This window comes from Ursus maritimus, unplaced genomic scaffold, assembly GCF_017311325.1.
Source record: "Ursus maritimus isolate PB19 unplaced genomic scaffold, ASM1731132v1 scaffold_20, whole genome shotgun sequence".
In the NCBI taxonomy this organism is placed as follows: domain Eukaryota; kingdom Metazoa; phylum Chordata; class Mammalia; order Carnivora; family Ursidae; genus Ursus; species Ursus maritimus.
The window spans coordinates 4546358-4618446 of NW_024424453.1; the positions used below are offsets into that span (position 1 = coordinate 4546358).

General features: G+C 40.3%; 1 protein-coding gene and 1 long non-coding RNA gene across 2 annotated transcripts; both read right to left on the bottom strand.

Moving 5' to 3' along the window:
• Nucleotides 1-27922: 27922 nt before the first annotated feature.
• OTOL1 (otolin 1) lies at nucleotides 27923-37256 on the bottom strand. The gene is made up of 4 exons (XM_008706430.2): nucleotides 36893-37256; nucleotides 32976-33065; nucleotides 29703-29774; nucleotides 27923-29117 (listed from the first exon to the last, which is right to left on the bottom strand). The coding sequence occupies exons 1-4, from the start codon at nucleotides 37254-37256 to the stop codon at nucleotides 28219-28221; spliced, it is 1425 nt and encodes a 474-aa protein (XP_008704652.2). The 3' UTR covers nucleotides 27923-28218.
• A 22417-nt stretch (nucleotides 37257-59673) lies between these two features.
• Nucleotides 59674-71748, bottom strand: LOC103677178. Its single transcript, XR_572333.2, has 3 exons — nucleotides 71303-71748; nucleotides 70548-70598; nucleotides 59674-60937 (listed from the first exon to the last, which is right to left on the bottom strand). It is a non-coding gene; the product is annotated as an uncharacterized LOC103677178 (long non-coding RNA).
• Between the last annotated feature and the right edge of the window lie 341 nt (nucleotides 71749-72089).

Genomic DNA, 72089 nt, shown 5'->3' on the forward strand with positions numbered 1-72089 from the left:
GCAGGTTATTGAATACTGGGTGAGAAAATGAAATAAAGGAGCAAGGACTGTTATTAGAGGCTATGTTTTTATCATATTACCACCTGTAAAAAAACTAAGACAAAGCACTCTGGTAAACTAGAGTGTTTCAGGAAATACAGTAATAACAACAACGACAAGCTTGGCACCTGTCTGTATGCTAACTTACAACTTAAAAACTCACTGAAACTTCCCAATGTGGATATTACTATTCCTGCTTTATAATTAAGAAAAAACATTAAGTGACCTGCCCAAAGTAACCGAGCTCTAAACCACAGAGCCAAGACTGAAACCCACCGCCCTGTCTTCTCCTTGCATGCTTTCACAAAGTGCTGCTTAGCTACCAGATCTGCTAATGAAAACAGATGCTGGTGTTCGATGACTGAATTCAAGTAAAAAGTTCTTGAGAAAGAATAACAGAAGGGGCGCCTGGGTGGCTCAGATGGTTAAGCGTCTGCCTTTGGCTCAGGTCGTCATCCCAGAGTCCTGGGATCAAGTCCCACCTCAGGCTCCCTGCTCAGTAGGGAGTCTGTCTGCCTCTCCCTCTACTGCTCTCTCCCGCTCTTGCTCTTTCTCTCTCTCAAATAAATAAATAAAATCTTAAAAAAAAAAAAAGAAAAGAAAAAGAACAGAAAATAGCACATGTTGGCAAGAATGTGGAGAAATTGAAACCCTTGTGCACTGCTGGTGGGAATACAAATTGGTACAGCTGCTATGGAAAACACTATGGAGGCTCCTCAAAAAATTAAACAGAGAATTACAGGTTCTGGGTAGTTTTGCCATAAACATCTTTGCCTCAAGCATTTTTGCTACAAGTACTTTCACCACAAATATTTTCAACAGAAATATTTTCACCACCTAACGAATTGGACATAAGGTGATTTTGCCATAAAAGATAAAATCATGAAAAATAAAGAGATAATGAAATATGAAAATGAATTTAAAAATTAAAAAGACGATTACAAAATAAAAAATATTTGCATACATTCAAAACATAGCGTAGATTCATGGCAATACTGGAAATAATAACGGGTTTGTTTTGTGCGTTGTACCTAAGCACCTATCTTCAAAATCTTGTTTGTATTGCACATTTTTGTTTGTTAGGTGGTTCATTCATCTCATTTGACATTACACTTTTTCTTTTTTCACTAAAATTTTTTCTTTCATTAAGAGAGGTATCAGTTTCCATATAACAGGGTGCATATTTGTAACTTTGTATTGCACCGTAAGAGTCTTCTACGTTGTTCTCTGTTCTTGGCATATTGTCACGTTTGTTGATACATGTTCCCAAATTCTACAGGAAATGTGGGCTCAAAACTCTGTCACTGTACAGACCATTATGAGGCTAAGATACATACAGGATACAAATGGGAGTACTTCATCAACGGAGAAATGAAACCAAACTGTTAATAAGTTATATTTTTATCTTTTATGGCAAAATTGCCTTACAGCCAATTAGCTATGTGGCAAAAATGTTTGCAGCAAAAATGCTTGCAGCAAAGATCTGTACCAAAGGTGCTTATGGTGAAAATACCAGACATGAGAATTACCATGTGATCCAAAAATTTCACCTCTGAATTGAAAGCAGAGATGTGAATAGATATTTGCACACCCATTTTCATAGGAGTGTTATTCACAATAGCCAAAGGTGAAAGCAACCTAAATATCCATCCACAGATGACTGGATAAACCAAATGTGGTCTACACATACAATAGAATATTATTCAGCCCTAAAAAAGAAGGAAATTCTGACACATTCTACAACAAGGGTAAACCTTGAAGACATTACATTGAGTGAAATGAGCCAGTCACGAAAGGCCAAATGCAGTGTGATTCCACTTCCATGAGCTGCCTACGGTAGTCAAATTCATAGAGACAGAAAGTAGAATAGTGGTTGCTAGAGACAAAGGAGAAGAGAAATAGGCAGTTAATGTTTAACAGAACAGAGTTTCAGTCTTGGAAGATGAAAACAGTTCTGGAGATAGATTATGGTGACAGTGGTACAACAATGTGAATGTATTTACTGTCACTGTACACTTAATGGTTAAAATGGTAAATTTTATGTTACATATTTCTTAATTTTTAAAAAACAATCTTTTGTGTAACATATTCTTTCATTGAAAAGTATCTGTGATAGTTAATTTATCCACCAACTTGGCTAGACTATGGTGACCAGTTGTTTGGTCAAATACTAGCCTAGGAATTACTGTAAAGATATTTTTTAAGATGTGGTTAATATCTGCAATCACTTAACTTTCAGTAAGACAGATTACCCTCCATAATGGGGGGAATGGGGAGGGATCATCCAATCAGTTAAAGACCTTAAGAGCAAAGACTGAAGTTTCTCAAAGGAGGACATCTGTCTCCATACAGCACCATAGAAATTCTGCCTGAATTTCCAGCCTTCAGACTCAAGGCTTTGGCTTACCCTATGGATTTCACACTAACCAGCCCCCACCTTTGCATAGTCAATTCCTTAAAATAAATTAAAATACCTCTCTTCCTCCCCCATTCTCTCTCTCTCTCTCTCTTCCCTTGTGTGTGTGTGTGTGTGTGTGTGTGTGTGTGTGTGTGTCTGTTAGAGAGAGAGAGAGAGAGATCCTGGGGCACCTGAGTGAGTGGCTCAGTCGGTTAAGAGTCCAACTCTTGATTTCTGCTCAGGTCGTGATCTCAGGGTCATGAGATTGAGGCCAGATCCAGCTCCACACTTAGTAGGGTCGGCTAGAGATGGTCTCTCTCCCTCTCCCTGTGCCCCTCCCCCTCACTCACACTCTCAATCTCTCTCTCAAATAAATAAGTAAATCTTTAAAAAAAAAGAGAGAGAGATCCTATTCATTCTCTTTCTCTGGAAATCCTTAATATAGTACCTAAAAATCTTAAAGAAAAGTGGAGTCTTTAAAAAATAGCTAATGTGCTCAACATTATTAGCCAGCTGGAAAATTCAAGGTAAAACCACAATGAGATACCATTACAGACGTATCAGAATAACTAAAGTGAAAAATAGTAACACCAAATGCTGGCAAAGATGCAGAAAAACTGGATCACTCATACATTGCTGGTGAGAATGTAAAATGGTACAACCACTCTGAAAAATTGTTTGGCAGTTTCTTTCAAAACTAAAAATGGACTTATACGTGATCTAGCAATGTGTATGCTTCATTATTTATCCCAGAGAAACATTTTCACAGAAGAACTTATATACAAACATTCATAGCAGATTCATTCATATTAGTCAAAAACTGGAAACTTCCCAGATGTTCTTCAAAGGATGAATGGTTCAACAAACTGTGGTACAGCCATACCATGGAATACTATTCAGCAATAAAAAGCAATAAACTATTGCAACAATTTGAATGAACCTCAAAAAAATTATGCTCAGGGAACAAAGTAAATCTCAAATCTTGAAATATCTCTGTAATAATCTTGAAATGACATGATAATAGAAATAGAGAATGGATTAGTGGTTGCCAGAGAGTAGAAATAGGAGAGGGGAGTGGGTATGCTGTAAAGAGAGAACACAAAGGAGTCTTGTGATGGTACAGTTCAGTATGGATTGTGACGGTGGTTACACAGTTTACACAAGTGACAAATATGCATAGAGCTACACATATATGAGCAATGCATGTATAACAGGTGAAACCTGAAGCATCTTTACGGATTGTGCCAATGTCATATTCTTGGTTATAATACTGTCCCATGGTTGCATGGGCTATTGGCATTGAAAATTTAGAAAGGAATCCATGGGACTTCTCTGGACGTTTCTTTGTAATCTCTTATGAATCTATAATTATTTCAAAATAAAAATTGAACTAAACTTTTTTTAAAAATATTAATATAAACTTTCTCTCTGTAGGAAATTAGACCCTATTCTAAATAAATTCTTTTATTCTAGAATGTCTTTTTTTTTTAAGATTTTATTTATTTGAGAGACAGAGAGAGCACAAGCAGGGGAGAGGGGCAGAAGGAGAGTGAGAAGCAGACTCCCTGCTGAGCAGGGAGCCAGACTCAGGATTCTATCTCAGAACCCTGAGATCATGACCTGAGCTGAAGGCAGATGCTTAACCAACTGAGCCACCCAAACACCCCTAGAATTTCTTTAATAAATATGCATTTTTCCTGATCTACTCTAAAACCAATTTTTTACCCATTTCATTTGCTGATTTATTTCCCAAACAGTAAATGCCTGTGTAATGAAAATTATTAAGAGGCAAACTTTCATCTATTAAGACTGTTTACAGATTTGTGAAATGTAGCTACACAAAAGACATCAAGCCTAATGAACAAAATAGCCATTTCCACTCATATAAATAATGTTATTCCATTATTTTAGCAGTTTATGGCCCCCTTTAAGACAAATAAGCTTTGAGATTAGGAATGCCAAAGACTATTCCACCACCAGATATTTTTATCAACTGGGTTGGTGCCCTTTCAATACCAAATTGATGAGCAATCATGGAAGACAATCTTATTAAGGTAGTTTGCATATTTATGAAGACCCCGTAGCTTAATAAACTGTTATAGAGCAATGAAAGTTTATGGAGATCACTAGAAATGTCAGAATAGTACTCCAAAGACACAATAAAATTTAGTAATTCACATTTAAATCCCAACCCATCTAAAATAGAAACCAGTAGCTTTTTTTATTAGCCCTGTCTCACTCATAACCAAACCCAATTTTCCTATGTAGTATCCTGTTTACCAAATATTTAGTTGACCATATTGAAGTCCTGCCATGGTCTAGAGTGTATGCAATAAATTTAAGCCATTTGGGTTTAATTTCACGAAAGCTGACTCTGTATTCTTTAGCTATACATGTAAAGGGGGGGGGATAGTTAGAGAAAAGGAGCTAAGATTATAATAATAAACCGTACCCATAAAATGCAACAGCACTACCCCTAAAGCTAAAATATCGTATTAGCACACTGTGGTCTGGAACTAGAGGATGAATCACGTGCTCTTGTTTTAAACAGAGCATTTATCAGTTTAGAGTTTATCTCTACAGTGGTGATAATTACTGTTCAAACTGGAATTATAGTTAAGCGTTTATGTATTATATAACTAAAAGCAACTGATAATTTTATAATGACTATAGCCTTTAAAAGCAGGATTGGGTAAGTTACTTGTCCAAATCCAATTCTAGCCCAGGGCCTTTTTCTCCCAGCCACAGCATCCACCAACCTGCCCCCATTCCTGAGTCTGGACCATTTTCATGGCCGGCTGAGAAAGGATGGAATGGTACCCAAAGCTACACTGTATATCCAAGCCCAGCACAGCACGTAGGATTGTTAAAATGATTACTGCAAAAATCAAAGAAGAAATGTTTCTAAAAATGCATTTAATTTTAAGTAACTCACAGATTATTCCTGTGAGATACTTTTTTTAACTAAGCTACTGAGTATTTTTTCAAAAGGATTCTCTATATAGATCCAGCCAAAACTATCTATACTTACAAGCCAAACTCCTTCAACTAGTATCTTTTCTACATATCTGCCAGTAAATGTATGTTTGAGATAGCTAAGAGTAGAGAGAAAAAAATCGATCTACACCAGACCAAAGGTAAAACAGGCACTAGATTTTGTGTCCTTTAATTTACAGCCAAATTAAATAACCTTTGAGAAGACTCAGTTTGCAGTTAATATTAGAGCAGGAGCTTTTCTTCTCCATATCAGTGTTTCGTCACCAAACTATGAAATCACACCAAAGTGGCTTTAAAAAAGACTGGCCACAAAACGACCTTAACTTTACTTTACTTTCTTGCTGATATAGTTGTATGCGGTTGTTTTCGTTTTGTTGTTTTGGTTTTTGGTTTTTTTTACTTAACATTCAGTCATTTCAAATCAAGTAAGCAAATTCAACACCTTATAAAGTTGAGTGCATTGTTAAGAATAGTAGTTCCCATTTACATTCTACTTACACAAGTTGAGCCCTTTGGACTCCATTAAATCCTATAATAATTTTTGTAACACCTTTATAAGCTCCACAGAGCCAATATCATGGTCTTCATTTTACAGATGAAGAAACTGAGACTCAGACATTGATTCCCCCAAATCATACAAGTAATTAACAAAAGAATTAACAATAAAGGTTTCCTTCCACCTTCACTGTGCTTACTCAGAAGTACTCACAATTTACAAATGAATTTTTAAATAAACTTCCCTCTAATTTGAAAAAAAATGTTTTTGGATTAAAACACAGAAATCCATAGCGTACATCACTTACTTTCCTTTTAAATTTCAGTTGGATAACCCCATATGCTGTTATTACTGTCAGTAACTGCAATATAATCTTAAATTTATCTTCAAGTAATTCAAAGTAGGAAATCTTTGAACAGACACCTTTTTAATGACTTTAATTGATTCCGAAGCCAATTATGCCTTATTTTTAGTCTCCCACAGAGCCCAATTCTTAATAATCTTCCTTTTGTGCAACTTAACCATTTGCATGAATCTTTTCTGCCTTCTTCGAAACTCAACATGCGTGCTTGGTGGAGGGAGTTTAAACACATACTTAGAGAAGACACCACAACGATGAAGGTACCATCTACTTACAGAGATGGGAGAGTTGGGTATTGATCAGAAAATGTTTCTAGAAGATGGCACTCAAGTGGCTTACTCTAACAAAATCATTATGACTTGATAATTTTCTAACAGATGGAAGTAAAATGTTTTGCAGAAGGATGACTTTTTTATTTCACAAAAAGATGTCTTTCGGGCTAGTGGTGGTCCTGCAGAAATCAAATATCTATAAAATATTAGCCAGGCAAGCAACCATATAAAAATCTTTAAATGTCTCTAAAATGGGAGCTTTCAAGACTAAAAGGAAAATGGGAAACAGGCAACAGATGTGACAAAGAGAGTTAATAGCTTCAATTTGTAAAAACCACTTTTAAATGAATAAGCAAATTATTTTAAAAAGAAAACAAAGAATATAAATGGAAAAATTCTAGGAAAAAATTATTAAATAGCACATATGTTCAACTTCATTAGTGTTCAAAGACTGTGGTGAAAGTATGATAAAGATATGCTGCCAATGGGGGCGCCTGGGTGGCACAGCGGTTAAGCGTCTGCCTTCGGCTCAGGGCGTGATCCCGGCGTTATGGGATCGAGCCCCACATCAGGCTCCTCCTCTATGAGCCTGCTTCTTCCTCTCCCACTCCCCCTGCTTGTGTTCCCTCTCTCGCTGGCTGTCTCTATCTCTGTCAAATAAATAAATAAATAAATAAATAAATAAATAAATCTTTAAAAAAAAAAAAGGTATGCTGCCAATGGCTTTGTGAACCGGAAAGTCCTGCTGAAAAGGAATGTGAAAATACATAGTAAGGGGCACAAAAGAAGCCATTGCACCCTGACCTGATCACCCCCCTCCCCACCCCCCGGGAGTGTATACCAGATAGGACAGACACCATCAAGCACTGACCCATCCTCGGCCCTTCTGTCCTGTGCCATCTTCTGGCCAGACTGGCCATGCACCATAGTAACTAATGGCCAAGGAGAATAGGAATAGGTCAGCTGGTGCACCTTTTCTTCTACTTTCTTCCTGCTTTAAATGGGAAAGTGGTAGTTGCAGCTGCAGTAGCCATATTCTGAACATAAAAGACCAAAAATATTATAGAGACATGGCCTTGAAATCACTGAACAACCACATCAATGCCAACAACCACCATATAACCTCCAAACTTGTTACGTGGGAAAAACAAACCCTGGTTTATTTGAGCCACTTGACGATATACAAAGGAATGAACTCAAAAGAAGAAGAGTGCTATGCTTACGACTCTTACAAGATTTTTCTACAAGAGTGAGAAAGGAATAGTGATGCAAATAAATCAGATATAAATGGTCAACCTGAAGACCGTGAGTGTCCTAGGTTGATTGTATTAATGACCCCAATTTTTTTCGCCTTTTCTTAGGTTCACACTCTTTGCCATGAGACTTTGCAGTCATTCTCAACAGAGGCAAGTCGATTTTCCCTCCCCTTGATTCTGAGTTCGGCCTATAGGACTTGGACAGCGAGGTGTGAGCAAGCACGGCCCAACATTCTTGTCCCCACACTAGCACATGTCCATCTCTAGGAGAATAATTCCAGGCGAGCCCGCTAGAGGCTGAGACGTGGAGTGGAGCCAAGTATCCCCGATTAGCGGAGATGAGGGTACTCTACACTGACAGGCAGGCGCGAGCCCAGCCAAGATCAGCAGAGCGGCCTGGATGGCCCCCAGCTGCCCATGAGGATGCCCAGATGAGATCAGCTAAGCCCACCCAGGCCAGCTGATCTCTAGAGATTTGTGAACTCAGTGTTTACTGTCGTCTGTCACAGAGGTTCTGTAGCTGTTACACAGTGTTTATGTGGGACTAGATAACTGACCTAATGCAAAAAACAAATTTTGTTAAGTATTCATCCATTTAATATCCGCTGCACATCTACAATAGATCAGGCATGTTCAGCGAAGAGAAGCAGGACACGGAATTGCATTACTCTGTGAGGACAAAGTGCTAACGCCATATGTGGTCTTTATTTTTTTTGTGCATCTTTACTTTCTTTAAAGTGGCCTTTTGAGCACCATTTTTGTAGGTTGGTGGCCTGCAAAGTATGGAGGAGTAAATGTGAATTGAGAGAGTGGAGAACGAGTGACAAGAATGATGTAGAATTGGGTGAAGAGATATTAGAATGATGGGAAAAATATGAAAACACGTTTGTAAGCTCAAACAAAAGCCCTGTAAAAGATGGAGCATAGGAAAACGTGGGAGACAGGAAAAAACTGATACAGTCAGTGATGAGAGACAGGACACACAGGACGCCCAGCACAGGTGAGGGCTTAGCTGGGGACCCAAGAGACGACCTCTCTCTCCCTGAAACAGTGGGGAAAGGACGGGACAGTTTCATGTGCTTTGAATGGTAGTGGGCAGAAAGGTGATAAAGCTACGGCCGCAAGGTCTCTATTTCCTTAAGCGCCAATGCAGCAAAACTGTGTAGGAAGAGTAGAGCTGTCACGAGGCGAGATCAAAGGGTTTGAAAGAAATAGCAAAGGTCTGTGTAAGGGGGCTGAGTGTGGGTCACCCAAATGGTTCCTGAACGATGTTCAAACGTATTGTTATCTGTCTTATAAGAGAAGTTATGTCTGGGGCGCCTGGGTGGCACAGCGGTTAAGCGTCTGCCTTCGGCTCAGGGCGTGATCCTGGCGTCATGGGATCGAGCCCCACATCGGGCTCCTCCGCTATGAGCCTGCTTCTTCCTCTCCCACTCCCCCTGCTTGTGTTCCCTCTCTCGCTGGCTGTCTCTATCTCTGTCAAATAAATAAATAAAATCTTTAAAAAAAAAAAAGAGAAGTTATGTCTGAGAAAAATTTTGAGAAGTACTTGGAAGTAACAGTAGAGAAAAACCCATATAAAAATAATGCCTTTTTTTATTATCTTGAGTATTGATATTTCTGAAAAGTTTCATTTTTAAAATTCCTTGTTAATTTATTTAAGGTTCAGCATAGATTCAGTAAAACATGGAAATTTAAGTATAAAGAATTAAAAAAAGAGAACAAAAATGCCCAGATGAGAAAAAATTTCAAGTTATCTTCATGCACTCAATTTACAATTATAACTTTAATTAGAACATCTTAACTGCTCCATTACTTGGTGTGGGTTTTTTTTCCCCAATTCTATTTTTGCTGCCTTAATAGTTTCTGCCCTAAACTGCATTAAAAGCTTCTATAGCTGTAAATTCCCTAGTAGGAATTTTGAAATAACAAAAAAAATGTGACTCTAACCAGAAATATATATATGATAATGATGGTTTTGGTGAAAAACATAATTTAACTCACCTTCCCCAACTACCACCATATTACTTTCTTTTAAAGCATGTTGGAAGAAGCTGAAATAAATTATTTAAAGCTCGCTTAACTTTGACAACCAGAGAATTGAAAGTTTTAAGTTTTGAGGAAAGGAACAGAGTGGGACCCACAATTATTGACATCCGCTCTTTCTGGGACTTCAACGACTTGAGGAATAACCTGAGTAAGCAACAGGATTACTTTTGTACTCACGGATGACTGGATCCTCAGGAAAAAAAGGCACTTTATATGGACCAACTCTGCAATACTTTGTCCCGAGGTTCCTAACCTGTTTGGAGTCATAAACCCCCCCCCAAAGTATGTCTGCATGCACACATTGAAACTTTGCACATCATTCCAGGAGGCTACAGATCCCACAAAGCCCATCCTGGGGGGTCCTTGTTGAACCGCTTCTAAATCCTGATTTTGAAGGTTCCGTCAGAGTGAGGAGTACCAAACCAAACAAGCATTACTTCTGTCCTGTTTACTGGTGCATCAGCCTTACCTAGAGTGACAGTTGAGCGTTACCGAATTGGCACTTCAGCCTGAGGCACCAGCATGTGACAGGTAGCAGATCAAAATGCAGAGTTTACGGGGAAATTATAAAAACTGGTCTGCTGACTCTTGGACCCGTCAGCCAGGCTAAGGATTAAAAAAAAAAAAAAAAAGGTCCAAGAAAGGATTTTTGTTAAAAGATTCCTTTGAGGGGCGCCTGGGTGGCACAGCGGTTAAGCGCCTGCCTTCGGCTCAGGGCGTGATCCCGGCGTTCTGGGATCGAGCCCCACATCAGGCTCCTCCGCTGTGAGCCTGCTTCTTCCTCTCCCACTCCCGCTGCTTGTGTTCCCTCTCTCACTGGCTGTCTCTATCTCTGTCGAATAAATAAATAAAAATCTTTAAAAAAAAAAGATTCCTTTGAACAAAATCACAGTGTCAGCCCCAACCACCTCTCCTAACTCCTCCCTCACCTCAAGCCTAGTAAGCGGGGACTTCAATGAGCTACTCAGAGCCCAGTCTCAGTGATTGACATCCCCCCTCTTGGGAGGCAGAGTGTACTGGGACTGACTCGTAGCCTGAGAAATCCAGGGTGGCAGACAAGTGACGGACTACCGTAGAGGGGAATTGCTGAGAAGAGCTGGTACTAGGCTGTGCTCCCAGAAATTATCACAGCAAAGAACACACAAGCGTTCCCATGTGCCTGCGTTGACCGTACACGAGTAAGAGCCAGGGTGGGGTCAGCATCAGTCCTGTTCAGCAGGCAGAGAAAGACTCAAGCTACAAAAAGCTGAGGTGGAGATCAGACACCTAGAGCTCACAGATGAAGACTCCAACATCGACTGATACTGATTTGCACCCCCTCCTTTTCCCAGGACAACGGCAGGTGAGAAATCCCCCACCATGGGAATCGTAGAGGGAGCTATGAAAGAACCCCAAAGAGCGTGAATGCTAGGTACGGCACTGCCAGCTCCCTCTAGCACATTCCAGGGTGGAGCTTTACTATTGTCCATACCCACCCACCTCTCTCTGTCCTCCCTCCTTTCCCCCCTTGCTAGGGATAACAGGAAGCTGTGAGTTGAGAGAAAACCTGAGGAAGAAAGAAAAGAAGGACCACGATTCTCTCTCTGATGCAGGGGGCCAAGCTGAGGGAAAGAAGACACGTGACAAATCAATAATGAAATATGGGTAATTGCAGAGGACCACAGATTCTAATTGCTGAATGCTTGTGACTTGAACCCTTGGTGGCCATGTCCCTGACCTAGGAAAAGTTCACTGAATCTGCTCACGTTGGCAGTGGGACAGCTTCTTCCACTAAACAAAACCTTAGGGAAATGGAGACAAAGACAAAACTGCGTTGTGATACTGTCTCTCCAATCCTGTGTTCGATCTATGCCTTCATTTAACCTATGGCATGAAAACTTAGCAGCATTTAGGAGGTTGCAAACTCTTGGTATGCATGCCTGCCTGATGAGGCTAGGAGAGAAGTTTGTTTCGCTGCCAAAATGACCCTTCAGAGTCAGCCCTTTCTGTCCCTGCCGAATTGGTGAAGGCTTGGGAGTTTGAGATAGGAATGCTCCACCTTAGAGTAACAGATGGATTTTATTTGGATTCGAGCAACTCGGAGTCAAAATTCCAGCTCCATCCTATATTGGCTTAGTGACCATGGACGAGTTATTTAACGTTTCTGAAAGTTCTTATCTATAAAATATATCAAATGTCTGTCTCACCAGGTTACTTCGAAGTTAAATAAGGTACAGTGTGCAATGCAAGGCACCTGGACAGTGATGGCTCAGTGAATATTCGCTTCCTTCTTCCCCTTTTTTTCTTGCTCAGTTCATTAGACGAGAAAATAGGGTTGTATAAATAACTGTTCATTACATATACTGCTACCTTTTCTCTTAGCTGTTTTGAAGGCTTTAGCGACATTACATTAAGGGAAAATTCTACCTAATTATAAATAATAACCAAAAATTGAGTTGGCCTCAATTAAAACAATTTCATCTGAGATTCTTCAAAACATTAAAGTTAAAATATGTGGCAACAGTATAATTAAAAAGTCAAAAGTCTTGTAATTGCCTTGTTTTTGCAGTGAGTAAAGGTAAATGCATGAAATGTTTTAATTCTCTCCAAAGATCTGTGTTTACCTTTCACTTGGCCTCATCAATTTTTATTTGTTTCTTACAGTCATATTAAGGTCCTTTTCAATGACTACTTCAAAAACTGTAACTTCAGGGTGATTAAGCTTTGTCTTTGAGTGAGTAGTTATAACTGCTGGCTTTTCCGGGGAACTATACATTCGGACTGGCATTGACGACTCACCAACTGAAGAATGACGATGGCTTATTAATAGACCGAATTCTAAACGAAGGCTGGATTTATGTGGACATGACTAGAAATGAAGGCATAGTCAAAGCAGCTCAGACGTACGTATAATCTAAGCAGTTATCTAGCCCAAACATGTATTCTGTATGGGAGCCTCTCAGTCATTTCTCTGATCAATGATTGTCCCCCTTCTGCTTGGAAACCTCCAGTAAAACAACTCACCATGATCAGGAGCATCTTTCAATTTTAAGACAGGTGTGATTTTTAGACAGTGTCATTTATATGGAACTGAAATCAACGGCTCAGGAGCAGAGATCCTTCCAGTCCCTACATCAGATCCCGACATCCCTCCAGACTCTCTGCTCAGAGTCCTCAGCTGAAAGTCCTCTAAGATGAACGTTAAACCAGTTGGCGATTGTTTCTAATGGCATCAAACTTGATCCCTTTTAGGGGAGCCTGGGTGGCTCAATTGGTTAAGCGTCTGTCTTCAGCTCAGGTCATGATCCCAGCTTCCTGGGATCAAGCCCCATGTCAGGCTCTCTGCTCAGCGGGGAGCCTGATTCTCCCTCTCCTTCTGTCTGCTGCTCCCCCTGCTTGTGCATGCGAGCACGCCCTATCAAATAAATAAAATCATTAAAAAATTGATCCCTTTTAAATGTGTGTGTGTGTGATTAACTTCTTTAAGAATGAAATCTAAGATAAGCAAAATTTCTGGTCAGTGTTACTTAGGGATGGTTTCTAGTAAGAATGGAATCCTCAACTTAGGAGAGAAATCCCTTTTCCATGTCATCTGAATGTTCTTCAAAATGAAGAAACAACTAGAAAAGAAGCTGGGGAACCCACAGGACCTGCGGTGTCTTTTGTGATGTTCGCTTTCCTGTGTAACAGATGCTGTGCTAAATGCCTTGCTCCTATTTAAACTGCCAGTCACCCACAGGTGGGTACTATCATTGCTGCCTTTAACAGTGAGGAAAGGGACATTGAGAGAGAGCACTTGTCCAAATTCGCACAATTGGAGGCAGGATTTTTACACTATCATTTGGCTCCGAAGCCCAATATCTTCATACCTGTGCAATCAGTGGCTTTATCAGCCTCTAGTTACCCAAACAATTCAATGCCAAGTTCTTAACCTATATTCTATGTTTTCTTCTTCAGAAACTACCTGTGCAATCATTGATCTACTTAACTTCTTCAGTCCTGGTTTTCATAACTTGTGCACATTTTAAGGTCTTGGTCAGGGATGTGTGACAGCCAGGAGAGTAGCTCAAGGTGGTTTCCAGCAATACAAACAGTGTCGACGCCAGGTGAAGCTGCAAAATTCATCCCTTCTCTCCATCTAGATAACATTCTCCACCTTACTCCCAGAAGTCCGGGGAGTTAAAGCACTGATGAGTACTTGGTCAGCTGACGAGCTCTTAAACTATTTAGGCTGTGAATGGACTGATCAATTACTGGCGATTTCCCTTACATTCCTGAAGCCTGGTGGCAACAGTTCTAACTAACCCTCAGTTAACAAATCAAACAAGCTTTTCTCAGATGCCAAGATCTAGAGGAAGGAGAACTTTGTCCACCCCACCCACATGTAACATAGTTCACCCCCTCAACACCCACCTCCAAACACACATTCATTCACACATGTGAATAAACAAAAACCAAATGTGCTAAATCTGAAATAACATCCAACATTTAGGCTATACGCTCCATCCCAGGCAAACAAAGAAGCAGAATGGCCCCAGGATTATATCACAAGAGTGGACTAAATTAGTCAACTTTTATTTTCTCAGACCACTATCTGGTAGCTTCACCAATTAGAAGAGACATTCTGGATCCTCCCATCCTCCTAATAGAAGCCCCAATATGACCTAACCTCCAGTGACCCCATTAGGTTCCCACTCCAGGGGTGGCTCCTGAATAATCTTAACCAATCATTGTAATCCTATCCCTCTTTGCCAATGATTAATTCAGCAACCTAGGTTTAAGCCAATTAATATATTCCACAGGTTCCCATGGAGACCATTTCTCGCCCAAGGATGAGCACGTGACCTAAAGGGATACCAAAGCCTGAAGAGTGGACTTTATTCCACTCTTCTATTGGTGAAGACATCAACTCAGGAAACTTATTCACAAAAACTTAAAGTAAAACTAATAGTTTCTTATTCTCCAATATAAAATTCAAGTGGTAAGGTGGCGCTTGTCCACAAAGCTGTCAAGCGTCCCAGCTCCTTTCTTCTGTTTTACCACTCTGCCTTTTTCCATAGCAGACTTCCATCTCAAGGAGTAAGCCCACCAACAAAACCTCATTCCACTACATATATGAGGAGATTTATCATAGAAATTGACTTACATGATTAGGAAGGTCACAAATTCCCACGATCTGTCATCTGCAAGCTGAAGAAAAATGGTTCAATTCAATGGAGTCCAAAGGCCTAATAACCAGGGAAGTCAATGGTGTAAATTCCAGTATGAGTCCAAAAGTCCAAAAATAGAGGGGGTGCAACTGTGTAAGTCCCGTTCTAAGCTTGTAGTCTCAAGAACCAGGAGCACCGACGTCCTAGGGCAACCCAGCTCAGGCAAAGAGCAAATTTGCCCTTCCTCCTCCTTTTTATTCTCTTTAGGCCCTCAACAGATTGAATGATGCTCACCTGCATGGGTGACCTTACTCAGCCTATTGAACCAATGATACTCCCTTCCAGAAACGTCCTCAGAGACACACCCAGAAATAATGTTTTACCAGCTATCCGGGCATCTCCCGGCCTGTCACGTGGACACATTAAATTAATCACCACAGTATGTAACAAGGAAGGATAGGTATTGGGTAACACCTAAAGTGTGTGACATACTGGGGGAACATTATTTTCATTGGGACAGGATCGAGGTAGCGTGTGTCCTTGCATGTTGCTGGCAACCACGTTATCACAATGAGTCACCAGCCTGAGTATGAAGATGACGCACAGCAGAACAAAGAGCCAAGAGAATAATAGAAATACAGTGAGTATCCTGGTCTCTCTAGGACTGGGGCCCACACCACCTCCTGACCACCTGTTATGTGAGGTAATAAATGTCCTTATTGGTCGAATTAGGCTTCCACTAGTAACAGCTGAAAGGACCCGACTACTATAATGGTCAAAAGATAAAAGGAGGAGGGAAGGAGATAAGCAACTGGACCCCAGTGACCTCATAACAATTTAATGAGGGTCTTAATTTCTCTCTTTCGGTGTAAGATCAAACTTCTATACTGGTTTTTACTCTATCCCTTCAATGTATTTTCAGTGGCTTCAAGAATACTAACAAGTAGGGGCAGCTAGTGGCTCAATCAGTTAAATGTCAGACGTTTGATTTCAGCTCAGGTCTTGATCTCAGAGCTGTGAGTTCAAGCCCTGTACTGGGGTCCATGCTGGGCATGGAGCCTACTTAAAAAAAAAAAAAAAAAAGTTTTTCTAAATAATACTAACAAGTAGTTTTCTACAGGAACGTTTTACATCATCTGTATTTAAAAACAGAACTGATGTGATGCACATAACCGGATGGGCTGTCTTGTGCTGAATTGCAAGTTACTCTAAGCATGGCACACAAAGATCTCTCTTAATTAAAGAGGTTCATTGTCATCTCTACATCTATTGAAATTGCTCAGTGGCTCAGCTTCAAGTAGTGGTCACTGAAGCTGCAGATGTTTGAATAATAATCTAAAATCATTATCATTGCATGCTAAGAACAATACCTAATATCAGCATAAAATATAAAAGTACAAGAAGGAACAGAAAATGGGATGTTTCCGTCACACTATGAAATGTCCTACAGTCACTTCCCACAAAATACACTGCATTTAAGCTCTTCTAAGTTTTAATCCACAATTCTATAACCAAGTTTAACTCATAAGTTCATACCTCAGATGGAGATTTATAGTCCCATTACAAAAACTGATTTATGCTTTTCCCACACACAGGGGAAATGATTACTTCTGTCACTTGTTAGAGCAGAAATCATGGCAATATACCACCTGGTTTTGCAGGGGAAAATCAGTTGGAAGGTGCACTCTTCAACTAAACAAAACCTAAAGACTCTATCAGTAACATAGTAATTATATATAGCTCAGTCTACACCATAAAACATTCACTGTCTCTCCCACTCCATCCCAATCTCCCCCCTTAAAGAAAAAAAAATGTGTTGCCATGTTTGAAGACCCATGGGTCACTCTAATCCTGCCTGAAGACCTAGTATTATCAAATCAGTTCTAAATTAATGAACAACTGCACAGACATTTCTCACAAATGAATACCTCCAAATTATGATAGCCTGAATTTGAATTTTTCCCACAGCAATCGCACCCCAAGCCAAGCATTTCAGATCATTACATGTATCCACTTCTAACACCAACTTTTCTACTGTAGCATGAAAGAAAATCTTAGAAGAACATTTCCTTTGAAATGTGTTTTCTAATAGCTTCTGATCACAACACTTCTGAGAGACATTTCAGTTTATCTGTAGAAATTGTTTTATAAAGCAAGTACATACATACATACATTGTGGTAGGTTGTTTTGAACAGCAAACATTCACCTACCTTCTCTCCCCCATGCTCCACGGGAAGAGTACCCTTCTCAGCCCAGTTATGGGTTTGGTCAGATGACTTTCTTTGCAAATGGAACCTGAGTGAATACGATTCATATCATGTCCTGGCAGAAACTTTTACTGGAATTGCAAATTTCCATGATTTGTTGAGCTTCAGCCCTCCACCATGAAGAAAATTGACCTAAGTGGTTGCTTCTTCCACGTGGCTCCCAGAATGAAAGGATACATGGGACAGACTTAAACCCTGTCCACAGCCTGGAGCCCAGACCAGCCGAGCTATGCAGAGCTGAGCAAAGCTACAACCAACCCGTAAACACATGAGTGGGAAATAAATGTTGCAAGCCATTGGAATTTGGGGGTTCTTTGTTACTGCAGGAAAAGCTCACTGATATACATCTGCGATGCTTCTGAAAGGCATTTAAGAGGATGTAATAAATATAACCCTACATTGGCCTTTTTGGGGCGCCTGAGTGGCTCAGTTGGTTAAGCATCCAACTCTTGATTTCGGCTCAGGTCATGATCTCAGAGTTGTGAGATCGAGCCCGGCGTTGAGGCTCCGCGCTCAGAGCAGAGTCTGCTTGAGATTCTCTCTCTCCCCCCTCCCTCTGCCCCTCCCCCTTGCTCTCGCTCTCTTTAAAATAAGTTAATAAATAAAATCTGTTTAAAAATAAAAAATAATAAATTGGCCATTTTGAAGCTGATACGTACAAGTTATTTGACCAGAAAATGGTCATTAGAAACCCAAAGGGCCCTTTTATTCTTGACACTTTAACAGGTTTATCTTTCGTCTGTTCTGACACCTCTCAGTAGAGCTGAATAGACCAAAACTGCTACACAAGTCTTTGTTGTTTTTTTAATAATTTTTTTATTATATTATGTTAGTCACTATGCAGTACATCCTTAGTTTTTGATGTAAAGTTCCATGATTCATTACTTGCGTATAACAAGTCTTTGAACCCCTGAGGGTAAAGGAAGGGAAATCCCTATTAAAAACTTTAAAATTCTATCTTGATTATGATAGAATGAAGCCAAATTGACCCATGAGCCTAACTCCTTCATCCTAATCCACCTGTTTCTCTCACCTTAATAACTTTGGAAATGACATTCCTATATTCGGTTATAAGAATTTTTAAGGATAAGATGGGGACCCTGTCATATTCGTCTCCATATGTATCCTCCTAGGGCTTTTAAGTACCTTCCACAGAATGGGTCTTAACATAGATAAGATGACAGAGGGATCGATCTAGATATCCCAGCCTGTGGAAGATTTTAGCTGCAACATTTTTGGGAGAATCTATTTCACTGGGTTCTCATCACATGCGCTCCGCCTGATTGCAGCCACATTCTGCTGTTTGTAGTTCTCCGGATTCACAGACCTCTTTCTAAACTCTGCAGGTCCATCTCTAGGAGCCTCTGCCAGGAATGGCCTTCCTCCCTTTTTCACCAGAAAAGTAATTCAAGACATAGTTTAATGACATCTCCACTGTCTTTCCCACTAAACTGCCGGCTCCACGAAGGCAAAGACGACTCCTTCTTGTTCAAAACTGTATCCTTGGCATCTAGCATGATGCCTGGCCTCAGTAAATACTTAGTGTTTGGAGAAATGACAATGCAAACACTCCCCTAATCTTCACAGACTGCTTCCAACCTCTTTGCGGTTCTAATTAATAAATTCTTTAAAGAATTTACAAAATTGTATGGTGATTATCAGAGCACGGATCCTCAGATCCGTACCCCCCTTTCTGTTTTTAGCATACATGCCTGAGAACTGGGTCTACAGTGAGAGATTAAATAGTTCCGTTTGCTTAGGTTGGACATCTCAGAGCCGTGCTTTCTTTCCCGGCATAGTCTCACCTTGAGGATGGGCAAAGACCGCTTGGATCCACCAAACACACACACCCTTTTTTTTCTTTTAAGATGAATTTATTTATTTTAGAGAGAGAGCACATGCAGGCATGGGAGGAGGGTGGGTCAGAGGGAGAGGGAGAGAGAACCCCAAACAGACTCTACCCTGAACATGGAGCTTGATGTGGGGCCCTGATATCACGAATTGAGCCAAAACCAAGAGTCTGACACTTAATCAACTGTGCCAATTAGGGACACCCCCCCCACACACACACACACATCTTTTTTTAAATTTCTTTTCACTGCTTTTGATCCCTCTTTCGCATCAGGTAAATAGCCTTCACGGATATTTCTTTTTATTTTTTCTGTGTTTTTTTTACCCTCATTTTCAAGGTCGTGTTAAATCATTCTCCTCCCTATAAGGTGTTACGCTCCACTTCCCAATCTAAGGTCACTAACTTCATAACCATGTTTTGTAACCTCCTGGAAAATCATTGTTGCGATATTAGCACTTGTTTCTAAGAAAACAGTCTCCCTGCAACACCACACCATAAGGTTCCCAGACTGGCAGTCAGCCACTGATGGTCAATCTTTGAAAACAGGCCCAAAACCAGAGATCCAGGGACAGCCCCATATATTTTAATTCTTTGTTTTTTAATGAAGCAATTATTTGTTGATAAATTTCTTTTTTCCTTTGTCCAACATTTCTTAAAGCTATTTGGCCCAAACTTAAAGAAAACGTTAAGAAATGATAGCATTGTTGGATTTCAGAAACAAAAAAGTGCCTCTTTCTTGTCCCCCAATCTCCCTCCAAAAAATTCCCCAACAACTTTCTAATTTCTGAAATTCCACTGTTAGAAATTCTGTTGGTTGGCTTCATTTCCTTTGAAGAGATAAATATCTAGGGGCAAAAGTAACAAAGAAAGGACTTCTAGTCATTTACACCTAAGCATTAATTTGCTTTTTTGGAGGAAATTTTAGTCCTAGAAAGACAGAGAACCATCAGGGGAGCTTACTTTTGAGAGTTTGGGAAACCTAAGAGGAATGAATTAAAGAGAGAAGGGGGCTCAGTAAATAAACTGACCCACTTGTAGAAAAAAAGAAGTCAATTAAAACCCAAAGAGTCTTGTATGCAAACAGTCCAAAGAACTCCTACAGGGGCGCCTGGGTGGCTCAGTTGCTAAAGTGTCTGCCTCTTGGGTTCAGCTCAGGTCATGATGTCAGGGTCGGATGATAGAGCCCTACGTCAGACTCCAGGCTGGGCATGGAGCCTGCTTAAGATTCTCCCTCTCCCTCTGCTCCTCCCTGTCTTTCTCTGTCTTTCTCTCTCTCTCTCTCCCTCTCCCCTCCCCCTCCCTCTCTTAAACACACACACACACACAAACTCCTACCGATAACCTACTAAAATTTGGCACAAATGGAACAAGCCCTTCACAAGAGAGTACATACAAATGGCCAGTCATCATATGAAAAGATGTTCCACAGTGTAAGTGCTACCGACACAGAACAGCATGGATAATCTCCCAGACAGGTGTTGGGGGGAAAGCCAGACATGAAAGAATACAAATGACACGATTCCATTTACATATATAGTAGTCCAGGAACATGCAAACTTAATCTATGGTAATAGAAATTAGGGTAATGGTTATGTTGGTGCAGTGAGGTGATTTGACTGGAAGCAGGCGCACGGAAGCCTGCCAGGTGCTGGGAATTTTCCCTATCACGACAGGTGGCTGTTTCATCATTAGCACCTGTTGAAGCTCATCAAGCCATATGTTCCACATGTGTGCACTTTTCTGCAGGCATATCATATCCCAATCATTTTTTTTCTGTTTTAGGTCGGACAACTTTGGCTGGAATGTAAATGCTATAATCTGTGGATCCTTGGGTCACGTGTTTTGAGTTACAGAATCCAGGCTTCGGACTCTTTCCCTCAAGAGAAGCCAGGGACATGATTATCAAGATTCCTTCTAAGTGAGCTCAAGTAAATGCCTCTGATGCCTTTGTTTCGTGTTGTGGTTGTTTTTTGTTTTGTTTTTTGTTTTTTTTTTTTTTTTTTGGTTTTTTTTATTTTACTTTGCCAGGGCCACTTCTTATTTCCCCAGAGAGTTCTTTAGTCCTCTCTTGCTTGTCAATCCAAGGACATAAAAACAAGATTTAGGATCCCACATGGTAACACCCAATTGTGAAAATGTTGTTCTTGGATTTTGTTTGTTTACATTTTCCTCCTGCTGAAGCTGAACGCTTTGAAATAAATTGCTTACCTAGTACTGTGTGGGGTAGTTAAATAAGAACATCAATCAACCAACTTGCTGGGTTAAGTGTTTTCTCAATTTCCCCTATAATAGCCCTGACATTTAGGTCCTTGGCCATCCCTGAGACAAAAAAAGATGGAACATCCATTGTCCTCACTTAGTCGCCTCTTCCATTCGACTGTGACTTCCTTGAAGACAAGAAATTATCTCATTCATCTTCGTATCCCTGGCATGGAGCCCAGTGCCTGGTACATAGTAGGTGCTCATTAATTTTTCTTGAATTAAAATGAATGAATAAGACCTTCACAAAACCTTTTGCCAGAGGCAATTTTAACTTGCATTCAACATCCAAGGAGAGTGGGCGTGCTGCTTTGGCAATAACTCTGACATTGAATAATCTGGATGTTCCAAATTTCTTGTTGCTCATTTATCCTCAGGGGGGAAAAAAAGGAAGCGGAGGAGGATCGTGTTTGTGGGCCTGGCAGACACATCTCAGACTCATCACCCTGTAAGATGGATCAGAGGAGGCAGCAGCAAGACCAAGGCCACCTGCCCTGCTGCTGTCTTCTGACTGCTGATGTTGCTTTAATCACTGAGCCAATGCAATTTCCTGCCACTAACCCTCGCCATGGTCCACTAGGAGGTCTCATTTGTCATTGTCATTACCTTTCAGATCAGCAAGACATCCATCTTTAGTTGGGCCCTCCTTCAGTGCCTCGTTCAGGTGTATAGGAAGCTCACGGTCAGCGAACAATCCAGAACGGTCCTGGGGGCCTCAATATGAAGGCAAATCCATGCACTTTGGTATATTAACTCCTCTAGTAGTGATTTTGAGGAACGGGTGAGCCTCAATCTCATTTCAAAGGAAAAACATTTTATTGTTATGTATCCTTGATAAAACACACTTTTTTTGGTATGTTTTTTAATAACTCAGATATTTCACCAGAAGACCTTAATTAAATGCATAGCTCCAATTCAATCAACACTATCACCTCTGTTACTACACTGAGCCCAAACCAGTCCTGATTTCACCTCCCCTCCTACTCATAAGCCCATCAGCTGAAAAGCCAATACATTTCTGACCCTAAAAAGGAGTCTGAACCCTGAACCATACACGAAATGTGCCCTCTCACATTTGACTTTAATAGAGCTGGCTTTCTTACTATGTGCCACACACGGTTCTAAGAGCAGAGTTTTGCAACTATAAATTCATTTATAACATCAAAATCCCATTTTAGAGATGAGAAAACCAAGGCACCGACTAAGTGTCTTGCCCGAGGTCACATGGCTGGTAAATGAAACTGTAAACCGGTACCTCCAGTTCCTGAGTCCACGCACTCAATCACCACAGGCAGCCAGTACAGACGTTCTTCGGAAAGGACGTCAGGCCCAAAGCTTTCAACAGTGCTCCACAATGGTGATTAACTAATTCTGCAGCCCTGGCCCAGAACAAAGGAGAAAAGTGTGCAGGTGTGTGTATGCTCACGTGCGAGTGTGCAATGAACAAGAGACCCACAAAATTCTGTCCTCTACCACTTGCTCTCACACTGTACATCTCAGGGTCACCAGCCGGGTCTCTAGAAGCAGATGTGCAGAGAGAGTTTGAGGTGCAAGATGTTTATTAGGAATCAACAGCTGTGAAGGGAAGGAAAAGAAGACAAAACTGGGCAGGGAAGAGCCGAAACATCATGAAGACCCAGCAAAGCCTTAGTCACCTAGAGAAAGCTCTGGATCAAGCATAGCTCATCCCGGTGGCCGTGAAGGGCTCACCCCCCTTGCTTTGGTGACCAGGTTTGAACTGCCCGGGAAAGGCATAAGCTCAAAAGAGGCCATTCTGCAGCTCAGACAGACCCTCAAGGAGCTGACAGCCAGAGCCTGTCTGCTGAAACAGTCCCCTTAGCGGCCATCTCGTCCTTCCTCCATGAGGATCTGGGTGGCGCCCCTGTGGGTCTACCAAACTCAGAGGAAAAGCTTAACGGGTCACAAAAGCCTAAAATCCCACACGATCTGCGATTCCGTTACTTCTCTGACCTCACCCCCTGCTTCGTGCAGTCCCACTGGCCTCCTCACCAAGCAAGGTCCTACCTTTGGGATTTTGTTCCTGCTCTCCATCCGCTTTCTCAGGTATTCACAACATGCTTTTGCCTTCTTTATATCTTGGCTCGAATAGCACCTCCTCAAATAGCACATCTCAGTGAGGTCTTTTCTGATCTCGATTTTAAATCCCTCTCCCCTCTACCACCCGATTGTAATACACCTAGTCCTCCCTCCTGCCCGTTTTCCTCCTTAGCATTTATCACCTTCTGACATACTAGGTAACTAACAGCCCATCAATTTTGCATTCTTTCTCTTCATCAGTTCTGTGAAGACAGAGGGGTTTTTTCTCCCTGTCGTGCTCACTGTCTTATGCTCGGTACCTCAGCCAGGCACACAGACCCTCAACAAGTGAACGACTACCCGGAGAATGTGAGAGCCTCATCAGCTCTTTCTACAAGCTCAGGGCAGGAGAGGCTTCCATGCATTTTCCTACCTCAGAAGGAAGGACCCTGAATAGACAAATCTCTCACACCATCTCTAGTAGATGCAACGTGATTCTTATAATTCAATCAACAGTAGGTATGCTTGAATCCTAAATTCCTAGAACAATCAAGCACTCCTCTGAAATTTTCCCACCAAATTCACATGGATTATACACCAGGCTGATCAGAACACCCAGCTATAGTCTGGATTATCAGCAAAGCCCTTGGTTTCACCTGCCGTTTCACGAGAAGCGCACTCTTGCACCCCCTGCTGTCCATAGATTCTTGTACCCCTTCTCGTTCTGTTTTCTACTTGGGGTGCTAGCCCTGAGAAACTAGGCTACTACCACTCTTTTTCCCATTCTACCAGGGTTCACTAGCCAAGCTTTTTAGGAAACTGCCCTGCTCCTTTGGTTAGGAGTGGCTTCATGGACCCCCACCTAACAGATGTCCTTTGGGACATGGCCTAATCACTGCATGTTCAGTCTCCCCGTGTGGTCCATATCACTTAAGGCTCTGTAGACACATAAAGCTCTGTACTTGGCATGGTGGCAGGACCTAGGAAACAGCAGTAATTATGGCTCCATGACTCCCAACATTTCTCTCTCCTGCCTGCCCCCACCCATCTCGGTCATTGGCAACTGCACCGCTCTCAATTCTTCCTTCTCCCTAAGTCCTTCTTCCAGGTCTTACAGCATTCTTAAACCTTCTAGTGAAGGGACACCTGGGTGGCTTGGTCAGTTAAGCATCCAACTCTTGATTTTTGGCTCAGGTCACGATCTCAGGGTCCTGAGATCAAGCCCTGTGTCGGACTCTGTGCTCAGCAGGGAGTCTGCTTCTCCCTCTCTCTCTCTCTAAAATAAATGAATCTTTTTTTTATTAAATAAATAAATCCTTCAAGTTTATAGTCTCCTTGCCTCATTTTAAACCTTTTTTGTAAGTGGGTTTATAGCTATAGAACATATTAATGCCCAGGACTCAAAACGGAGTCTTTTCGGGCTGGAGTGGGAGATAAAAATGGATTGGGCCCCACTCAGAAGGAGCATCACGCAACGGGAGACATGCTCCCCCCTCCATAGTGGTAAGTCTCTCACTGTAGCCCCAGAGAACGGCCCAGAGTCCTGTGTCTCGACAGGGAAAGAAAACGTGTAGCTCTCTGAAACATAAAACATGGTATTTCAGGAAACCAGTGTCTTTATTATGAAATCTAAGTCACCATCTTATTTACTTTGCAACAGTTTGTTGTTTTTTAAGGTGCAATCCAAAAGCAAAAATAATCTGTGAGCACCACCTTGTGGAGAGATCTACAATGACCACATCAATCTTTATTTTTTATTAATGTGCTGGTGCTGGGGAGAGAGCCATAAACAGACAAAAGTCCCTGGCCTCATGGAGCTTACTTTCTAGTGGGAAGACAGAAAATAAACAAGATCAGTAAATAAAATACGTGATGTATTAGAGAGTGCTAAGCGCCGGGGAGAAAAACAAAGCAGGGAAGAAGGCCAGGGTATGGGGACTGCAATTAAAAATCTCATGGCCAAAGAAGGCCTTACTGAAAAGGTGGTATTTGAACAAAGGCTTGAGAGAAAGAAAGGGGCCAGTCGTGCAGTTACCTGGGACAAGGGCTGTGCAGATAGGAAGACACACGCAAAGCCATAAGTGCAAATATTGCTTGGCAAATTTGAGGAATTAGCATTGAAGGCAACACCCAGACCAAGTGTGGAGTAGATGGCAGGAAAGTTCGACAGAAAGTGGGGGCCAAGTTACATGAGACCCTTCTGGTCCTAGTAAGGCTTCAGCCTCGGCTACAGACGAGACAGGGACCTCAAAAGGCTGTGAGCAGAGAAGTAAGATGATCCAGCTTTTTTTTAACAGGATTGCTTTGCCAGAAGGATTCCAGGGCAGAAATGGGGGATGCTGTCTTTAAACCCAAGCAAGAGGGGCCTCTGACCTGCGCCCCATGCTTTAGAGGGTTCTGCATAAAACAAACCACAACACGTAAATTTACGATAGTGCCCCAGGCACCATTTTTAGAGACCAAGGCTCAATTCTAGCACATCGCAGCCCACAGTCTTAAATATGTATTCCTACTACTACCACTTGCAGGCCCTGAGGAAACTTCTCCACACCTCTGGCCTAATGTGCATCAAATAAAAGGTGACCATCTCCAAATGCCATCAAGGCTAATGGGTGTACTGCTGCGAACACAGGAGATGGACACTGCTTTGGGGTGCGGGGAGGGTTTGAGCAGTGAATGTGCTTAATTAAGAGAAGCACGACTTAATTCATCAGCCTCTTAAGATTCTATCTCAGTTGTGCTGAGCGTCCATTTCCTTGCTCTCTCTGAGTTCTAGTTTATCATTCTTGAGAATTGCCTGGTGTTCACAACAGTTGCATGCTTAGTGTCTGGAAATGGTAAACAATTCATATCTCCCTAAATTTGTATTTATGCAGGTCCAGACAGAACATTCATGATGGCTCTAGATTCCAGAATATTGTGTTAAGAGATGGTGAAAGTGGCAATAGAAGTGATCACCTTTTGTATGATAAAATTTAAATATTTGCAACACTGTTTACAATAGTGATAATTCATTTTACGCAACTCCAATTACAATTTCTGAACATGATATGTACAATTCATGGTTCATTTCCAGACCTTATGGCTAACTCAGCTAAACAAACGTTCTCCAAACTGAAATTAACTTTTAAAAATGAATTTTTTAAATGCAATGATTCAACAAAAGTGGTCTAATTTGATCAAAGTGTCAATAGAACATGAATTATGTGGAAATCTTGATTATGAAAACATGCATTTTGCTAAAACTAAGTTTTAAAAATAACATTTAGAGGATAAAGATGTAGAAACTCATGAATTAACATCTTTCTCTTACTACTCATCCGAATATCACCCGCGCATTACTAGAACAGCCAGACACACACCATAGTAATGCAGTCACATCTGATGTTTCATTAACCGTCAGTCATTAAAACTATAGCTTTTTCCTCTACCTTTTCAACATAAAAATATACATTTAAGCAAGCGGATAGAACATTTTAAATAAGTATATTTTAAATGTATATATAAATCTCAAACGGGAATCATGTGTTTCAAAGTCTACTTGTCTGGCAGAGCAAGACCATCATCCACTTCCCGATTTAACTCACTAAATTTTGCAAATCTATGTAACTATATGCCTTCATTGAACCAAATTCAATTTGGAGTCAATAAATTAGTTTCTTTTAAAAACGAGGCCGCTAAATTATTATATATTCACAATTATTAAATATTCATATTACAAGTGAATTCCCAAATACTCACCTGTTCCCTGAATAACCAGAATTAATTATTATAGACATGATGATAATGAAGCCAGACAATTTATCCAAATTAAATGTCCTTCCATGAAGAAAGGAAGGCTGAAATTTTAGAGCAATAGTGATTTAATTTTACTCTTGTATCTTTGGGGGACATTTAGTTTTTCGGAGTACAATAATTTGATGAATGGCTGGATCTTTGCTATGACTGAGGAATATCTTTATGAACTTTCTTTTTATCTTTTACCCAACTTACAAGTCCATCTAATACAGATTTTTTTATGGGCAAACCTTTATACTGACTCATTTTAAAGATAGTTTAGCTAGTCTTTAGCATTCTTTCTGTGTATTCTCCCTGAATTAAACTAACATGGGAATAGCTTCATTTTTTTGGAAGGCAATTCTAACAGTTTCTAAACTTTGGAGAGATACCCGCCCATCACATGTCAATTGTCTGCCTTACACTCACACAGAAAAGAGTGGCACACATTGAGAGGAGATATAGAAGATATTTAGGAAGAATATATTTATTAATTACAGATGTCAATCTATTTTGTATACAGACATTATCTAAATGGCATGAGAAATGCCATTATAATGCTAAATGAGAAAAAACTAGCTACAAAGTTCATAGATATGTACTTTCAATACATAAAAATATATTCTTTTGAAAAGGTGATGTCTTAGGGGGCACCCAGGTGGGTCAGTTGGTTAAGCATCCAACTCTTGATTTCCACTCAGGTCACGATCTCAGGGTCATGAGATCAAGCCCCACCTAGGGCTCCAGACTGAGTGTGGAGCCTGCTTAAGATTCTCTCCCTCTCCCTCTGCCCCTTCCCCATTCTCCTCTCTTGTTCACTGAAAAATTTTTTTTTAATTTTTAAGAAAAAGTGATGTCATAAAATAGGCATAGTAATTGACTCTAGGTGATATAATTTTTTCTTACTTTTTCTGCATTATTTTTATAATCATGAAAAAAAATAATGAAAGCTATTCTTTTTAATCGTGCTACCTTATGTTGCCTGACTTATTCCACTGAACCCAAACTACAGTGTTTGAGACACAAGTTTATGGTGAAATTCCAGAATTTTCCTCTGGGTACAAAAGGAACCCAGTAAAAATGCTGTCATCCTCAGGGCTGACATATACCCCATTCCAATCTTTTGAAACTTCCAACCAGACTTGGTCCCCTGCACTTAATTTCAGGATGATGAGGAGAGAGGCCTGGTCTATCTCATGACCATAGAGCGTTTCTCTGGACTTGAACCGCTTCCTCTTCCGGGCCACCAGGCTGATGTGAGCCGGTCGGCTCCTCACAGTGACATGGTAGGAAAAAACATATGCCCCAGGAATACTACAGTTAAATTTGCCAGTGACAGGGCTGTAATTTCCTTGGTCATTATAGAGAATCTTGTCAAATTTGATAGGGATGTTGGGAGGAGGGAAAGGTTTCGATAAAGCAGCGCTGAAAGCTGACTGCACAACTCTGGCCACCTCCCCCTTGGAGCCTTTGAGGCCCCGAGAGCCCTTCTTGCCAATAGATCCTCGGACCCCTTTGCTCCCAAGCTCCCCTTTTGGCCCCGGTGGTCCCACAAGACCAGGGGGCCCTAACTCTCCCTTTTCTCCTTTGACCCCTGGGTCCCCTGGGACCCCGGGCAGGCCATCTGGGCCGCCTTTGCCTTCCGTTCCAGTATCTCCTTTGCTACCTTTTTCTCCTTTCAGACCCTCCTCGCCTTTTTCTCCTTTTCCTCCCCTCTCCCCAGACTCTCCGCAGTAGCCTTTCTCCCCCATCTCACCCTTCTCCCCCTTGGCCCCAGGCTCTCCGTTCAAGCCTGGTGAGCCCGCAGCCCCCCGGTCTCCTTTATCTCCTTGGGTACCATTTGCACACGTGTCCCCCTTGGAGCCTTTTTGTCCTTTCACTCCCTCCAGTCCGATGTTTCCTCTATCCCCCTTTGGACCAAGGCCACCTGAAACAGAAAATTAAATGATGTTTAAGGATCACATAGACTACGAACAGAACGCTATCATCACCGAGCTCACGGAACAGAAACGAAGCCTCGGGACTGGGACTGCAGACCTGGCTCCTGCCCCAGCCACGGCTGCGCCATTCAGATCGCGCTGCTCTCGCACACGGGGACAGTTACTGCCACCAAGAAGCCAGAGCTTACGTTTACATCTCATGAAGCTGGTTCTATTTTAGTGCCCCATCATAGTCCATTACATTTTGCATTTTGGCCCCGCCAAAGTATTCTAAATCTCCATTACATCCATCCAAACCCAAAATCTTACGGGCAAAGAAATGGAAACCTAGAAAGATTCAGGGATCTTTTTTCCCCAAGGAAAGCCAGACTGAGGACACGAGTTCACATGCTTGTATCTAGTCTCCAAACTACCAGACCAGTACTTGTTACACTCCAGCAATCACTGGATTATTAGAATAATAGCAATTCATATTCCATCTTACCTCCCAGACGACTTTAAGCACAAGCAGGAAGAAAATTAGGAGCTATGCTGTGTGCGTGACTGCACACAACAGACTGTCTACACTCTACCTGGTTCTCCAGGTTTTCCTGGGTACCCTGGGACTCCACTCGTTCCTTGGTCCCCACGTTCTCCCTTTAGTCCTGAAATGAGACCAAGATTACCTTTCTTCCAACCATAGTAGCTATGATGTAACTAAGATCCATTCCCCACCCACGTCACATTCCAATGCTTCCCTTACCAAAACGCATAAAAGTAAAACAACACGGAAAAATAATAAATTGAGCATCATTAGAAACACTTTGTTCTAATTGATGATAAGCCATTTAAATGAGGATAGTGCCAATCTCTTCAAACAGAACTCAGCTTTTCCACCCCCCAACACACACATTCCCATAGCTCTTCAAATCTCTGTTAAATTCATGACATTTTGCCTTGTGTGTGTATTTGTGTTTTTCCTCTTACGAATTCTGAATGACTCTGAAAATGTCCCCTTCTTTACATTCCTCACAGTGCCTAAAAAAAGACTGTCACCACCGTATAAGTTTAAATATAGAGCACAACATGCTGCAGGAGCTAAAACTAATCATATCGAAGCCCTTCCAGGAAAGTAAATATAAAGTCCTTGACACAGACCATCAACAAGAAACCAATTTTCATTTTGTTTGGAAAATTTTTCATCCACTTTGGACAAATCGTAGAACTGTGAGAATTCACGTTTGAAAAGAAATCTAAAGATGCAGGTTTTTAGATATTTGCCATAGTAACACAAAGCGGATTTTCATATTGGGCCTGCCAGAAGGCCTATCCTGTTACAGTAGGACCAACCAAGTGTATTTTAATTATAAAGAATAATAGTAATAATAATAGCTAACTCTTATTGAGCATTTCCTTTGTACCAGGTAATGTTTTAAGCTCTTAACATGATTTTTTAAAATTCAATCCAGGCTTTTAAATTCAAAATTAATTCTTATTTGATATTAATACAGCCTCTTGTATAACAGGGAGGCTCACGTAACAGGGCACGTGATATTAATTGGAATATTTTTCACTTACAAAACTTTATAGCATCTCTAAGGTGGAACAGATCCTTTTTAAGATTTTATTTATTTCTTTGTCAGAGAGAGAGAGACAGAGAGAGCACAAGCAGGGGGAGCGGCAGGCAGAGGGAGAAGCAGCCTCCCCGCTGAGCAAGGAGCCTGATGCAGGACTCAGTGCCAGGACCCTGGGATCGTGACCCGAGCAGATGGCAGACAACCAACTGAGCCACCCAGGCATCCCAAGCAGATATTTTTATCACAGAAAAAACAGGTATGAAAGTTTACAAATTTGCAGAGTCAAACATGACTGCATATAACATTGGTTAGCATCGATTTGCCAACCATGTTATTTATGATATAACTAACTTTTTTTGTTTTATTTCTGCTAGGGAAAAAGAAATCCTAACTCAAACTACAAGTCATGAGAAGAGACGCCCCCAGAATTCATAAGACCAACTGGAGAAATTTCACCATAAGCTGCTCAGCAGTTTTCTAAGCAGCTAACCCCTCCCATTACCATTCCACATAATATTTACAATTTGGAAATTAACCCGTAGGCCATCAGGAAAATGTCTGGATCCCTTTGGACAGAACCCAACTCTGAATGGAAGTAAGGGACCAATTCTATTCCCCATCCTTGTCACTACTCCTATGCCAACCATCACTGCACAGTTATCTGGTTCTCAAGTGCATTCAAGGCATTTAACTGCTTACACTGGATATACTTAACCAGGGTGTGGTTAACCAGAATTGCAGTCATTCAACTCATTGATTTTTCTAACTTTCAATCTTAACCAAGAGGCCGAGCTAAGTCTGGAAGTAAAAGGAAGGGAAGTTGCCACTTTATAGAGACCGGCTGAGTGAGTTTCTACTTTTGATCCTTCATCAAAGCATATTCTTAAGAACCTTATCTTAAGATACTTCCCTGTGTTTTCTCCTACTTCCAGAAGTCTAGCTTCCAAAATGTATGAATCACTGGGGAGGCTCATCACTCTTCTTTCTTTCACAGGGTTTTCTGCTAACATAATTCAGGCACAAAAGAATTAAATGTTTCCGAGAATGAAAACCGCATAGCTGACAAGTGTGAAAGAACTCTCTCACCTTAGCATCTTTTTTGAGTAATTACTTCCCTGAATGTTCTACCAGAAACGAGTTAGACAGTTCCTGAGCCATGTGGAAGGTGATGTATAGATGATATTAGGTCTTTTGACATGTGACACTGAGGCTAAAACATTTAACTTGATGGATAGATGGTATTTCTACAGGCTGGCAGTATTCACTGAGGAATTTCTAAATGTCCCAGTGAAGCTGTAACCCTCCCTCAATGTCTTGAAGCACTTCGAGAACCAGGGATTTCCCAGGGCAGGACACCCTCCTGGCTGATACTTCTGCGGAATTACAGAATTTCTGAGCTGGAAAAGATCTATGAAAGCACGCATAACCACAAATCTTCTTTGATAGTAAATACGGTATAAATAAGTTATCTAGTCTATTCCCTTTGGTTTCCAGATAAGGTAAAATGACTGGTCCAAGGTCATTGTTACAAGCTCAATTTCTTTCATTTTAATGCAGTGCTCTTCCCACCATAGGCATTGCCCAGCTTTGCGCGAGCCAAAGGCCATGTCCTACTCTCCTTAACAGAGATGCTACCCGCCTAAACAGAATATTCAATAGATTGCCTGCTCTAGTTAGTTCTATCTAACACAAAATTAATTTGTCTCATAAGGAAGAGCTCACTCAGTAGTATACCAGAAAGCACACTCCCCCCAGAGACTATGCCTTGTGGCTCCCAGTCCCTAGGTCAGCTGTGTGGCCAATGAGAGATAGAAAAGATGTGTGAGAGCCTCTGCGTGTGCAGGGGGAACGAGATGGAGAGAGAGAGAGAGAGAAATGTTACCAGGAAAGTGTAAAATTTTTCAATGGGCTATTTATAAAGTTAACATTTTTATATCAAATACAACTTACAAAATGCTTTATCAAGTTTCTGCATTTTTAAAAATGCTTCCACCTAAGGGATGCCTGGGTGGCTCAGTCAGTTAAACGTTTGCCTTCGGCTCAGGTCATGATCCCAGGGTCCTGGGATGGAGCCCCACGTCAGGCTCCCTGCTCAGCAGGGAGTCTGCTTCTCCCTATCCCTCTGCCCCTCCCCTCTGCTCATGCTCCTTCTCTCTCAAATAAATAAAAAATCTTTTTAAAAAATTGTTCCTCCTGCAAGAATGTGGTATTTACTTAGCAAGTTTCTCTCCTGAAAAATGGTGCAGAACATGTCTTGAGTTTTTATGTGAAATCAGTATAATTACCTACCCTTCTCTCCTTTCTGACCTTTTGGCCCTTGGGGTCCAACAACTCCTGGTGGCCCTGGGATCCCCATATCACCAGCCTCTCCCTTAAGACCTGGAAATGAGATTTAAAAACCATTAGGATAAAAAAAAAAATTCTCTTTTGAAATGCATTAGTTCTGAAAAAAAATTTTTTTTAAGAAGTCATTTTATTGAGACCAATGACTGTTAGTGTCCGAATAATAAAATCTGGGTAAGAATAAACTACTACATAATTCTCAGGACAATGTTTTTGTCTGATTTGTAATTTTGTACTACCTGAATAGATAAATTGAGCCCATTAGCGTTTGTCGCTGGACTCGTGGCAGCAATCAAATGATTCAGGGAAGAGTGCAATATCGAACAAGAACAAAACAACTACCTGGCTCTTCACCTCACGGGGACCACACTTTCAAACTGTAAGTAAAACCACAACACCTAGCACTTTGGGTTTTCCCATCCACTCACTTCTGCAATTCTTCGGGAATGATCACGGAGGGCCCTGTACACGTACCACACCCTGCTGGGTGCTCGGCATCAGCCGTCAACATCCCAGCCGTCCTTTCCCTCATGGAGCTGAGAGCCCATGAAAGATAAATAGGAAACAATAACCACACAAATAAGTAGAAGTTACCACATTGTAGTTAGCGATATGGAGGAAAATAGGAAGGTCCTATTATAGATTGTGGTATGAGAACCTTGTTTATGGGATCAGAGGAGACATCCCTGGGAAAATGGCATGAAGCTAAGATCCAATGGACAAATTAGGATTTTCTGAGGAAGAAGAAGAAGAAGAAGAAGAAGAAGAAAGAAAGAAAGAAAGAAAGAAAGAAAGAAAGAAAGAAAGAAAGAAAGAAAGAAAGAAAGAGGAAAAATAAAACTATAAATGAATATTTCAGGAACAGCAAGTGTGGAAAAGACCATGGTGTTTTCAAGAAACTGAAAGAAGAGCAGAGTAGGTGGAGCTAATGATCGGATGAAGGAGGCTGAGCGGCAGGCGAAGGTCAGATGGTACAGGGCTCAGATGTCATCGGGTGTCCTGTCTCATCCAGGCAGTGCAGGTCCCTTCTGCTTAGCTGGGCCACACAGGGACCCTGAACCTAGGATAATTACCCTTCCTGCACGCCCAGCCCTGTTTGAGCCATAGGAATTCTTCCACAACCCCTGATTGGAATAATTTGTGGCCAGGCTCATTGGAAGTTAACCATAGAGATAAGCGAACTCAATGAAATTGTACTATTTCATCTTAACTTCATCTTAATTTTTGTAAATAAGGCCAATGGAACGGAGAACATTATATTCAACAGAGCTTTTCTTTGAAAAAACACTACATCTGTTTGGAAGAAAGTGCTTGTGATGGAGTTAAAGCTGAAGGCAAACTCAAATAACCAAAGGTGGTGATTAAGTTCTGTCTGGAAAAGAAAGGAGAGCAGAGAGGAAAGGAGTGGAGAAGGAATGGGCAGTGAGGGCAGAAGCAAGCAAGATGGCCGGTCTCAGTCCACTGTGCAACGTCTCCCTTCCTCGTGAGCCCCAAATGCCCAGCGTGGTTATACTATTGAGGGAAATGATAAAAGGCAGCACCCAGGTTGGCACAGGGAGCACACGGAAACCTCACGGGAGGGCACAAGAGGCAGCAAGGCTCCCCCATCCCTCTAGGTGACACATACATGTGGGTGAGATTGGTATGAATACTGGAAGGCTGGACGTAATGGGAAGAGCAGGGGCTTCATGCTGCACAAGCCAAACCTGACTCCACACTCTGCAATTAGAGGCAGTATAACCTCTAGAATTACCCAAACACCTTGGAAACGTGATTAAATCATCCACTGAGATGTAATAATATTGTTAACAGTTTGTATAAAGATTAGAAACGGTAAAAAGTGCTTAACGGTTCTTGGCACATAGTAGGTAACTATAATTATAACTGAACTAAACGAGAGAAGCTGGAGATAAAACTTCACATGGAACCTGACCTTTGCTAGCTATTAGCTGTATCCGTACACTTTAAGATATTTTCATCCAGAAACTATAAAATTAGGCTTGTGACTTTTAAAGTCTACATTTAGTATCTACATTCCAGTGGATAATGTAAATGTCATGTATGCAATGTGTGTGTGTGTCTGTGTGTGTGCGCGTGTGTGTTCATGTGGCCAAGAACTGAATGATACTGAAGAAAAATTAAAATCATTGTGTTTGAGTAAGTTCATTTTAATTTTCAAGTTTGATTGATGTCCCTCTTACGCTAGATCTCTAACTTTTTTAACAAAACAGTATTTTTGAAACACTGGAAAAGCTAGAACAAATGTCTCTGAATCTCAGAAACAAGACCCTATTGGGCTGAGTATTTCCGGAGATAGAAAAAGACTCCTACTACAGCTAGCTGGAAAAAGAAACACAGTTATTGAGCATTTATCCTACCCAGGCAGCGCACTGAGCCTTTATATATATATTACCTCATTCTGTCTCTTGATGACCCCATGAAGTTGGTGTTATTCTTATCCCATTTTCTACTTTGAAACCTGAAACATAGGTAATGAAGCTTCCCCAAGGTAGGACCGTGAGAGACAAGACATTCTGAGCTCTTAAACACTACGCTCTGTGCAGAACCAGTCAGACTAAAATATATGAGCACCCCAGGCAGGCAAAGAATTTGGCATATCTCCAAAATATTTGTCCTATGTGTTTAAAGGAGAGACTGAGCTCTGAGAACAGCCCAGCTAATCCACCGCTGGGTAAAACAAAAGCTCGGATGTGGCAGACCACGGCCTTAGAAGACAGTTTAGCACCAGCTGTGTTTACTTGAACGTGCCCTTAGGGGTGTTCACCCCCCAAGCAGCTCACCAGCCAGAGATGATACTAAGAGAAATTCTGGTAAATGTAATTTTCTCAGTATCATTGCATTTCCAATAATGTTTCAGCAACCCAGAAATCTCCGTGCCCTGACCACTGCCCAGCAACTGTACCCTTTAATTCCAGCTCTGCATGAATATTAATCACATTTCCCAAAAGTTTCCTATTATAAGATGAAATGAATGAAAAGCTTAATGAGGATGCACAATTTCTGATTTTATAACTTTAAGCTCTTCAGGCAAGACACAACAAATATATCTACATATTTCCCCAGGGGATAGCAAATTTGAAATTGACATTCTGATGTCAATTTTACCTGAGTTCTCGGCTACATGGCATGTAAAAGCTAGAATGTATTACAGTAAAACCCAGCATATGCATCATGAATACATTAAACGTGTCCGGAATTTTGAAATATGTAACCATGATCTTCAATAGAGAAAATTGTGGGGCAAGGGTACAGTGTTGCCTTGGAATTTCAATGAAGAGCAAACTGAATCCTGCCCCTTACGGTCCACCTCACAGACGTGACATTTCTAATCCAAACTACAAAAAGCACTCCAGAAACCCATCAGCACACTCTACCTAGACAGCAGGATTTTCATTTACTCTTTTTATAGCAGCCATTAATGAAATGACTGTACTGGTAGGAAATGAGTGAAGAATCATGTGCCAGTGCTGAGACCGGTAGCCCAGTTTCTGCTCTAACCAGCACTGTCCAATAGAACTTTCTGCAGCGATGGAAATACTTGTATCTGTATAGCCCAATATAGCAGTCATTGGCCACATGTCGCTAGTGAGTATTTGAAATGTGGCTACTATGACTGAGGAACTGAATGTTTAATCGTAATCACTATGTTTATTTTTATTAATAGCAGTACATGTGAATAACGGGCAACACAGCCCCCATTTGCATTCATCACCATGTTACACCTAGGCCTGTCGCCATTTGCAGGACCACATAGAAACCCTCCAGCCAATTCTGCCCCCAGTGCAGCTCTCTACTCCAAGGAGATCCAGGTAACAAATATGGCTTTGGGTATTTTCAAGTACCTGGCTTTCCAGTCTCTCCACGTTCTCCTTTTGGCCCTGGTACAAATGAACAACAATCACAGCAGTTCAAAAAGAAATCGGCCGTGTCAAGAGTGAAGTTTTCCAAGGGGAAGAGAGCGGCAGTGCCGAAGGCAGACTCTAGGGCTGGGGGGCTGGGGGCCGGTTCTGCCATGTCAACTGCTTCCGTGAAAGGAATGTCCTCTTCTTCTGGAGCCGGGCCACTGGATGGCTTGAGACCCTTCAGCACCTCTTTTCCCTCAGATTTCTTCGTAAATTTGGTACGTGGTGTGGTCTTTGCTACTGTGTCCATATCAGCGATTGCCAAAATAATTATAATGGCACAAAGCCAAGAAAACATCCACATATTTGAGGCTGGAAGAAAGATATAATGGGAATATATACACCTATTACATGAGATCCCAATGTACTTAGTAAGTGATACAGACATATAAGAAGGAAATATAGATTCATATATGAACCATAAGAATAAGCAGTATGCATAATATTGAGTGATATTTTAATGTATTTTAATGCAAATATATGCTTGAATCACAACAGGATATTTTATTTATTTTAAGGAACATTTTGCTTCAATTCTCCTTTCTAGTTGTTTTCCTAGTGTTACATGTTCTAAAATATTGTTCTCAATCATTCAAATTATCTTGCCAACTAGTAAACATGATCTATAATAAATGCAACATGACTTAATAGCTTATACACCCTGTGGAAAACAAATATGTATAATTTCCTGACTGACCTCACTCAGATTTATAGGAATCAAATACATTTGTATTAGAGGGAGATGAAAAATATTGAGCCGAGTAGTTTATTCCAGCAAACTCAATTATTTCAAGAAAAAATACTGGTGAAAGAGTCCTTAAATCTACTAGGGCTAATGGTCCTGTTGTGAGAGCAATTTTTTAGAATCTATTGTAATAAATGGAGAGAGAGAGAGAATAAAAAAATCATAAACTTGAATATACGCTATGTCCTTAGATTCTTCACATGTCATTTAACTCTCCAATTCTTTGCTTTATAATTTGAGGAGTTTTTCTGAAAAGTCACATTTATCCTTGTATTATTTTAATGGGGCAAAGAGTGACTATTCTTACTAAGGCTTTTATGAACCAGAGTGATATGATCTAAAGTTCCCAATGAAGTGAAATTGTGAAGTTCTTAGTGGTGCGGTACCCGGCAACTCAAAGCAGTCCAGAGGCTGCTAACAGATGGCCGAGGTTAGAAATGCATGTTTTCTGGTTGGAAAAAGGAGGAGTACAGGGTAAAGGGAAAGGAGATAAGGACAGTGATAACACCTAGTATTTATAGAGCTCTTACTATGAGTGGGTGCCTTGCATTCATCAATCCAATCAGTTCTCAAAACAGCTCTGCCAGATAGAAGACACACCATTGATCGCCTTCACAAATAAGGACACAGGGACCAAGAGGTTAAATGCCTCACTCAAGATCACACAATCAGGAAGCTGTGAATTCAGAACTGAAATCCAGGTCTGTTTAACTTCTAAGCCTCAACCCTTTCCCACAAATCACATGGCATTTTTAGGGATGAGATTAAAGAACAATAAATCCAAGCGTAGGATCAATGGAAGAGCTAGAGAGGAGACAGAATAAATCAGAACAGATGAGAATGGACAATGATAGGATGCTACATTTCTAAAATCATATAAAATCCAAAAATGCTAACTTTCCTTCGAGTTGTCTTTGCTACCATATTCATTCACTCAACCAGTATTTACTGAATATTAACAATGTCACAAGCACTGAGAAATCAAACATTTAAGCCATGGTCTCTGTCCTCAGAAACCCTTGAGACGAGGGAAATGAAAGCAAAAATAAACTATTGGGACTACATCAAGATAAAAACCTTCTGCACGGTGAAGGAAACAATCAACAAAACTAAAAGGCAACCTACAGAATGGGAGAAGATATTTGCAAATGACATATCTGACAGGGTTAGTATCCAAAATATCCAAAATATACAATATACAAACACCCAAAAAAATAATAATTCAGTTTAAATGGGCAGAAGACATGAATAGACATTTTTCCAAAGAAGACATACAGACAGCCAACAGACCAAAAATGCTCAACATCACTCATCATCAGGGAAATGCAAATCAAAACTACAATGAGATATCACCTCACACCTGTCAGAATGGCTAAAATCAACAACACAAGAAACAACAAGTGTTGGTGAGGATGTGGAGAAAAGGGAACCCTCTTGCACTGTTGGTGGGAATGCAAACTGGAGCAGCCACTGTGGAGAACAGTATGGAGGTTCCTCAAAAAAGTTGAGAATAGAACTACCCTATGGCCCAGCAACTGTATTACTAGGTACTTACCCAAAGGATATAAAAATACTAATTCAAAAGGATACATGTACCCCAATGTTTATAGCAGCATTACCTACAATAGCCATATTATGGAAATAGCCCAAGTGTCCATCAACTGATGAATGGATAAAGAAGATATGAGATAGATAGATGATAGATGATAGATGATGATAGATAGATAGATAGATAGATAGATAGATGATAGATGATAGATAGATAATAGAATGGAATATTACTCAGTTATAAAAAAGAATGAAATCTTGCCATTTGCAACAACATGGATGGAGCTAGAGTATTATTCTAAGTGAAATAAGCTCGTCAGAGAAAGACAAATTCTGTATGATTTCACTCATATGTGGAATTTAAGAAACAAAATAAATGAGCAAAGGGATAAAAAGAGAGAGACAGACAGACAGACCAAGAAACAGATTCTTAACTATAGAAAACTGCTGGTTACGAGAGAGGAGGTGGGGGGGGTGAGTAAAATAGGTGATGGGGATTAGGGAGGGCATTGGTTGTGATAAGCACAGGGTGATGTATGGAAGTGTTGAATCTCTATATTGTACACCTGAAACTAATATTACACTGTATGTTAACCAAGTGGAATTTAAATAAAAACTTAAAAACTCAGGCACAGAGAAGTTAAGCAGCTTGCCCGAGATCACAGTGTGAGTAAGCAATAGAGCTAGGATTAAAATCTAGGCCCATTTGACTCCAAAATCAGCCCATGCGCTTTCCACTGTGCCATGCTGCCTGGGGATTAATGTGTGATCACTGAGGCTGCAGAAGGAGTAAGTCAAACACTTCATGGAGCTCAGCTCTAGTTCCTTCAGTAGGAGAAGAAAGTGGTTTCCCACAGAGAAGAAACAGGAACTTACTGGGACACATGAAGAGAGATGAGAAGTCTGGTTCTGACAGTAGAATGTCTTAGCGTGAAGCAAACAAAGTTACAGAGAGAGACAAGGCACATCCAACCAGAAACCAAAGAGCGACAGACAAGAAGGAGCGGAGCAACTAATACAAGGAAGGTGCTCACTGCCCCATTTGGGAGCGTGACTTGTCCTCATATATGTTTTGCTTGCATTGTGGCTTCACGCTTCCCAATTTAAATATAGGTGTTAAAGGATAATATACTCCTTTATATAATATATATAATATAATATAATATAATATAATATAATATAATATAATAATAATAACCTTAAGACTATGATGAAGCTCCCCAGGAATCAGATGAGGAAAACATAAAGCCCTTTGAAAAACAGCAAAGCAAGAGCTGGGAGCAAGCTGACGGTGCATATATATAATTTCTTTTTAATTGGAATTTTTTATGTTTATGCAAAAACATAAAAACCTAACCAAAGAAAACTTCCACAGTGAATTAAGCAAGTAAGGGCTTCTGACCAAATTTTAAGTCACTGAAACAATAAAATATAACTCAAATGCTAAGTCTGAAGTTTAACGCAGGTATAAATCTTAACAGAGGGATTAGAAGTAAAGATTTAAAAGGAGGTTGAAGTCCCTGTAAACACAAACACAGTAAGCCTTCTCATCCTGAAGATCACCTGGGCTATAAGCATTTCAAGAGCAGGAAGTTAGGTCTCTCTCTCTCTCTCTCTCTCTCTCTTTTTCTGTGTTCCCAGTGCCTAGCATAATGTTGCAAATTATATGTATCTCATAAATGTTTTCTGAACCAAAATGAAGTAAATGCGGTAGACTGCATTATATTCTCCAATTTTCCACTCCTCCCTATATTCACACTCTTTGATACATGGATTTTGCATCATCTCCCACAAAAGAGATGACGTCTATACTCCAAAATCTTGACTTTTGAGTTCAGCTGTGATGGGACTTCGGCCAAAAGAATGAGGTGGAAGTGACGGAGCACTATTTCCAAGCCTAGGTCTCAAGAGCCCTTATGTGTCCACTTGGTCTCTAGCACTTTCTGGTCATTGCCATGAGAAGGATGTACACGGCCAAGCATGCTGGCCACAGAGAAGGATGCGAGACACATGGAGCAGAGCCGCCTCAGGTAAGCTGCCCTAGCCAAGCACAATCTGGGTAACAGCCCCAACTCATCCACAGACACATGATGAGCCCAGGTAAGCCCAGTGGAGGCCAAACTAGATCAGACAAGCCTCATGAATCCCACAGACATATGCCAGCTATCTGCCGTTGTGCAACAAGCTACCTCAAACTCAGTGGCTGAAAATAACCATTTGGTCATTGCTCACAATTTCATGGGTCAGGAATTTGGGCCAGGATCAGCTAGGCGATTCTTCCGCTCCATGAGACATCAACTTAGGATCACGCAGCTAGTGCATGGGCTAGCCTGGAAAGGCTTCACTGCAAGTTCAGTACCTTGATAGAAATAGAGAAAAACTGGGCTCTTCAACCACCTAGTTTCCCTAGCATGCCAACCTCAAGATTGTCAAGTTTCTTTGGTCATGACTTAGGGCTCCCAAAGAGAGTATTACAAGAACCTGGAAGTGGCCAATCCATTTAAGCTATACCTGAGAATGGCATGACAGCACTTTTATTAAGTTCTACTAGTCACAGCAGTCACAGAGGCCAACCAGACTCAAAAGCAAGGGGGACAGACTCTCATTCTCCACGGGACGAGTGCCAAACAATCTCTGGCCATCTTGAATCCACAACAGACACCCAAGTTATAATTTGTAAGCCATGGAGTTTTGACAAGGTTGGCAGCAAGCCTCTGGCTTAACACCTATTTGCTGTCACTGAGACAAAACTGACTAAGCAGGCTCCAGGCAGCACCATTTTATCTTTACCCAGTGGCAGACCTCCTGTGTGCTCCTCTTTCCCATCCATCAGCCCTCATAGTCCTGGAAGTCGCACACTCACAATTCCTGAACAGAAGCTGGGCCAACCCTTGTTGAGATTCTCTCAAAGGGGATCTTGAAGACTCTTCAACCTGGAATGCCCCTTCTAACCTTGAGATTCTGTGATGTGGTTTTATAATAGTAGATAGTTCATCAGTAAGTGAAAATTTGCTCATAACATAAAATTTCACTCTAAATATAGGAGACATTACATTTCTTCTACTGATATAACTTTCTCTCTCATTAAGATAATGCCCATGCTTGGGAGGACGTTCTTTGAAGATCTGTTAGTTCTTTTCCCAATAAAGGTAGGTTTTACACTGACTTAAGAATCTACATTTGTAAAATGACTTGGCAAGCTTCATGTTGTGGCTAGGGCCATAAAGAAATTTAATGACTGACTAGCAAGAACTATACTATAAGGACTAAAAGCCACTGGCTTTGTAGACAGTCATGAATAAGGTTCAGCTCTTCTACTTACTAGTTGTTTCATTTGGAGCAGGTCACTGTACGTCTCTAAATGTTGGTTCCTCGATTCTAAAATGGAGATAATAGTAGCTTCATTTTGTGTGGTTGTGAAACCTAATGAGATAATGCATGAATAGCTCTTAACATAGTGCTCTTAGCAACTGTGGGCTATTATTTTTAGTGAGGATTAGATCTAATGAAATTAACTAGCCAGAAACAGTATTTCAAAGCTGTGACAAGTATTTCCTATTCTCATATTGTGTCAGACAGGCATTTGGCCGCATTTCCATCTTTTTTTTATGTATTCCTCTCTATCTCAAGGACTCAAAGCCTGAGAACTACTTTTCCCAGAATCTCTTGTCATCGGGTTCCAGTTTAGTTTCTGCCAGTGAGAGACACTTGCATAGGACCTAGAAGACAGAAAAATAGCAGAAGCCATTATTCTACTGGATGCAGCTGGAATGCGTGGACTTGGTCAGACCTGAAGTTTGGCACATCATTTCCTGTCTTGGTTCTGTGGGTGGCTGTGACCACTGACGGCAGTTTTCTGCAGTTCCTACCCTGGGCATTAAGAGTGAAGTCCTAAATCTCTGAAGGCTAGAGGCAAAGCTGGCAGCTAGTGGCAGCCCTGTGCCCCTCCCCCCTTCAATGACTGCATTAGCACCCAATTACCTATATTAAATCCCAGATTTAATTCTGTACTTAATCCGGAATCCTGTATTCTTCTTCTTCTCCATTTACTTTATCTCTGCTTCCTTATCCTATCTCATATCCAATCCTACATTCTCTTTTTTCTTACCCCAACCTCTCCTTGGCCACCCACAACATCTTAACCCATTAGAAACTAGCTGGATCCAATTACATCCCAAAAAGTTTTGTCAAAAGATCCTCCCACAGGGGCACCTCAGTGGTTCAGTGGGTTAAGTGTCTCACTCTTGATTTTGGCTCAGATCATGATCTCAGCATCATGAGATCAAGCCCCGCATCGGGCTCCATGGTCAGTGGGGAGTCTGCTTGAGATTCTCTCTCTCTCTCTGTCCCTCCCCCTTCTCTCTAAAATAAAAAAATAAAATCTTTAAAAAAAAAGATCCTCCCACAATGTTCTGAGCCAGCAAATAGAATCCACACCAATGTTATATATCAGGTGCATTCTTGAATGCTGATTGACGTATGAATATAAAGACTTTGAAATAATTTGAGGCACATGGATATGTGTGGATCAGTTGTCAGGCTACAAAAATGATGACCTTTTCTGACTTTATACAGAGCAATCTTCCCCCTCTGACCCCTGTATAGTTATATAAGATTCTAAGATGAATTTTTATGTATATAGCATTTGTTTCCCATCTTAATAGTTACTTCTATTTTCTCATTATGACCAATATTCCATGCTGTGCTCCTTCTCATACCTAAGTTCTACATTATTCTTTCCTTCTTTCTGTCAGCAAATGTTTCTTAAACCCCTACTCTGAGTCAGACATTGTATTACACGCAGTAGTTAGAGCAAAAAATATCTGCTGTCATAGAGCTTACGTTCTAATGGCAGTGACAAATATCAGATGGTAAAAATGATCAATATTTCAGACTGTAATAAGCACGATGGAGGAAATAAATAGGGGTATTTGATAAAGAGTGACATAGAAAGATTGTTTCAGACAGGTTCTTAGAGAAAATCTATTGGAGGAAGTAGCACTTAAGCTGGTAGGAAGGCCTGAGGACAGAGCATCGATGAGTCAGAAGAAGCAAGTCACGGGAGGAGCAAGAAGAGCTTTCCCAGCAGCAGGAGCGGAATGTGCCCTGGCACAGAGACAGCAGCCAGGCCCAGAGGCTCTGCGTGTCTGGGGTGAGACAGAGAGGGCCTGACATGGTTCCCCAGGACAACCAAGTAGCTGCTATAGACCATTGTAAGGATTTGGGCTTTGTTCTACAGGCCACAAGAAGTCACTGAATGATCGAGCACAGGAGAGACCCGGCTGCTGTGTGGACGGTGCTTGCAGATGAGACAACAGGGAGCAGTAAAAACAAGTGGGAGCTGTTAGAGTCCAGGCAGTAAGAGACAGGGAGGCTCACAAGTTTGTTGCCATTATTTCACAAATTAACAGATCAACCCATTCCGGAAAGTAAGCATTATTGTATTTGATACCTATCTGAAAAGTGCCTTTTCAACTTAGTTAAATTAGAATTTAATTTAACAGTTTGAGTCTAGAAGTTCTTTAGAATTGTGGCGTTAATATATATCAGCTCGAGAAAATAAGATCGAGAGAAAAGTTGGAGTCTACATGTGGGAAAATTCTCGAAGGCTATGATTAATAATTAGTTTCCCTTGGGAATAGGAGGTGAGGTTTAGTCATTGGTCCAGGTTTTAGTTTAAAATACACAATGAATCTGGGATAATTTTGCACTAAGCAGCTCAACCTAGACACGCATATGTTCGCATAGAAATGATGTTCGTTAACTTTTGTCTCCCTAAGACCAGAGTCATGCATCCCTAGCTTCTCTGAGAGGAATTTAGGAGTAAACTGAGATCTTAGCCCCAACCGCTGATACAACAGTTTGAGGGGGATGAACTGGGTTGGGCCGAGAGGCTCTTCCTGTGCTCAGGCCTGGAAGGAAAAGAGGCAGGGTTGTAAGACGCCTGAGCTCCAGTCAAGACGTGGGGATGACCTCAGGGCTTGTCCGTCCTATGGAAGTCGGCCTCCCCATGACCTTCCCGCTTCAGGAATAACTGAAGGTGGAGTGCAGAGTTGGGGGCAGCAGCTCCAAGGGATCACTACCGTCACACCCACTTCCTGCACGGTCACCCTCAGGAGGAAGGCCCCGCAACAAGGAGGAAAAGGAAAATGGGGAAGCACAGTTGCCGCCATGACTTCCTTCCAGGAGAGCTACATGCATCCATTGACCAAGCCCGTCTTCCCTTCCTTTGTAACATGCCTGGTGTTGCGCTCTCAGTGCTAAGCAGCGTCGAGGGAGGACTTCTGATCTGCTGCTTTCTGCTGACCCCGTCGTCTTCGGCAAACTCTGACATGCCTTCAAAAGCTCAGATTTTGAGTTCATTCGCAAATGTAATGCCATCAAAGGGAAGAAGGAGAAATTTTGTACCAGCAGACTCCTATTTCTCACTTGATTTTTTAAGGGCAATTCCAGAGTGATTGTAATCAGCCTCTGATAAGCTTTGCTTGTCCCTTTGTGTTGATAGATGGAGCAAAAGCACTGTAATTTCTATTATCAGTGGGAGACTACTTCTCCCAGTGTGTCTAAATAAGTGAATCCATTATAAATTTATTAAGCACATTGAATATCATATTACATTTCACCAAGTTAAATGTTTCTTGTATTTAACAAGGGTGCAGTAAAATAAAAACGTTCTCAGCATTTTTCCGTTAGATAAAAGGGATTGGCTTTGGTTCAGAATCTAACACTAAAAAAAAAAAAAAAAAAAAGTCCAGCAGCAAAGGTGAATACTTTTTTTTCCCCCTCAATGCATGCCACCACTTTCTCAGTTACTCCTATTCTCCTCCCAGCCCGTCTTAAATCAAGGCAGCATGACAGGAAGCAGAATGTTCCAGATGGCAAGTGAGGACCGTGGTACAGGATTGGGTGCGGAAAAGGAACTGCGCTCAGCAGAGCTGGGAGCAATCAAAACAGGGCAGGACAGAGTAATAATTCAGGTGACTGGTTGGTGGAAAAGGGAACTCGCCCTTTTGGGTGAGGAGACAAGTTAAAAATATACATTAAATTTAGCTCTCGTTCCACATTTCCAAAACCTAAAAGTAACCTTTAAGGATGGGATTAGGCAAAACCAAGAACAAAAGTATTACAACTCCATTTCATCTTTTTTCATCTCCTTTGCAGGGATTCTGAGTGTGTCTGCCGATGTAGTCTTCCTACTTTAGGAATAGGGAGGAAGGCGGTGGGGAGAGCACAGTATGGACGTCTGCGTGTGCAGCTGGAGAATTTTCGGGCTGATGCAGTCTGCTGGTTGTAAGACAGCCGGGGGCGGGGGCGGGGGGGGGGGAGCTGAGTGTGAAAGGTGGGGGACGTGGAGGAGGAGCCAACTGGCTGTACTTCCTGCTCCATTTTGCTGTAAGCCTACAACTAGTCTGAACAATAAATTCCACTAATTGAAAAAAAGCAAAAAAGCAATGGAGTCTAAACATGATTGATTTGTTCACTTATTTGTTTATTAGTTGGTCCTGGTAGCAGTTAATAATCTATCAAAGTTACTGTTGAAAAACTGAATTTAAAATCGACATGTGCTCAACAACACCTTTTTGTTAATAAAGCTATTATGCATGTTACTAAAAATCTCTGCTGAAGCCAAACTGAGTTCCATGTCAGAAATGTCCTTCAGGAAGCAGAGATTTCACTGAGACTTTCCTCCTTCCTTGCTATAAATGATTTATATACCCATTAAATAAGTATACGCAAACCTAAGCAAGCCACTTCACCTTTCTGGAGACCACACAGAATGCCTGCTACAGGGTATTCCTCTGTAGGGAATCACTATGAAATGAGTAGGAGGTCCTCACTCTTGCTCCACAGGGTCCATCAACACGTAGCCAGAGGTTCCCTGAAGGGGAGGTTCTGGGGAAGCCTCAGGATACAGAATCTAACAGATTGGAGGGTTTTAAAGAAAAGGCGGTGGTCTTTGAGGGAAAAGGTGGTCTTCAGATGACACGCAAGATACAGAATTTTCATCACTAGCAGCTTACCTTCCATTGATAGGCTTGCTCCTTGGTGTTGAAAGATGTGTGTGCTCCTTTCAGCAGCCTACTCACACTCAGATGTAGGGACTCAAATACGAAGTAAACTACTAAAGATACGCCATGAAAGAAGTGCTTCATTATAAAAACATTTCCAATTACTGAACTTCCACTTGTCTTTAAGTTCTGCAATGTTTAAGATCCTTTCCCCCTTTTTTTTCAACCCAGGGTTCCGAACCTACTCCAGTGCTCTGACCGTCTCATAAGCGAACATTCAGAAAGTCAGAAGTTATCAACAGACATTGCATACATCCCAAAGTATATCCATCCCTATCCAGCCCACTGGAATCTGAACTAGTTTTGGAGCCATTAAACAACTTAAATCAAGCTTAGAGCAGGCACCATAGAAACATTTTAATCAGAAGTTACCAAGAGAAATCAATCCAGGCCTATAGGTATTAGAATTAGTTCCTACACTGTCTCTAGTTCTCAAAAAATTCTTGAAAAACCCTTAATTGCTCCTCACCATTCAAAAGGCCATTATCGCCATCCTGTACCATCATTTTAAAAAGGCAGAAACCTGGAAGGATATAGGCCACATTGTATTTATCCGGGTTGTGCTGGTACACTGATCCTAGCACCTTCCTGCTTTGCTCAAACACTGTAATTTGGCATTAGGCTCCAAGACTTCATCGTGGATCTGGGTTTTGTTAACTCCCTGAGAGGGAGCCCTGAGCCCGGGTCACTAGCTACTGCACGAGACGTGGGCTGAGGCACTTTGCCACTAGGGCTCAGTGTCCCTATATTAAAACCAGTAAGTTTGGACTAGATGAGCCAGAAATAAAGCCTTTTCTAGTCCTAAAGTCGTGAGACTCTTTTCCCAATAAATTCGGCCTAATCAGAGCACTCAATAATTACATCGTATTATATCTTCACTTTGTCCTGCTCTGGGGCCTGTTCTAAGACCAGAACCGGGTCATGGAAAGCTCTACCTGTAGCCATGGCTCCGGGAGACCCTGCAGAGGTCAAAGGCTCTCCCAGGGAGGATTGAGAATCCCAGAATAAGGGTATCTCTGATAAGCATCAGGTTTGGTATCAGCCCAGAGAAGAACAGAAGGGACTCTGTCCCCGAAAAAGCTACCAAGACGTTAATGCTTCACATCAAAACCAGCAGTCACTTTCTCTTTCAGGACAGCCTTGCTATTTAATACCCCAGAAGACCAAGGACAAAGAATGGCATTGTATAAGCTCTGTAACTCAAGCAATTAGCCAGGTAATGGTCTGTGGGGCTCATTATAGCAGAATGTCAATTAAAACACTTGGAAGGAAATTATGCAAAGCCCTTAGATTTCAAATCTTATAAACTACCCAGTAAGACTAAATTACAGTAAATGTCATATCACTACAGTATGTATCCCATAAATGAAAATAAAGTTTTTCTAATATGGACTCTTGCTTAATATCTCATAAATCCCAGAAATTGAAAAGAGCGGCCAAGTGTCTAGTCTTGATTCAACAATAAAGGAAATGAGATCAAGGATGTCATGTTTGAATTGAATATCTTCTTTCCTACCTTTGGCCTAATTAAGTAATACTTTGTATATCTCTAGTTAATTGTTTTTCAAAGATTAAAAAATATAGCTATTAGTTTTAATTTGGATTTCTGCCAATGGACCTTAAGCAGGAAGATTAGAAGAGGGATGGGTAAAATGTGAATTTCAGAAAGCAAATTATTTCTCAGAAAGATCTTCAGATAAGATTTCTCTGTTTAATGACTTGTCTGACTTCATTCCCATAGAAGCACAGCATTTCTTTTTCTGTGTATGTGCAGATACGTCATCAGAAAAATTGCCTTCTTCAAAATAGAAAATAAATGATAGAGCTCTTTATGCAATTTCAAAAAATGCAAATAGCACTTTGCATCCAATAGTGATTTTTCCTAAACACTGGTAGAAAGAACATGATATATAAAAATTAGTTTCTGTCCTGAAAACCCTCAAGTCAAGTTTAAGCCAGCAGTTAATTTTTATTCATGAATTATAGATCCTTTAGATAAGGGAGGGAAAATAAAATGACTAATAGATCTAGAAATGTAATGTTCCGCTAATTCTATCATAGGAAGCTAAATGCATGTTGAATTTGTGTTTTTATTCATAATTGTTCTGTAAAATACCATAGGCATAACACATTTTTAAAGCAAAATGTCTTTCCTCCTTGCCAGATAATTGTAATGATAGAAACCATATATTTCATGTGACTACCTATATCATCTCAACTGAAGATATACCGCACTATTATAACCTAAACAAAAGCTGATTTTTAAGACATTCATTGCACATCATCTCTGAAAGGGGATTAAATATTGCATGGAACCAAAAATACGTAGTTCTCTCCCAGTAATCTCAATATATTACAATCTCCCTTTAGAATTTATTTATTCTGCTTATCTCACAGATATTCATAAACTTAGTGACTTTAAAATTAAAAATGATTCTATACTCCATACCACAACCTTCCACATTTCAAAAATCAATACAAAAAAATAGATTTAATACCATAGTGGAAAGACTGCCTTCTATCAATTACATGCTTTTATCATTTCTATTCATATTCTTATTTCCTTGAGGCAAATTGTATCAACAGGACTATTTTAAGCCTGGGATCTTATTGCAAAAGGCCTGATGGAAGATAAAATAAATCAATGTTTGTAATCATCACCTACCTTATGGATGTTTCCTTATCAGTAATCCCTCTCCTAGAAGGCACATTGGAAAACTCAATCTCATTTATCATTAGACAGGGGTCTGTTGTATTTTCAAGATTTGCCCCTACCCAATGGGAGGTGAGTGCCCTTGATGAGGGGGGTGGTGACTTTTTCTGACTCTGAAGAAAGGCTCTGAAATCCGATGAAAGGCAAATGCCTTGGGAATACTGAGGTCTTAGCTCTTCAGTGGCCTGACCTTGTCTGCCAATCCCCTCGGCTTGAGGGATTATCTTTCATCCTAATACTTTAAGGTCATGACATCATAATGTCAAACAACTCTCCTGTTTAGTAAATACTATATTTTTCCGAAGGATCTCCACTGGCATCTGTTATTCAGGCAGCATTTGGGTTTCTGCTTCCATTGCTAAGTGAGCCCTCAATGCAGGAGAACAACCACTTCGGTGACGTTTCTGAACACACACACTCCCCACGTCATCCCCCTTTTACTGTATAGACATGCCACCCGTTGAGAATTGACCAAGACTTGTAGATTCCTGGCCAGGTTCATTTCTAAGAAGATATCCTTGTCATCTTGTTCAGGACTATAATAAGACGTCCCCAAGAATTTATAAATTACAAAAGCACGATCGGCCTCTTGATAGATCACTCATTCAGGAAGAAATCATGCAAGCAAGCGAGCATCCATGAGAAACTGCCAAGTGCCAGCTCTAGACGTTGGGCACAGAACAGGAGAAAGACCTACAGGGTTCCTACTTTCATGGAGTTTAGATCCTAATGGGAGAGATAACATTTAAAGCAAAAAGATGAAAACAGCAAAATACCAGATACGAATAAGCTAGGAAGCATTATGCCCAAACTAAAATAAAATGAGGTAATGGAGAGTGACCGACTGGCTTCTTTAAACTGGACGCTCAGGGAAGACCTTTCTGACAAACTGGCATTGAAACTGCTGCGATCAGAATGAAAAAGAACCATGGAGGTAGAAGAAACCAGAGGCTGGGCAAGAAGATTCCAAACGGAGAGGCTCTGAGATGGCAACAAGCATTAGACTGTCCGAACAACTCAAAATGGATCAGAACACAGATCCAAAGAAAACCAAATTAAATCCCAGACAAGCAAAATGGTGATATGATTAAGTATATTAACATATCTAAGACTGGACCCACAGATGAGGACTGCTCCATCACCAAAACATAGAAAAAGGAGTCTGTGAGACACAAAAAGACTTAGAACCATCCAGACAGTCCCAAGGAGCCTAAGCCAATGGGACCTGGGTATCACAGTCCCACTATCAAGTTGATCCCTAGTATGAACTGGATACGGCTGATCATCTTAACCAGAAGCCATGAAATATTTGATTAATGTGAATCCTCTCATTCTGATTCTAAACCTACCGAGCGCTTCCTGATTCTGCCCTCAGAATACGCTGGCATGAGACTTCGAATACTTCGACACAGTGTTTGCTCAGGGTGACGTACAACGTGGGTTTCTAAGTATCATTTGGCTTCCCCTGTAACTTGCGGGCTTAGAGAAAATGCTATGGACAAACTGATACAAGTCAGCCCATGTGGTTATATTTCTCCCTATAAATTAATGGGCATTAGGAAAGCTATCTGCCTCCTCCTCATTTTTGTGTTTCTGGGGTCCCGATCACTGCTGGACCCCAAAAATGCACACTCAATCAAGCCTGTACCTAGAGTATCCCAGCCAGTGCCTCCTGAGGCTGAGAGTACACGTATGTCCGCGGCTACTGTGTCTTCATCAAAAGTGCCCGGGGACTTCCCCCGGGCGTGAGGAAGAGTTCATGCTCTGGGACAAGCAATCAAGCTCACCGAAGCCCATCTCTGAGTTTATCACGCTCTCTCGGATCCTCGGCAAGCCAATATTAGTTTCCTCATCTACAAAATGGGGCAGTTGGGCTAGGTCTTCTTTCATAGATTTTTAATGACACAAGTAATATATTAATGCCTTTTCCTCTGTAAGCACGTAAAACATTAGAGGAAACAACACCCCAGTTGTTGTCTCCTGCTTCTGCTGCCCCAAGGTGAGCACGGTTATCACATATGAATCCTTCCAAACCTCTAAGCATTTATATACGTCTACATACACATAGCTACTTACAAAATACGGTGTTGTTCACGCTATGTTTAATAAATTGTTCCACATTGTACATCTTGCTCTGTAAGCACCTTGCTCTTGCTTCACTAAGCATTATATCTTGGAGATTTTTCCATATTGGAACATACAGCCCTCCCTTAGTCTCTTTAATTGTTGCATAATATTCCATTAATGACTACACTCCACATTTGTTCACTATTCTTCAAGAGGGGGCTAGTTAGACTTTTTCTAAGGTTGACCCTCTAGAAAATGTTGCAGTGAATACCCTTGCCCATGCTTTATTGTGCACGTAAAAGAGAGTAGCTAGAATAGCTCCAGGAAGAGGAACTGCCAAATGATGGGATCTGAGTCTAGACTCAAGGGATAGTCCCTAGACCGCCTGAATCATAGGTACTTACTAAAAATAGAGAAAGAAATACATAAGAAGAAAGAAGGCAGCTTTCTTGGTCCCATCTCAGACCTTCCAAGCCAGAATTCATGGATGTGGGAGCGAAGAGCTATGCTTTAAACACTCTAGGTGGTTTGCACAGTAAAGTGGGAGAACTCCTAGACCATGCGGTTCTGGTGCTGTCGGTCTCTAAAAATGTACTGACATGCTCACCTACCAGCCACTTCCATGTGCAAGGCCCTGCATGAGGAGCTTTACACCTATTTCCTGTTGAATCGTAACTCTCACCATCCAGGACCAGAGCTGGGATGCAGTTACATCTGGATTCCAATCCAGTGTTAGGCCTAAGAAAATATATGAGCGCCCATGGACACAGTGCTTCACGCCTGAGTACAGCCCCAGAAGAGTTATCTTTCACCTCCACATCCCACCCCTGAGACTGTCCCTTCCATCCACGTCTCTTTCCACCACCGCTCCCTCCCAGCGTGTGCTCTGGTGAGCTCTGGATCCCTAATGCATGCTGCGCCCTGCCGGAGGGAGACTGGCCTGCTGCTCCGACAGTTCGGTTTTCCTTGTATTTTCCCTCTGTCACTACCAAATCTGCCAGGAAAGCCTTTCTCCTTAGACAACAGGAGAGGAAAGGGAAGCTAATGAGCAAAGACCCAGGTCCCTGTGCTTAGAAGATTACAGAGCAGAGAAAGCCATAAACATTAATATATTAATAATTGTATTTAGTTAAGACTTTCCCAGTAAACGAAACCTTGAAAGGTACGTACTATTATCTGCATTTTATAGATAAGAAAACTGAGCATAGAAATGTGAAGAAATTTACCCAAGATCACTAACCAGGGAAAGGTAGACCCAGCATTCAAACCCAGGTCTAAATGCTGTCAAAGCTCAACTCGCAAGTCTGCTTTATATGTTTTTCGTCTCTCATCCACGTGTCTGTGATTTTTATCCTTCCCCCTTTCTGGCCATTTATGTAGGACTTTATTGCCGAAGTATGAGAAACATGAAGTTTAAAAGAGCGTGGCCCACGGAAATCTTCATCAGTTCACTTGCAAGTGTCCGGCAGGTATCACACATTATGCTGAGTCACATTAGAATTCATGCCGGCCTAGAATTCTTTATACTCTCTGGCAGGCTAGCACGGGATGGATTTATGTACAACTAAACTCAGAGAGCTTAAAACACCTCGTTGCCTAAGCCCTCAGGAATGCTGATAAAATATATGTAACCGCATTCATAAATCATTATCTTTACTTACATTTTAGAAATTGAAAATAATGTTTTCCAAGAAGTTGTTGGACAGTTGCCGCTCACTCTGGCTGGGCTATGGTTGCTTTCTATACTAGATCACCTTCCCATGGCTACCACGGACTGAATTGTGCCCTCCCCTCAAAATTCACATGTTGAAGCCCAACCCCCCAGTGTGATGATATTTAGGAACTTCGAGACGTAATTAGTCTTAGATGAGTTCATAAGAGTGGGGCTCTCCTGACGGGACCAGAGAGCTCTCTGTCTGTCATGGGAAGACACAGCAAGAAGGCAGCCATCTGCAAACCAGGAAGAGCTCTCACCAGAACCCTGCTGCACTCTGGCCCTCGGATCTCAGTCTGCCAACCTCCAGAACCGCAAGAAAATAAATTTCTGTGGTTTAAGCCACACAGGCTATAATATTTTGTTATGGCAAGGTTGACTAAGATAATAGTATTAGATCACTTTGTTTTAGTCATTTTATGAATTTCTTTTAGGATAAAATTAACACAAAAAATCTTTATTTGTAACTTAGTTCGAATTTAGTTGATTGGAAGAAGGTCCTTAGAACGAAAAGCTAGAGCACTTAGCTTTAGTGAAGTGTTGGGATGCCTACAACTTAATTTCAGTGGTTCCCAAAAAACTTATAGATAAAAAGTATAAAATGTTAACAATTGTTGAATTTCAGTGAAGAGCATACAGGTACTCATTCCATTCTTCTTTCATTTTTCTGTAGACTTCAAAGTTTGCAAAATGAAAAGTTGGAAGTGTATTAGTCAGATTCTGCTGTGACGTGGTTGTAGAGCAAACGTCTCCAGGATCTCAGCAGTTTACAACAAAAATTGTATTCTCATGCACAGGTTTACAAATTGCTAGGCAGCTCGGCTGTAGGTCAGGTTTATTTCTGCTCTCCCTATACCTACGGTGAGACAGGGAGCGACCCACCCAGCATATGCTCATCGTGTAGCCGATGAAAGAGTCCGAGCGGTGAAGAGAAACATAAAATGTCTCTTCAGACTGGAATCACAAGAGTCATTTCTTCTCCTATTCCACAGTCATAACAAGACATGGTCAAGCCAACATCAATAGGTCTGGAAAGCATATTATACTCACACGAACATAGCAAGTATGGGGAGAAAAGAAAGAATTGATGACAAGTAATACAATCTATCACAGAGGGAACATTTCTCAAATATCAAAAGGCTCAATGTAGCCAAACATCAGAGAAGAGGAAGAGAGTATTTATACCTAATATAACAATGTTTTTTTTTTTAAAAAAAAAAAACAGTTTTGAAAGATCAAAGGAGACCTCGCTGAAGTCATGTTACAAAGTACTTGGAGTCATAAAGGTGGATAAACACTTTGTTTCACTTTGCTTGATAATGGGGTCTGCGAAGTGAGGTAAGTGATCTTAACAAGGGGGTGGTTTTTTGAATACCACCAGCCTTCCAACCGTTCAAGATCCCAGAGAACACGGGCCCCAGGCAGCTGCCCTGATTCACGGTCCCTGCAGCCAGATATCCGTTTGGAGCTCTGGGATAAAGTTCAACCTTGAGCTGTGCTTTGGACTTCTGACTTCTTTCACAATAAAGTGTACTTTGCCTGACACGAGCAAATTACCCTGAAAATCAGCATTTCTTATACTAATGCAACCTCTAAATACTAACTTTTCCTTAATGGTCATCACAATCCCTTAAAGGGGTCTTTCTGTATATTAAATTTTGAAACAGTGATGTGTCCAGGTGAAATTTAAATTATGAGCAGTATAAAATCAAATATATAAACATACTGATATCGATACATACCTACATATGATATATGTCATAATATATATTTCATACATAAATATAAATATATTTATAAATATATATTAAAAATCAAACAAATTCATAAAATATTTTGTGTTCCCCCTCAGGGTAGGATTTGTAATCAAAATAACTTATTAAGAGAAAAACAATGAAGGCCCAGAATAAAGCTCCTTTTATAAAACAGCTACATCACCAAGCAGATTATATTCCTGACCCTGAATTGAAGGAGTTTGTCAGCTTTCTTTCCTTCCCAGTGCATCAGCCCCGCTGGGCTTCGGTCCAGAAAGCCTCTCTGCTTTAGCTCACTTCATGTCTTACTGACCTTTGCTCCCCATATGTGCATCTCATGTAACAGGTCTGTTCACGTGACCCTGACCACTTTGATCCAACACAGAAGAGAAAGGAGTTAAAGGAGAAAGCTTCCCTTACTAAGCAAACAGCAGAAAATCCTCATATTTCAGAGCCTTTTGTTTTTAATACTATGATTTTTCTCTTAAACTTACCTATTTAAAAATTAGTTTCGCCAGTAGCATGGAGTTCTGAAAGTTCCAGTTTGAAATTAATTTTATACTTTATATGATTTTAATTGCTATAAAGTTTTGTATCATCCTTCCTCTTATTGAAAATCTTATTGCAAAAATATTCATTTGTTTTCAGCTCTGGTAAAATGATAGACCTTACAGTGGAAAATCTAAATGGCAGAGAGCTTCCTTCTATTTTGTAATTTAATGTGTAAATAAAGTCAAATTTTAACAACTAGACATTTCACTACACTTGTTCATCATTCAAACTGACTACCAGAAGAAAAGAAAGATTATCTTTCTGGTTGCTTCAAACCTTTTTCTAAAACCATTTAGCTTTGTTCCCATTGATTCAAGCAATAAGGGACCTAATGTTCCTTGAACAACTTATATTTGAAAATGCTTTTTGCTTCCTAAAAATATTCAAGTTTTATAACATTGGGATTTTTTTCAATAAAGTGGAGTTCAAGAATATAGGCAAACCTCTCACCAGAGACCTTCAAAATACTGCAATATATCAGCAATTCAATTTAAACACTAAAAATAGTTTCTTTTATATCATACATTTTCTTAAGGTCTGATAGATTTATACTTCCCTCTATAAAACCAATTAATTTTTGCTAATAGGCATCCATCACTAATATACACTAATATCTAAGGGTTTGTTTTAAATACGTGGTAAGATGCCAATTACAGTGAAGTCCTTTTGCAGTTATTTGAATTCTGTCAGAGCAGTGACTCTATGAATATGGAAACAGTCCTAGTTAACCACAAAACAACCCCAACGGTATATTGATAATTTAAAACTGAAATATGTGTATGACCTGATTTTTCTCCAAGTTCCTGCTCACCTAAAAAGTAATTACTCAAATTTTACTGACTTCTTTTATCTATGTCCCAAGACCCTCCCTTAAGTATTTCTAGGATTCCCCGTGGGTGTTTTGCCAGGTAGCCCCACAAGCTCCGCATGGTCCTCTGTGCCCCACCTCTCCTCAAGCCTCTACTGGAGTCTACGTCCGCCCCTCCTCCAGCAGTACAGAGCGACGGTACATTGTGAAGCTGGGGGGTCCCCACTGTATACACCCACTTGGATGTTTGCTTATTCTCTTGATGTCTTCAAGAAATTTCCTGTTTCTCCTGGTCCACATAGAACTCATACATGAGACCAAAGAGGGGTAGCCTGTGAGATAAATCTAAATAACAGACAGATTGCATTAGAATTCCCCTTTTCTAAGTGGCAACTTATATGGCAAGAATGAATTCCTCTCCTGGAAGAGTTCTTAGTCCTTATGCTTATCAGCTTCCCATCCCTTAGGGCTAAACCAACATTTTCCACATGACTCCAGAAATATCTGGATCCCACTTTAAATATAAGAGCCCTCTCCCAGGGATGAGCTGCAACTAAAGCCATATGTTGGGGCGCCTGGTTGGCTCAGTCCGTACAGCATGCAACTCTTAATAGCCGGGTTGTGTGACCCCCGTGCTGAGTGTAGAGATGACTTAAATTCTTTTAAAAAAATAAATAAATGAAGTCCTATGTAGCTATGACTAAAACATTTTCAAGACTATTATTTGCATATGAAAATAAGAACTTCCAAATCTCAGCTTAACTTTGGAGATGCATGTTATAGTAGACATCTGCGGGTTTTCTGACCAAAAAGCTTCTTTTTTGGGGCAAGAGTTTCAGCTGCAGAGACCCGCATCTTCCAGGTGGAACCTGGGAAACTCAGCCTCCCTTGTAGCTAGGGCTCAAACATGGGACCTAGACTTTACCAATATGGCGTTCACAATGAGCCTTCAATTTGGAAGTGAGTAACTTGAAAAAGGAGTTCTGCACACAACCCAACGTGGCGGTGAGGCTTACAGCAGAACCATACGGCTTTCTCAAAGACTTAATCTGGGAAGAGATCAAAGTGAGAGATAAACAGTCTCTTTTTCTGTTTGCCTTTGTCAACAGCACTCCAGGGCACTCCTGGGACAGCCTCCATATTTGACGAAGCTTTCACTGAAACAGCTCTACAGCCTTTCTGAGTCACACGGGACTCAAACATGAATCGAATAGTGACTACACTCTATTCAGAGTATGTCCTTCTGACTGATGACTAAGTTTTTTTCACTGGGTATTTTCAGCAAAACTGGTTTATTCTTTCCCATCTAAGAGTCCTCAAGGCTCCTACATAGAGGTCCGCTGTGGGCCTAACCCATGATTTCACTCCAGTGACAATCCAACCCCACTTAGACTCAAGCCAGAGTCCTTACTTCATTAATATCTTAAATGACTGAGTTACCAAAGAATGAGCATATTCTAACAGATTTAAACATGTTTAAGTAAATACTCAAATAATCAAAACATTCCATTTCAACATTTTAAAGTCACAAAAAGGTCTTTTCACTATTAGTCCAATTCCAACCCCCACCCTACAATTGCAAGAGGCCCCCCCATCTTTTTCCCCAGGGTTCTAGAGACTCCCAAGGACCTCCAATATTGTTTGCTTAAAGAATTAATTCCCATTTATAATTATCTGAGCCTCACCAGACAGCCCAACAGCCCCAGCATTTTCTTCCAATGGGAGTCAAAACCACCCAGACAAATGACCCATTTGCTGTTGCTATTGGAGTTCTGTCAGTGCCGGACCAGAGACGTTCAAGTATGAGACACATTTTGTGCCCAGAACCAGCCTCTCTTAGGATTGCCGTAAGCCTGGCCGGACTTACCCTGTTGACTCTTCAGAAGGATAAGTAAAAAGCAAACTCTATGCTCCGGAAGAGACCATCTCAAATTCTTTGTTATCCAATCCTTAACAAATCCGATAGAGGACACTAATAGTCCTGATTGGATATCTTTTAGAAAAACGATTTCTATCCCCTCTTTTAGAAGTAAAATATGTACATCTAATTGACATTTACTAAGTAGGACACAATGTGTGCATTCTCTGATTCAAGGTAACTTCATACCTTTATCTGAGAGCAACGGGTGGGTGTTTCCTGATCTTACTGACTCAGAATGAAAGAGCCCATTCTGAAGAGCTTCTTTAACAAAAGTAGTCCGTTCCAAAGGCAAAGACATTTTACCTCCATAAAGCCAAAGTGCCAGCCACCCTGAAGAGAATAGTTTTCTCAGTAAATCTTTTAAAAGGTAATGTCCTTCTATGTCATTTTTTAAATCTAAAAACAACTGAAAACAATGCTTTCTTACCTAAAAAATCATTTTAAAGCTTTTATAATTAAATTTTATACATGTATTTTTTTCTAAAAGAACTACCAGCAAATGGTACAAAATTCAAAGTATACACAGACCCCTCTCCCACCCCAGTCGTCTTCTCAAAAACAACTACTCTTTGCAATAGTTAGTAATTCCTTCTAGAGGGGCGCCTGGGGGGCGCAGTCGTTAAGCGTCTGCCTTCGGCTCAGGGCGTGATCCCGGCGTTGTGGGATCGAGCCCCACATCGGGCTCCTCCACTATGAGCCTGCTTCTTCCTCTCCCACTCCCCCTGCTTGTGTTCCCTCTCTCGCTGGCTGTCTCTCTCTCTGTCAAATAAATAAGTAAAATCTTTATAAAAAAAAAAAAAAAAAGCAATTCCTTCTAGAGGTTGTGGAAAAATCAATGCCAGCATAATATTTCTTTGGAAGCCTCCTGAGTCAACTTCTTCTCCTTCATTTGCCACTTTCCACGTGTGGAGATTCTATGGTGTGGCAGTTTCTGTGTCTTTGTCTGGTCCTCATGATGATTTTGATCTGCTATCTTACCATCAAGTAGGCTCTTTCACTTTTCTTCCTCTTCCCCAATGCAAAATAGTGGCTATTTTAGCCCTTACGAGTAGCTTTGTTCTGCAGAGTGAAGAAGCTGTGTTTCTGGTTAGATTTTGCCTATTGTTTTCTTTGCCCAGGATGGTTGGCTGCTTATTCTGATTTTTTACGTTTTCCTGAGATTATGCACCTTAGCGCAAAAAAACATGCATAGCATGTCAAGAATTGTGAAGAGTCTGAGATTTTAAACGACTTGTAAATAACACTTAACCTCCCACAGTCTGAGGGATGCTGGCAGAAGAGATGAGACTCCTGGGTCAGAGACAAAAGATGGTTTATTACTCATAGTGAGAGCCAGAGTACCATCATTTGTGCCAGTTGCTCAAACCTCAGTTCCCACAGTGTGACATCAAGAAGATGAAAACTTGCCTGCCTATGAAGTACAGTGCATTACAGGAGAGGAAACACCGTAAGGATCCCAAATCATTTGTAATAGGATGGAAAGTTGTCAGACTTTTGCCCCAGAAAGAGACACCTTTATTATACTAGTCCATTCACGATACTCCCTGCATTGCTCTGGAGGGAGACACTATCTCTACCTTCCAAGGCTGTTTACTACACGAACATCCTTGAAAAGACAGTTCATAATAAACATAATCAGTATCACTGCTCACAAGACGTGCAGATGTGAGAGATTAGAGAGAACAAGCTCCAAACATGCAGTGCTTCCCATCTGCTAGACACTGGTAGGAATTTCAATCCATTCCTTCTGTAAGTCTTTGCTGAGCACTTACTTTGTTCACAGGGCCATGATCAGTGTCTATTAAAGGAAATAATGTAGGTGGAAGATTTTTTTAAACTGTGGAGAGACAAGTGCTAGTTATTTTTCCTATTACCATAGTTGATCTATCTTTTTAGTGTTTACCAATAGTAGAGATGACATATATGTCCATTTCTTTTGCAGGTTATCTTCCAACATCTGTATGGGTCTTTAACTCCTCAGCAGGGTTTTAGTTGAAGAGACAGAGTCCAAAAATGCCAGAGCCCTGGTTTCCTCTGCACAGAATAGGCTTTTCTCTGCTCATAGCCAGTTTTCCTGGGGCTTTCAGTCCCCTCCTTTCATAAAGGGATGAAGAGAGAAACTGATTAGCGTGGAACTCAAAAATGTAAAAATTCTCAGTTGTGAAATCACATAATACTTAAGCACATTTTAAAATGTTAAGCCAAAGATTGTTCCATTGGAGTGCTTTCTAATTTAAGTTAATCCATTTTGCTTATTCAGAATTTGGCATGGTGTATATTTAATTACAGGATGTTATATAATGAATAAAAAAGGACTGGTAACTGAATATTTTTAAGATATATTCATGAAACAAAATTTTCAAGATGAAGAAATCAACTACTTTGCAAATTAGCATATAATATATAGTTTGTGTAATACCCAAAACAAAACAAAACAAAACCTTAGGTAAGAGAATGTAAATTAATTTCTGGGGGTTTTGTTTTGTTTTTTATTTTTGTTTATTTTTTTAACAACTTACTGAAATATAATTGGCATGCAGTAAATTGCACATATTTAAAGCATACAACTTGAAGAGTTTTAAAATGTGGATATACGCATAAAATCATCACCAAACTCAAGGTAACAAACATTCACCCCAAAAGTTTCCACGTGCCCCTGTGTAATTCCTCCCTCTCAACAGAGTGAAAAAGCAGCCTATGGAATGGAAAAAATACTTGGTTAAGAGCCAAAATATCTAAGGAACTCCTAAAACTCAATAGCAAAAACAAATAAATAATTTTAGTATATGTGCTGCTGAAGTGAGCATGTAAAAATAAATAAATAAATAATAACCCATTTAAAAATAGGCAAAGGACTCAAATAGATATTTCTCCAAAGAAGACATAAAATGACTAACAAGTATAGGAGAAGATGCTCAACTTTTGGAATATGGACCTGACATCATATTTGATAAGTAAGTAAGTTTTATATTCAAAATAGCAATAGATATTTTTAGGGTTCTAAACAATTTGGTTTTGGAAAAAAAAGTTTCACTTATTTAAAAACTAGGACATTAATTTTAATGTTATACATTTAAAGCCTTTAAATGTATAGAGTAAATAAATTCAACTTACATGGGTCTTTTAAGAATCATCAGCTCTGAATACCTCTAATGACTTCTTACAGAATTTGTTTAGGATGCCAATTATTCTATATGACATGTTCGCTATAATTTTAAGTCTTCCCTATTTTAAAGCTATTTCAACTTGTGGTGATATTGCTTTCCAGCAATTAAGCTAAAAATGTGCCTTAAATATTCAACATTAGAACCTAAATTACATGGGCAATAACATCTCGTCCATGAATTTTCAAGAAAAACTTTTTTTTTAGAATTTAACTGACTAACCATATTTCTTCCACTAACTGAAAAAACAATACTTCTCAGAAGAGCTTACATTAAAGTGCCACTTCTAACATGGGATAAATCGACAGAAAACAAGTCTACCTTCATTAGACGACACTAAGGTCATTCTAGTGCTATACTCAAATAATTCAATTTCCTGTTCTTATTTATCAGTGAAGTGTATCTTTTTTTACAGAAATTAACTTAGCTCGTACTAGGCTTTCTGGAAAGCAAGGAAGTATAATATGTGTGTTTCCTGCCTTCAAGTAACTGACAATCTGGTTGTAAGAGAAAGCATCTAAACGTAGCAAATTAAATAATGCAGGAGATTTAATAAGCAATTTGCTATTTAGTAAAAAAATGATGCCGTTTATTAAAATTCTAAAATTCTAAAATTCTAAAACTTCTTCAACAATTTCACACATATTACGTCTAATCCTCTCAAAAATTATTTAAGATGGGGAGCACCTCGGTGGCCCAGTTGGTTAAGCATCTGACTCTTGATTTCCATTCAGGTCATGGTCGCAGGGTCATGGAATTGAGCCCTGCTTTAGGCTCCGTGCTCAGTATAGAATCTGCTTGAAATCTCTCTCCCTCTCCTCTGCCCCTCCCCCTGCTCACTCCCTAAATAAATAAATAAATAAATAAATAAAGTCTTTAGGAAATTACTTAAGATGAGCGTATTAAACAGAACTCAAGTAACATCTCTCCCTTCTCCTCCTTTCCCATTCTCTATCTCTGTCTCTGTCTCTTTCTCTCTTTCACTCACTCACATTTTTCCTTCTCCTTTTGCATTGGCTTCATTCTCTAAAGATCAATAGCTACCCAAACCTGAAACTCTGACCAGAGTCATCTTGGGGCTTGCATCCTTATACTCCCACACCAGAGAGAAAAGATAGCTTGTCTCTCCCAGCTTTACTTTGGAAAAAAACAACAACAACAAAATCTGAGTGGAAAAATTCTAATTGGTCTGTGTTAGATCAAATGTGCATGTCCTGGAGTGATGATTGCTGCCATAGGGACGAAGGACTATAACTGGTCCAAACAGAAGGTTCCTTCACCACTAAGAAAAGGGGAAGAACAATAAAGTCCCTAGAAGATACATCATAATTCCAGAGTGCTCTTTTCAATACACCCAAGCTTCCTTTTTATTACTCACTCAAGAAACATGCAGCATAAGATTAAAAAGAAAGTATTTGTGGGAAAAGTAGAATGTGAGCTTTCTTTAAGCCATTCATGGTTTTTTGCAGAAACTTAGTCACTTGTCTCGCTTTCTGGGTTTGGGTGATTTAAGGTGTTTCTATATCTACCAGGTTTCCTGTAAAAAAAAAATTTTTTTTTTTAAGATTTTATTTATTCATTTGACAGAGGGAGACAGCCAGTGAGGGAGGGAACACAAGCAGGGGGAGTGGGAGAGGAAGAAGCAGGCTCCCAGCGGAGCCGGGAGCCCGATGTGGGGCTCAATCCCAGAACCCTGGGATCACGCCCTGAGGTGAAGGCAGACTCTTAACGACTGAGTCACCCAGGCACCCCATGGTTTCCTGTAAAATCTTAAACAAGGATTGGCACAGTGTGGCTTGTGGACCAATTGTGACCTGCTACTTGCTTTGTAAAAGAGTTTTATTGGGACAAAGCCATACCATTTATTTACATATTGTCATTACCTTTTAGTAGGAGAGTTGAGAAGTATGGCCCACAAAGACTAAAATATTTACTGCCTGGCTGTTTACAGAAAAAGTTTAAAGACTCCGATCTAGATGCTTGATTATATTCAGATTCAGTTGTTTTGGCCAGAATACTTTGTAGGTATGCTGTGTAATTATTCTGCATTATATTATGAGGCATATAATACTTGATTGTCCTACTCTCAGCAATAACATGCAATCACTTCAAAAAGTTAAATATTAGTTACCATATGACCCACCAATTTCACTCCTAGGTATATAACCAAGAGAACTGAAAACATATGTTGGAAGACTTGTGCACAAATGCTCTTAGCAGCATTATTCACAATAGCCAAAGATAGAAACAACCCAATGTCCATCAACTAATGAATGCATAAACAAAATGTGGTCTATCCATACGATAGAATATTACTCAACCATTAAAATAATGAATGCTGTTATATGCTACTAAGTAGATGACCATAAAAACATTATGGTAAATGAAAGAAGCCATATTATATTATTCTATTTAAATGAAATGTCCAGAATAAGCAAATTCATAGAAAGAGAAAGTAGTTAGTGGTTGCCAAAGCCTGGTGGGAGGGAGAAATGGGGAACTACTGATAATAGCCATGGGGATTATTTTAGAAGTGAAGAAAAATGTCCTGGAATTAGATGGTGGTGATAGCTACACCACCCTGTGACTATACCAAGAACCCCTGAATTATACACTTGAAGGGTGAATTTTATCACATGCAAATTATTTCTTCAGGTTGTATCAGCCCAATCCCCATCAACATTTTTAACTTATGCTTTCATCATTTATACATAAGTGTTGCCTAGAAGCAGTATTTCGTTAGAAGTTGCAAAACAACGATTTTCTAATTCTACCATTCTTTCTGCATCTACACTGTACTTCTTTTATAAGGAAATTGCATCAACTATGCAATTACGTAAATATACAATTCATACAGGCAAGACGGGATGTGCTTGGTTCTTTTCCTTTTTCAGTGTTTCAGAGAAATGATTGGTGCTCTGGCAACCTCCAGTGGTGAATGGTGAGATGGTTTGTTGTCATTACAAACTCACTGGTTTTTATATATATGCTGTGTTTCAAGTCAACGTAGTCGGTCTTTTTAATGTTGAACTGTCCCATGCACTGGGAGCTCCTTTCTAGTTGGCTCCTATGTCCTGTTGGCATGATTTCATATTAGACTTTTTTTAAAACATCTTCATTAAGATATAACTCACATATTATGCAATTCACCCTTTTAAGGTATACCATTCAATTTTTATTATATTCACAGAATTGTACAACCATCATCACAATGAATTTTAGAACATTTTCATTCCTCTAAAAGGAAACCTCATACTCATCAGCAGTGACTCCCCATTTCTCCCACCCTCTGCCCTAGACAACTACTAATCTACTGTCTTTGTAGATTTATCTATTAAGGGCATTTCATACAAATGGAATCATACAATATACAGTCTTTTCCGTCTGCCTTTGTTCACTGAGCGTGTTTTCAAGGTTCATCCCTATTGTAGCATGTATCAATACGTCAATCCTTTTAATGGCTGAATTATATTCCATTCTGTGGATGTACCACATTTGTTTCTCTGTTCCTCAGTTGATGGACATTTGACTGATTCCAGTTTTGGAATAGTATGAGATAATGCTATTGTAAACATCTGTGTACAAGTTTTTGTGTGAACATATGTTTTCAATTCTCTTGGATATAGCTCTATTCCTTCTTTCCCTCTTTTGTGCTATAATTGTTATATGTTACAAACCCAGCAAAACATTGTTCTATTACTTTGTATAATTTTGTCTTTTAAAGAGAGTAAAGAAGAGCAAGGATATATCTAGAATTTGGTTAATCTCTTTATTTGCAATTTCTGGTTCTCTTCCTTCATTCCCATAGATTCAAGTTACCATCTGGTGTCATTTCCTTACTCCAACATAGCTTTGCTCCCACCCACCACCTTTGTGCTGTTTTGTCAAATATATTGCATTCCTATGTGTTATAGAACCAATAATTCAATTCTATACATAGATTCATACAACCACTGTTAAACTATAGTTTAAAAATGTGCATTTACTGGGATGCCTGTGTGGCTCAATCTGTTAAGTGTCTGCCTTCGGCTCAGGTCATGATCCCAGAGTGCTGAGATCGAGCCCCATGCCAGACTTCCTGCTCAGGGGAATCTGCTTCTCCCTCTCCCTCTGCCGTTCTCCCTGCTCCTTCTCTCTCTCACTCTCTCTCTCTCAAATAAACACAATCTTTTTTAAAAATTAAAAAAAGAGAGGGGCGCCTGGGTGGCTCAGTCACTAAGCATCTGCCTTCGGCTCAGGTCATGATCCCAGGGTCCTGGGATCGAGCCCGGCATCAGGCTCCCTGCTCAGTGGGAAGCCTGCTTCTCCCTCTCCCACTCCCCCTGCTGGTGTTCCCTCTCTCGCTGTGTCTCTCTCTGTCCAATAAATAAATAAAATCTTAAAAAAATTTTTTTTTTAAAAAGAGAGGGGCACCTGAGTGGCTCAGTTGTTAAGCATCTGCCTTCGGCTCAGGGTGTGATCCCAGGGTCCTGGGATCGAGCCCCGCATCAGGCTCCTCTGCTGGGAGCCTGCTTCTTCCTCTCCCACTCCCCCTGCTTGTGTTCCCTCTCTCCCTGGCTGTCTCTCTCTGTCAAATAAATAAATAAAATCTTTTTTAAAAAATTTTGAAAAAGAGAAAAAAATGTGCATTTATGTTTTCTTTTATAATTATGTACCTACCTTTAACGCTGCTTCTCGTTTTCTAGTGTACAATTGAATTAAGGTCTGGGATCATTTGCTTTCAGCCTGAAGCACATTCTTTAGTATTTCAGGTAAGGTGGATCTCCTAGCAACTAATTGTCTCAGTTTTTGTTTATCTGGGAATGTCTTTACTTCACCTTTTTTGCAGAATGTAAGATTCTTAGTTGGCAATTTTTTTCTTTCAGCTTTGAATATGTCATCCCACTATGTTCCTTCCTACATTGTTTCTGATTAGAAGTCATCTATTAATCTTATTGGAGTTCTCTTGTATGTGAAGAGTCATTTTTCTCTCATTTCAATATTTTCTCTTTGTTGTAGCTTTCACCGCTTTTACTGAGATGTGTCTGGGTGTGGACCTCTTTGTGTTTATCCTACAAAATCCATCTCACTAGGAAGGAACAGTCAAAATACTGTGGTCTAAAGTATCTTTAAATAATTCATTTCTGGGGGGCACATGGGTAGCTCAGAGCATCTAACTTTTGATTTTGGCTCCGGTCGTGGGATCAGCCTGCATCAGGCTCTGTGCTGTGCATGGAGCCTGCTTGGGATTCTCTCTCACCCTCTCCCTCTTCCTTTCCCCCCTAAAAAATCCATTCATTCGCTCATTCGTTCATTCATTTATGTGTGTGATTATGCTACCAAATTAATATGTATGCAGCTAGATTTATTTATTTCTATTAGTTTTTACTGTTTAAGCATTTCTTTTTATTATTTAATTTTGTTTTTAATTATATGAACCAACCTAGCGAAGTCAAAAAATGTAAGAAGGTATATTGACTCAGAAAAGACTCGACTCTCATCAGTCCTGTCTCCTCTTACTTGCCCCCCTTCTAAGTAATCATTTTTGCTAATTGTGGTTAATAATCCTGCCATTTTTTTAAATATAAGAATTGGTGTATAAGATTCATACTCCCTTTATATAGAAGACAGCACTTGGACAAAACATCCCTTACCTATATCTTCCTTATTCCTTTCTAAACTACATAGTACTCCATGGTGTGGATGTACCATAGTCCACTCAATCTGTCCCCTATTGGTGGACATTCTGGTAGTATTTTATCAGTGTATTAGTTTTCTATTACTGCATAACGAGTTATCACAAATTCAGTAACCTAATAGACAAAAATTTATTATCTCAGTTTCCATGGGTCAAGAGTCTGAACACAGGTTATCTGGGTCCTCTACTCAGCATCACACGAGGCTGAAATCAAAGTATTGGCCAAGTCTGTGATTTCATGTGAAGCTTGGAGTCCTCTTCCAAGTTCACTGGTTGTTAGCATTCCATTATTTGTGGTTTTAAAGTCAAGTTCCCATTTTTCTGCTAGCTGTCAGCTGAGATGATATTACCCAGGACCCTTTACAGAGGTCCTCTCACATATGGGAGCTTACTTCTCCAAAGTCATCAAGACAATCTCTTTTTTAAGGACTCACCTGATTAGGTCAGACCCACTCAGGATAATCTACCTTTAGACTAGGGCTAAGCCAACTGATTAGGGACCTTAATTATGACTGAAAAATTCCTTTACCTTTGCCATATAATGTACTCTAATCCTGAGATTGCTATCCTACCGTATTCACAAATTCTGCTTGCACTCGAGGAGGAGATTATACCAGGTATATATGGGGTGGGGTGAGAATCTTGGGTCTATCTTAGAATTCTGTCTACCACATTTAGCCTTACAAATAATGCCACAATGGGGGCGCCTGGCTGGCTCAGTCAGGGGAGCATGAAACTCTTGATCTTGGGGTGGTGAGTTCAAGCCCCATGTTGGGTGTAGAGATTATTTAAATAAATAAATGAACCTTTAAAAACAAAACAAAACAAAACAAAAAAACAAATAATGCTACAATGAAAGCTCCGTGTATATGTTATTTTATATCTTTGCCAGTTATCTTTGAGACAAATTCCTACAAGGATTATGCATGTGTAATTTTGCTATATATTGCCACCAGGTTTCCTCCACAGAGGTCAGACAATTTTGTATTCCCATTAGCAATGTAAGAAAGAGCCAGTTTACAAACATCTTCACTAACAGACTATATTGTCAAACTTCTGATTTTGCCAATCTGATTGATAATAAATGGTATTTAACTGTAATTTAAATTTGTATTTTTTATTATGGGAGAATTTAAGCATATCTCTCATATCTTTAAGGGACATTTTGAGCTTTGTGTATGATATATTCAAACTTTTCAGATGCTGGAGATGAAAAAGAAAATCTGGCACCAGAGAAAAGTATGAGAAGACACTGGCTTTTTGAAAAGCTCATAAATCCTATGGATCTGCTCCAAAACAAATTTTGATCTAAAAATATCTGAGTTTTTTGCACAGCAAAGGAAACTATCAACAAAATGAAAAGGCAACCTACTGAATAGGAGAAGATATTTGCAAATAATATATCCAATATGGATCCAAAATTTATAAAGAACTCATACAATGTAACACCAAATAATAATAATCCAATTAAAAAGTGAACAGAAGACCTAAATAGACATTTTTCTAAAGAAGACACACAGATGGCCAAAAGATACATGCAAAGATGCTCAACATAGCTCATCATCAGGGAAATATGAGTTAAAACCACAATGAGATAGCCCCTCATACCAGTCAGAATGGCTAAGTAGCAAAAAGACAAGAAATAACAAGTGTTGGTGAGAATGTAGAGAAACCGGAACCGTCATGCACTGTTGGTGGGAATATATATTGGTACAGCCACCAAGAAAAATAGTGTGGCATTTTCTCAAAAAAATTAAAAATAGAAATACCATATGACCCAGTAATTTTACTTCTGGGTATTTATGTGTGTGATTATGTGCCGAATTTTCTTTTTCATCTCCAGCATCTGAAAAGCTTGAATGTATCACACTCAAGCCTCAAAATCTCCCTTAAAGGTATGAGAACTATGCTTAAATTCTCTCATAATAAAAAATACAAATTTAAATTAGAGTAAAATACCCTTTATTGCCAATCAGATTGGCAAAACCAAAAGTTTGACAATATAGTCTATCAGCGAAATTTACCCAAAGAGAATGGGAACATTAATTCAAAAAGATATTTGCTCCCCTATGTTCATTGCAGCATTATTTACAATAGCCAAGATGTGGAAGCAACCTGTGTCCATCATAGACGGATGGATAAAGAAGTAGTATATTCATTCAGTAGACGCTTGAATAACATGGGGGGTTGGGAGACCAATATTCACAGTCTAAAATCCACGTGTAACTTTTGACTCCCAAAAAACTTAACTACTAATAGTTTACTCGTCACCAGAAAACTTAGTGATGACATAGTCAATTAACACATATTTTCTATGTTATATGTATTATACACCGTATTCTTACAATAAAGTAAGCCAGAGAAAAGAAAATGGTATTAAGAAAGTCATAAAAAAGAGAAAATACATTTACAGTACTGTACTGTATTCATGGAAAAAAAGTAACTTACAAGTGAACACATGCAGTTCAAATCCATGTTGCTCAAGGATCAACTCTATATACAATGGAATATTTCTCAGCTGTAAGAAGACTGAAATCTTGCCACTTGAGACAACATGAACGGACCCAGACAGTATTCTGCCAAATCAAATAAGTTAGACAGAGAAAGACAAACACTATATAATTTCACTTACATGTGGAATCTAAGAAGCAAAAGAAACAAACAAAATAGAAACAGACTCGTTAATACAGAGAAAAAAAAAATGATTGCCAGAGGAAAGAGGGTGGGAGGATGGGCAGAGAAAGGGAAGCAGATTAAGATAACCTTCAGGTATAAATAGATAAGTCACAGGGATGAGAAGTGCAGCATAGGGAATACAGTCAGTACTATCATCATAATTTTGTATGGTGGTAACTACACTTACCTGGTGAGCATTGGGTGATGTACTGAGCTGTCAAATCACCGCGCTGTAAACCTGAAACAGATATAACGTCGTGTGTCAACTCTACTTCAATTTAAAAAAACCCTGAGTTCATTTTTATACGCAATTTATATTATTGCTTTGAATGTTTCCTGCTTTCACATAGGCAACATAGAAAAGAAACCATTTTTATTAAAAAAATCATTTCTGGGGCGCCTGGCTGGCACAGCGGTTGAGCGTCTGCCTTCGGCTCAGGGCGTGATCCCGGCGTTCTGGGATCGAGTCCCACATCAGGCTCCTCCGCTATGAGCCTGCTTCTTCCTCTCCCACTCCCCCTGCTATTTTCCCTCTCTCGCTGGCTGTCTCTCTCTGTCGAATAAATAAATAAAATCTTTAAAAAAAAAAAATCATTTCTCTCAGGGCACCTGGCTGGCTCAGTCAGTGAAGCATGCGGCTCATGATTTCGGGGTTATGGATTCAAGCCCCACATTGGGTGTAGAGATTCCTTAAAAATAAATTTTTTGTTTTAGATTTTATTTTATTTTATTTTTTTAAGTAGACTCCACACCCAATGTGGGGAACAAAGTCATGACCCTCAGATCAAGGGTCACATGTTCTACCAAGGGAGCCAGCCAGGAGCCCCCCCTAAAAATAAAATCTTTAAAAAAAATCATTTGTCTCAATATTGCACATGATTGTAATTTCCATTTTTCTTTTGACTTCCTGGCATATTAACCCCATTCACTGCTCAAACTTACTTCCCACCATGGGAACCACGAAACCCAGCAGCTGGGTCCCATCTCCTCTGACAGTGAGGGCACGGCCTCCTGGCACAGATTTGGTTCATTAAATGCAGCAGCCTGGCATTCTCAGTTCTCCCGAGTTTGGTTCTGTGGTGCAATCTTGGCCATGGCTCTGACTCCTAGTCGGCCACCGCTCCTGCTGGCGTCGCCAGGCTCCTTCGCCAGCCCTCCTGGAAACTCTGGGAGCAATCCCATAGCCTTTCCGTAAAATCCTGTTCTGCTTTATCGGCTCTGACTGGGGCACTTTCTTTGTTTTTCTCACAGAAATTCATGGCAACTTTCTGAAAATGTGAAATAAATTAAAATTGCTTAAATGGAATGAAAATGAGCTTGGTGACTGCTCAGAAATGAGAATACGGAAGTTATCCGGCAAGAATAAGAAGTTCCTATGACAGTGCTCTTTGACCTAACACACTTGTCGGCTTTAATGTCCACCTTATTTCCATTGCGGTTCCTAATAAGTGCTTAATCACAAAGACATGAATTATTATAACCCTCAAGGCAGCGGAGGCCTCACTGTCCCCTTGATCTTGAGGTAAAATTTCCTTGTAGTCAATAACGCTACAGCTCATGAAATCCAAAGCTCTATCTCAAGATTTCTGCTAACCCTGCACCATCTGGCATCTGCCCGGCTCACTTCTAAGCCCTGGAGTCCTTACATTTCTGCCTCATCTCACCCAACACTGACTCCATCTTGGGCCCTTCTCACACACAAGCTTTTGTGACAATAATGGATTTGACT

Coding starts and splice junctions, on each gene's coding strand:
- OTOL1 (XM_008706430.2), bottom strand. CDS start 37,256: ATGTGGATGTTTTCTTGGCTTTGTGCCATTATAATTATTTTGGCAATC. Junction 33,066..36,892: donor TGGAGAGACTGGAAAGCCAG/GTACTTGAAAAT, acceptor TCTCATTTCCAG/GTCTTAAGGGAGAGGCTGGT. Junction 29,118..29,702: donor AGGAAAACCTGGAGAACCAG/GTAGAGTGTAGA, acceptor TTTCTGTTTCAG/GTGGCCTTGGTCCAAAGGGG.